The 72,089-nt window shown below is 41.7% G+C and overlaps 2 protein-coding genes across 2 annotated transcripts; both read right to left on the bottom strand.

Moving 5' to 3' along the window:
- Positions 1 to 13,982: 13,982 nt before the first annotated feature.
- Positions 13,983 to 32,514, bottom strand: LOC146176657 (uncharacterized). The gene is made up of 4 exons (XM_084581352.1): positions 32,493 to 32,514; positions 31,490 to 32,208; positions 29,185 to 29,230; positions 13,983 to 16,290 (listed from the first exon to the last, which is right to left on the bottom strand). Exons 1-4 carry the CDS (start codon positions 32,512 to 32,514, stop codon positions 15,626 to 15,628), a joined length of 1,452 nt encoding a protein of 483 aa, XP_084437478.1. The 3' UTR covers positions 13,983 to 15,625.
- Positions 32,515 to 45,957: 13,443 nt separating this feature from the next.
- Positions 45,958 to 71,444, bottom strand: LOC146176656 (uncharacterized). Its single transcript, XM_084581351.1, has 5 exons — positions 71,057 to 71,444; positions 67,482 to 67,625; positions 62,851 to 63,512; positions 60,536 to 60,581; positions 45,958 to 48,185 (listed from the first exon to the last, which is right to left on the bottom strand). Exons 2-5 carry the CDS (start codon positions 67,603 to 67,605, stop codon positions 47,605 to 47,607), a joined length of 1,413 nt encoding a protein of 470 aa, XP_084437477.1. The 5' UTR covers positions 67,606 to 67,625; positions 71,057 to 71,444; the 3' UTR covers positions 45,958 to 47,604.
- Positions 71,445 to 72,089: the final 645 nt, after the last annotated feature.

Below are 72,089 nucleotides of genomic sequence, written 5' to 3'. Positions count from 1 at the left end.
TAAGGCTTCTCGCCCGTGTGGATGCGAAGGTGCTCTGCTAAATCACGAACATGAGTAAACTTCTTGCTGCAATGGGAGCACTGGTATGGCCGCTCGCCTGTGTGAGTGCTAAGGTGACGTTTCAGACTGTCCTTTCTTGGAAAAGCCAGGCTGCACTGGCTGCACCGAAAGTTGCGCTTCCTGGAGTGACTCAGCTGGTGGTTCTTGAACGTACTGAGGATGTCTGTGGCAAACCCGCACTCAGGGCACAGGAACCGCCTGTTTCTACCTGGTGGTTTTTCTTGAAGTGAGCTGCTCTGGCTGTCATTTGCCAGTGAGCCTGCACAATAAGAGAAAGCATAAGTTAACAAAACTGAATGATTTACAGCACACCCACCTCATATGAAAGGTTAATGAAATGTGAGGATATTCTTAAGGAGAGGTTTTAATTTTACTGGGATATGTGGTGCAAAATTTAGAAAAATAAATTTCAGGACTCGTCATGAAGCAACAGGTCATAAAACTTAAAGCTAACAAGCATGTCTCAAAAGCAAATAATCAACAAAGAGCCAGAATAGAAAAAAACGAGTTGACATTACAGCTCAGTAAAAACCTACATATTCAGAAACACTATATAACCTGAATAAAGTTCAAAAACAGAACTGCATAGACAGTACTTACCGACTGTTTTTAGCACCTTCATTTCATACAAGTATAATACCCATGAAGTATATCAGTGAGAGTTACTTTTACAGGTGGCCTCCATGGCAGTACGGCAAACAGTGCACATTCTACAAAACACAATGGCAGTCCTGGAAACTGTCTACATCCTAGAGACACCTGCTTGAAAATTGCACCATAGCAAGAGTGCATATGTAAATGCAGTTTCACTCTATTAGCACCAACTCAACTTTAATAAAGGTGGGCACCATCGGTTGCAACAAGGTGCCATTACTAAGCTCACTCTCCCTTTGGCAGTTGGAGGCAAGGCACGCATGCCTCCTAAGCACCGCATAACAAAAGAAAGTACATGGGTACACCTTGAAAGGAATGAGAAGAATGTGAAAGAGAAATACATTTCTCAGAGATACAGATGTGCTAAGGGTCAACATGTATCATGAGCTGAGTACTCAGAATAATGAAAAGTGCGCACAGCTTTCAAAGCTGGTCTCCACAAATCCTGTCCAGTAGCGAGTTAGCACCATCAAATTACAACAGCAATTGATATCACTATATATATACAAGTAGGGATGTGTGAATGTCGAAATTTTCTAACACAAATCGAATATAGGAAGAAAATGCCTTTAATGTCAAATACCTGATCAGCAGAAAGCAAAATAGAAAACTAAAGTATACCTAATGTTGTTTGTCTTTTTTTCTTTAAGAATTCACATGGTATGTGCAAATAAAATTAATCTAGAAGTGTACACCTTACTGGAAAACCAAGCGCAAGGTTGCTATGCAGGGAGCACCCGCATAAAACTGGGATGCAACTGTCATATTGCTGCTGAATACAGCAAATTCTAGTTAATTTGACTTTCATGGTACCAGAAAAAAATATCTGAATCAACCGACTGCTTGAATTATTGAATAGGCCAGAATAAACTACTGAAAATGTTTCCATTACATAACTTTATCTCAAGAAAACAGGCCCGATGATTGCCTGCATTTGAGATTGAATCATGTGAGAATGGCATCTTTTTTTGGTTCCATCAAGTGCTTCACTTGCGCACACTGTAGGGAAGGCCCGCTTGTGCACAGTCAATGCGAGCAACCATTATGGTGAAGCATGCACTGCGTTGAAGTGGGGGTGAATTAAAAATTGTATTCAGTAATATTCAAATATTCAAAAATAATATGTTTCTGAAATATAAATTGAATAACAGTCATATCTGATTTATACTAAAAATTTTGAATCATCACACGCTTCAACAATAAGACCAGGGCAAGCTACCCTGACCTAATGAGAGCTGCTATCAACACAGTGCTTTTCAAGTCCACTCTATGCTGCAGAATATTATTATATTATACCTTCTGCACTCGGGATGTGTTTAGGCAGCTGCACTCATAGCTGATCAAAAAATGTTATATTGCTATACAAAAGTCATTAATCAAAACAAATAGATAGATATATTGTGAGGCAGAAAGATGCACCAGTGCATTCAGCTTTCTATTTCAGATAAGAGTTATAGTTGCACTAACAGTGACCAGTTAAATTAGTCTTGGGAAAAAGGCAGATAGACATGCACTACAGGGACTGCACCACAAAACAGCCAAGTATCCTGCAGATGTAACCAACCAATAATAGCGCTTTTTCCGGACATTACAAAACATTGATTTGTATCCTATGTATAAACCCCTCTTGTTGGTGTGTTTGAATGCTAAATATACCACTATGCCTTTCTGAAAAGCAGCCCATTTTCTGAGAACTTGTTCTCCGAGCCGTGCCAAGCCAAATGATTTTCCAATATCATGGATGATGAGGGATGCAGGCCCCCACAAGGTTGATATATAAACTAAAAGCATAGCCTTCATATTAGAAGAAACAAGCCCCCGGATTATTCATTATTAAAAGCGTAATGCTGTGCATTCCAAAATCCACAGTGACCAAATACAATGAGCATGTCATTCTCCTTATAGTGCATCCAAACACCTTAGTGGCAATGTATTGAGGTACTGGCCACAAAAACTTAGTGCCAGGATGTTCTGAAGAAAGACAAAATGAAATGGCAGCAAAGTAGTCACAAGTGGAAAGGCTACACGGAGATAGGCAAGGTATAGATAGTATGGGCAAATGCGTGTTCACACATATTGTAAAATGCAAAGGAATACAGGCACAGAAAATTGCAACAGTGTGTAAATGTGAAATGCACAGAGCAGGTGATGCTGAGGAACTCTTCCATTAGCTATTCTTCAGTTGTGAGGGAAGATGAGCAGCATTGCCTTCTTAAAAGGAAAGTATGAAAAGGTGGTGCTGAACCTGCAAAATAAATAAAAGGAGAAAATAAGTAATCATTGCCCAGAATGTTTCTCCAATATTGCTGATGCCCTTATTTTACTTCCTTTTTTTCATACAAAATCATATAAGACGTGTGACAACAAACAGGTGGTTCTGTAAAGCACTGAAGAATCCAAAGGAAAAGCTTATGCGCAGCACCAATGCTTGCTCAAGGGTTTGAAACAGGCGATGAGCCCAGACACGGATATTTGGGTTATACCTGTGACTGCTGGAGCATACAAAAAGCTGCGCATGCAAGAAATTACTTGAAAGGAGCCTCGTTCGCATTGCAAATGTTTTTTCGTGTGACAGTATAGAAAATGCATGAATTAGCATGTACAGCAAAAAAGGAAACTAGGGGTGTGTGAATATTCGAATACAGATAGAATATGCTTGTCATTCGATTCGTATTCAAAAAACTGACATTTGGATTTTGAACATCTGAAAATTACCACATATACTGAAAACATTCGAACTCAAAGCAGCTTCACTGCAATGCTTGAACATGCAGACTTGCAGTGCTGGGAAAGCACTCTTCACGAAAGTTCTTCTTCAAAAGCGGCCTCTCTGCGCTTTTTGAAGAGGGCCTTCCCGACACTGCGTGAAGGGAAGCAGTTGACGAAGCCTGGAAAAAAACAACTTCCTCACTTCGGTTTCATCTCAAATCCAGACAAGCATCGTACTTATGTTCATCAGTTAAAATTACTGTGATGTAAATGTTTTTTGCAGCCTTTTTCAGGATGGGTATTTTTTCGGTCCTTTGAAGGCTGAACATACGAGAGCTTGGCGTACTCAGTAGTGATATGACAGATACAATAAGGTCCTTCATGTACATAAAACCAGTTCATAAAATCCTGTAAAAATTTCTATAATTTTTCAGCAGAGTGTGCCTCCTGCACGACTGTAGTCTAATTTTATCACAATTACATGTGATTTCTGAAACAAACAAGAACAATGTTTCCTATTTTTTTTTAATTTCCATTTCTTTTCCCCTGACCAAATATTAAATATTCAAAGGAATTTCTTACCCACATTCGTATTCAAAAATTTCAATATTCACACACCCCTAGAGAAATAAGAAGGACGTTAAGTTTTTTTCTCTCTATAGCACACAAACAATTATTCAAGGTTCTTAATGCCAGTTTTGCACTATGAGAAACTAGTGTACAAGTAAAGGTGATAGCATTTCTCACACTATTTATACTCTAGATATCGCCATATTTATTTACATCAAAGCCCAGAGCTCAAATCCAATACTGAAAAATTATGTCTAGATCAGTGCATCTCAAAGTTAAATGACTTGATGATGAAGACCTGATTTCAGAGGCACAAAGGCAGTCTGATCAATGAGCACATTGTGGTTAATGAGAATTTGGCTCCCACAGGACAAGGTGAAAGGGTGATTCTCCAAGCCATTCACAGCAAAGAAAATATGCACCCACTGAAAACCAGGTGGCACTGAAAAAGAAGAGTGAAACTATCTTGTAGTTACAGGATCAGATAACCACAAGCAATCAGCTACATATCCTTTTAGTGAAAATGGCAACAATGCAAATGGTGCAATACAATAAAACAGTTAAAATTGTGGGGTCCGAGCCCACTGCAGGCAGTATATGGTTTTTCCCCTACTGTCTAATTGCTTATCTCCACGATTACAGATTATTCAACAATCAACAGCATCAACAAGAAAAACTAGCTTTTCTTGGTGTCCATGGCTATTGGCTCCCTTTGTACATACCTCCTAATGAGCCCCTCATTTCCTCTACATTTGTTAGCTACTAGAACATGTAGGGTGGAACTATATATCTCGATAGATAAGCCTTAAAGTAACTGTCACCCAATTCACAGTTTACTTCCACTTCTCATCAGCATGACAATAGGCAAGAAGGTTAGATGAAAGCAAAGTAGCTGTCATTTTAGTAAATGATCAGAAATACTGAGGCACTGTATGCCTGCCAATCCGTCCAATTGGCAAAAATAAAGTGCATTACATCTTATGAAAGCCTAAAAACCATGAGGATATTCGAAAGAATTATTTCACAGGTGGAAGCGCCAACTGCAAAACTAGCGCCATAATCAGCAAAGCCATGCTTTCAACAACTGCAATAATAATAGATATGTAAGCATAACTAGGCCGAAGGGAAAGTGAATGCAACTCATCATTTTAAAAAAGCATACCCGCATTGTTGGCAACAATGCCTCAGTATAAAATTTTTTCCTTCCTTCACATCGTGGAACTCTGATCAGTTTTTGTGCAAAAGGCATTCTAGCAAAAGACTCAAGTAACAATATGAGCTAGGTGGTAAGACTTATAAGCCGCACTGAACGTAAGCGGGCTGTGAGGACACCCAGAACAGGGCTTTTTTTCTAATGCTAGATTGAATAGACAAAAATGCCAAATTTGTTTTTCTGTCACTAATCATTTCACTCAATTTGAATGTGAAATACACTCTAAAGCTACCTCTTAGAGGTAATGCATTTTCCAGTATATTTACAACCAACTGCTACCATGAGTACCATGCATCACCAACAGCGCACATGCTTTGGAAGTCCGCCTTGAATAAAACAGTCATGAAAAGCATGGCCTTATTATTGGGCCACTCGTCTAACACATCACTTATGAACAACATTCAGTAAAAGGCTGTGTATTCCACATTCTGGTGACCAAAAAGAACCATTGACTTCTTTCAAGTGTGATTTAGCAGCAGGCCCCTTTATGGCAAAGCAAGCAGCTGCAAGAGGGAAAAACAAGAAGGCACCGTTAGAATTTCTTGGTTAGAGTAAAGAAAACTGAAAGAACAGCACTTACTAAGGAAAAGGTAACATAGCAATGTAGAAAGCCATTCAAATGTGCATCATAAAAGAGGCTTGTAGAACATTTAGCACAACAAAAGAAAGCTTGTTTCTCAAGTCAAGAGGAATGCCATTTAATGCTTTGTTTCGTTTATGGGGTTTAACGTCTCAAAGCGACTCAAGCTATGAGAGATGCCGTAGTAGAGGGCTCTGGAAATTTTGACCGCCTGGGGTTCTTTAATGTGCACTGACATCGCAAAGCATATGAGCGCCTCGTTTTCTCCTACAGCGAAAAGTGGTTGCCACGGCTGGGGATCGATTCTGCATCCTTGGTCATAGCAGTTGAGTGAACAAACTACTGCACCACCACAGCGAAGCTTTAACTGGATGAATTCTGGCATATCCCCCACAAGAGATTTAATTTACAGCTAGAATGCTTACTTAGGGGTTAGACGGCTCGCATTCGTGTTGGCTGCTACACTAAACTTGGCTCAAGAAAAAAATTCAGCGCACCCCATAGTATAGGGTACTGTCGCTAAGGTCAAGTCCTGTGCTCTCGCTACCATTTTACAGAAGGCCTTGCACGAGCTATGCAGCGAGTGGCAAACTCTCATACCGGTTTCCATTTGGTGAACAGGAGCACGTTTAGCTGCACTAAAAGTGCTCTTGCGAGTTTGGGCGCCGACCAGTGGTTGAACAGGAGCAGAAGCACTGTGTTCTATTGGCAGAGGAGGCGCTCTTTTGGGGTCCCAAGAGCAGCCAAGAGCAGTCCTCGGTGTTTCGTTGCCAGCGGCAGAGTACAGGGAGAACGGAGGAAGTCACATGACCTTTTGGACGTCACTTCTGGTTATTCGCTCGGAGCCCGGGCCGGACGGCCGGCAGATACGGGCAAGGCGAACGCGGGCAAGGCGAACGCGGGAAAAGTTTAATCGCATGACGTCTGACGTCACGTGCTCCCCCTCGCTATGCTGCTCTCCGAGCAGCATGAATGTTCCATTGGGGAGATGAGAATGCGCGCCTCCAGTGCTCTCGTGCACTGCTCTGGGTGCTCGTTGCTCTTCCTACTGTTCGCCCAATGGAAACCGGTACTAGCAGAACAGCGTGTTCTGAATAGTGGGACCTTATCACTTAGGGGGACAGGAGAATGGCGGGTAGCGGTGCACATGCCTAGAATGAAAGCCGCACACCGTGCCATTTTAGCCCAGCATTCCATGCGTACACATTGTCACCACACAATTACCCTATCTCCCTCAGGTGTAGGGTCTCCCAGTTCTAAAACTTGAGACCCAATTCTAGTTTGTTTGATTTGTGGAGTTCCAAAAGAAGAGTAGTGCTAGGGCCCCTAAAAAAGGGAAAAGGGAAGAAGTGCCCATTGTGGCCACCAACAGAGCCTGGTCATATCTCCAGGAATATTTATGGATTTCAATTTACATGTTACAACTCATTTTACAGATCATGATTTCCAAGCTATAACCAATGGAAGGGAGTTCATTTAAAGCCATGCTTTCAGCAAACATTTTAACAAAAGAGCACTGTAAACCTGCATAAAAAAAATTGTAGGCACTAGCATCAACGGCGAACATTTTAAGCCTCATGGCATACGCGTCAACTCTGTGAAGCATTGTCGCCTTGAAAAATCCCGAGCATGCCTCTAGGCAGCATGATATGCCCATGTCTACAACCACAAAACAATTATGATCATAGCGGCAACGAAACCTTCACCTGAAAAAAATGTCGAGAGTACAGGTTATCTCATGCGGTAGAGGTCAGCAGAAAGGAAACTGCCAGTGCAACAAATTATTTCAGAAACTTCCATTAATGGCTTCTTCATTTCTTTACATATGTGATGACATAATCATGTAGCATGACTTATATAAGTAATGTTCTTGCATATATGCTGAGTGAATTTCGTTGATCTGTGAAATTTTGCTTTCTCTGCTCAACAAACGCTCTAATACCTGTGGAAATAAAACAATTGTATGACACGTTTCTAGCAGTGAGCCAATGTTAGAGGCAGCTGAGGTTATTATAACCTCTGTGCCCCTGGCATGCACTGTGGGTGTAAGTTGTTCCTCTGAATGGCAGAGTTGCGAATTAGAAAAAAAGCTGCAAGTATTAAGCATCAGTAATGAGCTCCTCTTTTAACCATGGGACCCAGAGGGGCCCCAGTGGAACACAGCAATGAAACACCATAGCAATAACCAGAGGTGCTTTATGCTGTAATCTAAAATTCTCCTAACTGGGTCTCAAGATCACTCTTTCTTGCCATTCCTACTTTCAACTGCTTAGAAATTAAAAAAAAAAGGGGGGGGGGGGGGGGAATTGGAAAAGGATGGAATTTTTGTTTTACTACCTTCTAAGCATAGAAAGATTTCCTTTCGCTAAATTTCAATTAGTCTATCAAAGAGGCAATATATGAACCAAAAAGAAAATCAGTGGTAAACGCATTTTGTTCGGTGATCAGCTAGCTCATGATCAGGGTGCGCTGCAGCCCCACCGCCGTCCTTTACCTTGCCTCTGTCGTGCGCAGACGCTATCAGAGACGCAATGACGGTATCCACCCTTGAGACAGGGGCGCCATACGACACATCCGCATTTTGGCAGTACTGTGGCAGTTATGGCTACATGAGAGGACATGGAAGCTGTTCCATAGGAAGCAAAGTCCGATGGATCAAACCATCAAACACTAAAGGACATGCTAACTGATACATAATACGAATATGAATCCTGCAACCAGCTAAGCGCGAGCAGATGACAGGTCCTGTTGCGAGTGAAAGTCAGCACAGCTTCCTCCGCTGTTCCCACATCATTCGCTGCATTCGTAGCAATGTTCATGTACTTTCGCGAACAAGATTCGGCTATGCCCGTGAACGAGAGTGCACATGTTGCAACTGTTCAAAACGATCTCTTCACTTCTGCCTCGGGAATAATGCTTCGAATTGAGCTCATGAGCGTACTCATTTTGTTAACACCGCGACAAACATGACCTCTATTACAACTGACTCATTTTACAGCCTTCGGCTACTTCGGTGTTGTCCTGACTCTTTTTACAGCCTTCGGCTACTTCGGCGTTGTCCTCGGGATTGGTGCTTGACACGACGAGAGCACAACAAAGGGGTGCTGCTTCTGTCGCTTCAAGATGACAGGCAATCAGTAGTCCACTGCAGTAACTGCAGTCCATGTGCGCTCACGACTCTGTCAGTGCACAACTCTTTACCATATAAGCACGCATTGACAAAAACGAGCACTTCCCGAAGTCGCTGTTTCAAAATATAATGTTAACTTTTCCAAAATCGTGCATAGAAGTACTTGAACCATGAATCAAGATTGTCGCCATAGTCGATGCCTACAGCGCTGCTGCTACATTGGCTGGTGCTGAAGTCGCTGAAGTGGCCGAATGTAAAGTAAAAGCTGCGCTAGGGTGTGGGAGCTGAGCGCTTCTTCCCTCGAAGCTGATGTGGCGAAAATAAATCTACATAAAAAAATCAAACCCGCCCAAATTATTAACCGAACAGGCATTCCTGTGTTGTTACCATGTTACCACGTGGTTGTCACACTGCCGCTGGCGCCGACTAACGACTGCCATGAAAAACTTGCGCGGAAACGTGTTGAGCGCAAAGGGCGTGGCATTCCTGTGTTGTTACCATGTTACCACGTGGTTGTCACACTGCCGCTGGCGCCGACTAACGACTGCCATGAAAAACTTGCGCGGAAACGTGTTGAGCGCAAAGGGCGTGGTTTGCAACGGGTCGTCTGGCAGTGCGCTCTTGCCGCGTCGTCTGCTTCACCTGCCTCGCCTTCACTGCCTTCGTGGTTTGATGATGTCTCGTGTTGTGACACAAAGCAGCTCTTATGTAATATTCTAATCGAGCCTGCTCTGGTGGCATCATCTGTGGCTTCCCCCGAGATGAATACAGAGCCACGCTAGGATGGATGGGTGGATGGATAAGGCTGAGCCCTTTGAATCGGACGGCGGCGTCACAGGCCACTTAGTCGTGAATAGAAATATAATTTGTACCCATTCTTGCCTTGATTTCAGCCACCAATCAGCTAACCTTCGGTTATTTCTACGCTTTTACAGTGTATTTTTCCTCCATTATCCTTAAACCCCAATGCTTTGGCTAAATCTGCCCCCTTGTCCTGAACTATAGGGCGGAGCCCTTTACAGGAAAAAATAAATTAAGTGTTCAGCCGTTTCCTCATCCTCCCCACACACACCGCACAGCATGTCTATCTCTTGGTACTTGACTCGGTACATCTTAGTCCGCAATACTCCTGTCCTAGCCTCGAACAACAATGAGCTGGCCCTAGAAGTATCCAACATTTCCAATGCTGATTTGGTCTCCATCCCTGTTTTCCACAGACCCCTCTCTGTTTAACTTTTTTCTTCCATGAATGGAAGGATGGATGGAATATAGGAGCGCCCCCTTTGAAACGGGGTGCTAGCAGTTGCTATCATGCTCATTTTTTCTCCCTATATCTTAATTATTGTTTTAGATTGGTTAACTATACCATCATTCTATTTATTGAATTTTTGTCTCTACATTACTAACATTATGCCACTTTTCTGCTTTTAAGCCACCAATCTTCCAATCGTTTTTGCTAGCTTCCACCGCAGGTTCATTCACCCGGCCTCAGGTATCTCTAAACCGCAGACCTTGAGGAGGAGTGACTGCGCTTGCATCGATTTCCAGATGGATACAATTACGTTCGAGTATAATATGGTCAATTGTTTGTGTGGAGTTACCACATACTGCTCATGCACCATCTTCACTGTTAAATTTGTTTTTGTAGCTAAGGCACCCTTATTTAGCTTCAAAAAGTAGGGCACTGCCTCTTCATTTATCAAAGAAAGCTACCTTCCTGGTCTGCCTTCTCCACTTTCGGTATAGTTCCACACTCAGTTTCTTTTCCATCGAATTTATCCGATTTTTACCTTCTATGTTTTTCACCTGTTGCTTAACGCTCTTTATTTCTTCGTCCTTGTGACCAGCATACTTACTGGTTAGTTTCCTAGTTCTTTTCCTCCATTGTGAGTCAATGATTTTTAGGTATAGGTATTTAAATACTTTAGCTGCCCATCTGTTACTGTCCAATTTCCTCAGGCATTCCTCATATAATATTTTGCTCTGAGCTTCCCGTACTTCGAAAGATGCCCAGCCCATTATCTCCCTTTACCGCCTCATTTGTGGTTTTGCCGTGGGCACCCAGTGCTAATCGTGCGACGGCTCTCTGATTTAATTCTAATATCGACTCAACTCTGATTTTAGGCACAAAACCGCATTTCCGAAAGTAAGCCCGGGAACCATAATTCCTTTCCAATTACCCCTGAAAACCTCATACCTCTTGTATCCCCACACTATGCTTCATTATCCCGACATTTCTTTGCCCTTTTGCCTTAAGTGATTGCTCATGCTTTTCAATGTATGCCGATCCTTCGTTTACCCATACCCCGCGATATTTATATTCTGCTGCTCTGGGTATTTCATGGCCTTGTATTTTAAGACCCTGATAAGTTGAGTCATTGAAAATCATCAGACCCGACTTAACTGTGCTAAAACTGAAGCCTAGAGCGTCCCCTTCGTCTCCGCAATACTTAACTAGAGTTTTCAATTCTTCCTAACTCTCAGCTAGCAACACAATATTGTCTGCATACAGTAAACCGGGGAGGCGCTGCTCTACCGCCTTTCCGCCTAATCATTACGACAGGTTAAGACCTGGGTTACTTCCTTGTATCCTAAATTCCAGATTTGTCTTATTCCTATGCATACCTTGACAGCTTCCATACTTCTTATCCCTTCCCATGTAATTTCTACTTTGTTATCCCGGTATATTTCCTGTAGGAATTCTGTTATCTAATAACCAATACATTCTTCTTTTAATATGTTCCACAGGAGTTCCCTGTTTACATTGTTGTATGCCCCGTTTATGTCCAGGAAGGCCAAATACAAAGGTCTATTTTCCACTCTAGATATTTCGATGCATTGGTTAAGCACGAATAGGCTATCATCAAAGCGCCTACCATTTCTAAAGCCGTTCTAAGTTCTCCGAGTATCTTGTAACTTTCTACCCGTGCCTGCATCTTTAATTTCACTCCCTGCATGGCCAACCTGTATATAACAGATGTTATGGTAATAGGCCTGTGGGATTTTATGCGCATCTTTCTCCTTTCCCATTACAAATCAAATTCATTTTACTTTGCCGCCAGCTGTCCGGCATTTGCTTATTCATTACGATTGTTTCCAAAGCTTTTAACGTTGCCTTACTTCTTGGACCAAGGTCATTAATCAGCTTCATCGGAATCCCATCTATTTTTGAGATGCGTCTTTAGGAATACTTTTAGATTGGTCAATTCTGAGCTGCTTTGTATTCTGCTATCTTGTGTTGCTTCCTGATTTGCGGAGATTACCCTATCGTCGTTCTTAAATAACTCGGCTATAACTGATGTAATGTAGTTCACTGCATTGTCTCCCTTTAAACAATTTCCCTCATTATCTTGAATCCAGTCCTACTTTCTTTGATTCTTTTTACCTAGCCAACTTGTATGGTTCCAGAATTTTCTTGGTCCGCCTCTAGTGCCATCATGTATGTTAGCCATCCAGCGATCGGTGGACTGGTTTATTTTACTTTGTACATCAAGTTTCTTTTGGCCGTCAGTTAAAACTGCCCTGCATCAAACAGGAAATGCAGCAGAGTGCTGAAAATAAATATAATGCAGCAACGCAGCAGCAACAATATTAGTCAGAAAGGTAAACTTTGTCGGTTTTGTGCTGCTTCTAGTAAGACAACTTTCATTATCCAGCAAATTCCAGCATTATTGCATATAGATATATTCATCAGAGTATACAAGAAGTCTGTGTTCAGTGCAACTATGGGAAGTTGCAGGAGGCTGAACAGAATATTGTGCCCCAAGTTATTGAGCAGGTATTGTGCCATGTGTGATAGGGTCACTCCTAGACCACCCATAGCTACTCACCGGTTACACTGACAGCGATGCTGCTCAAGTAAGCAACATGAGCCTAAGACAGCACTCTAAAAGAAATTCCACAATTCTCTTCCCTGGAAAGAATCAAATTCCTCTTCTATTGAGCCTCCACTGCCACCTCCGTTCTCTCCGTCAGAAATGCCAAAGGCAGAAAGGAAGATGAATCATGCAGTTGCTATGCAAAGAGCAGCAGGGGAACTATGAAAAGAAAATGCGTTCTTCACTCGAACAGCATCTGTTAATGCCTATATAGACGCAAGTAGTGAAAGAAAAGCCACACAGGCACGCTTCCTGAGGTTTGTGTTATGACGCAGATCTGGCGATTTCAGGGGGCATCCAGAGATAATTGCTCATATTGCTTCCACAAGCCAATGCCATACGTGACAAGGCATCACTGTGCTCCTGCGCGAGGTTAGCTATTCTCGATTAGTTCGAGAGACGCCATTTGAAGCTGAATGCGCACCACTTGGTCCTCAATTTAACAGCTGCCCTGCCAACCATTGCACACGAGTCCATAAACTGGCTCGGGACATGTCAAGCACACCTATGTCACTTAAAAAAAACTGACCCTCCACGATGGCGTCCTCAGCACAGAGGTGCAACAATGCTGTATTCTGAAATGAAGAGCAAGAGAGCCAAGAAATGTGCTGCAGCTTTACCCTTCATTTATGCTAGTCATTTACTAGGTGCTTTTCATGGAAGCCCAAATACAGCTGCACATTCCTTCGTTCTTGCCACAATGGCCAAAGCACTATGCCACCTGATCCTCGTCTCCCTCCACTTATATTCTGGGAAGGGATTCCCATTTCTCTATTCTACCACCTGCTAACCACGGAAGCTTCCATTACACTTTGCTGCAACCTACCATGGCTCGTAGGTGGTGTATGCCAACAGCACCAAGGATGTGCAATCCCAGAATGGTGTCTAAGCGCACCACTTGGCAATGATCGAGACTTGAGTTAAGGTAAATGTATACATCTCAAATATGTATTCATTACCCAAAGAAAATAGCACATAATACTTTAGCAAGTACTCGATTAAACGATACCTTTGCTTCGTTGCTATAGCTATGTGATGTTAACCAAATGCTAGAGAAATCACGCTGTTTACGCCATGAAGTTCTCAACAAAAGAAGAAGTGAAGCCTACAAGTTTATACGGAGCGCTTCACATGAAGCTGAAAGAAAATTTGGGGCACGGATAGCCGCAGTGGTTGGAATAGCTTGTCACCTGTGTGATTTACTAGGCCCAAGGATGCAAATGATACTACAAGGAGGTATGCATGACAATCTTTTAATACAGAAAACATATTCCAAATGAACAGCTGGGATATTTGAGGAAAATCCGATGGCTAGGTAAATAATAATCCAGCCATACAACCAATAGAAGTAGCCATTCCATGAAGCATTTGATAAACTGACAATACTAATAGTTTTGCAATATAAGTTCAGCATCACTGTGCATCTCCTTGTTTGAAATGGCAGAGAAAAGATCTTTAAAAGGTAATTATGTAGAAATACGAAAAGGAGATTTCTAGAATACCTGCGCATTAAAGTCATTTAAGGAGTTTTAAAGCAGCCCTTTGTAAAAAACACAAGCACAGGAGAGTACAGCAAAAAATAGAACTCTTTTGAAATACTAAAGGTCAAGCACACAAGATACGTTTTCCATCAAAATGTCTAAGAATAAAGTTGCATCATATTAGCTGGACTGGAATAAACAACTCCTATTCAGTTATACAACACAAACAGAAAAATAAAACAGTAAATACACACGCATAGCCATGAAAAAAGGCACTGCCGATGATAACTGAGAAAAAAGCAAGACTTTCTTCAAGGATTAGGTTTCAAGACTCATAATGTCAATGTCATAACCACTTCTTGCACTTCAAACAAAATGGCTAAAAGACAGTACAGCAAAAAAAAATTGTTAATGAAAATTAATACGCAACATCAAACAAGCACATATATTTGTAGCCCACGTACTTCGTTTGCATCACAGTTCATGAGCCGAAAATTAACTGTGAAATACAGCACCTAGGCATCTCGCATATTTTTTTTACAAATGAGACACCCGCATTAAGATATTACAAACACAATGTTCTTTTTAAGGTAACTGAAGAACCTATTTAAAGAAACAAATGTTTTTTGCTACTAAACTGGGAAACATGCAATGCAAAATGGCTGAATAATTCTAAAGTAGATGACAAGCTGCACTGCCAGAATATCGAAGGCAGCCTTCCATATTAGAGCACCCCTAGTTGACGTCAATAAATTCTAGAGGACATGAGACTAGTTTAGGCCCTTGCATAATATCTTGAATGCAAAGTGACAACCAAAAAAAAAAAGATATGGCATACATCAAGCCAGCTGACATCGAACCAGAATATCCAAGAGTAAGCGAACTTGTCCACACCACAAAAAAGCTCAAACAAAACAAGGAGGAAAGCCAATCGAGAGTTACTGGGTTGTTGTCTTCTTTCCTTGCGTCATCATCAGCGTGATGTCATCAGCGTGATGAATACCCTTTCTTAACTATGAATACCCACGCAGCCAACCTTTCAATGTCACTACAATTAAGGATTTGTCAAGGTTATGCTCTATGATTTACTTTTCCCAGAGTTCCCAAATTGATGTACGCTTTTATATGTGCCGACTCCATAAGCTTCGAGTACTATATCTATTATGATATCAATAGACAGGTAGAAAGCAGTTTAGAGAAAGTTTGTGATTACAAGATTGCAGTTAAAGTGCACAAAATATGAACATGGGTTTAAAGAAGTCTCTTTTGCAGATTAGGTACCTGTTATATTTCTCCAAACCGTTGTACAACCCACACACTCACCAAATGCTGCCATAAGATGCCATGAGTTCATAGAACAGTGAGTGACCTATTGTGAACTTTCTTTTCATGGCGCTTCAGGCAATGCTTAGATGCAAATGCCACAGAGCAAAACTGACATGCAAATGGTTTTTCTTGCTTATGGCTTCGCACATGACCCTTCAGATGCGAATTCTCCGTAAAGGCCATTGGACACAGGTTGCACTTGTAGGGCCTCTCTCCAGTGTGAATGCGAAGGTGCCTGCGAAGGTGACTGCATGAAATAAACTTCTTGCCACAATGTGTGCATTCGTAAGGCCTCTCGCATGTGTGGATGCGAAGGTGCACTGCTAAGTAACTGCCTGTAGTAAACTTCTTGCCACAATGTGTGCACTCATAAGGCTTCTCGCCCGTGTGGATGCGAAGGTGCTCTGCTAAATCACGAACATGAGTAAACTTCTTGCTGCAATGGGAGCACTGGTATGGCCGCTCGCCTGTGTGAGTGCTAAGGTGACGTTTCAGACTGTCCTTTCTTGGAAAAGCCAGGCTGCACTGGCTGCACCGAAAGTTGCGCTTCCTGGAGTGACTCAGCTGGTGGTTCTTGAACGTACTGAGGATGTCTGTGGCAAACCCGCACTCAGGGCACAGGAACCGCCTGTTTCTACCTGGTGGTTTTTCTTGAAGTGAGCTGCTCCGGCTGTCATTTGCCAGTGAGCCTGCACAATAAGAGAAAGCATAAGTTAACAAAACTGAATGATTTACAGCACACCCACCTCATATGAAAGGTTAATGAAATGTGAGGATATTCTTAAGGAGAGGTTTTAATTTTACTGGGATATGTGGTGCAAAATTTAGAAAAATAAATTTCAGGACTCGTCATGAAGCAACAGGTCATAAAACTTAAAGCTAACAAGCATGTCTCAAAAGCAAATAATCAACAAAGAGCCAGAATAGAAAAAAACGAGTTGACATTACAGCTCAGTAAAAACCTACATATTCAGAAACACTATATAACCTGAATAAAGTTCAAAAACAGAACTGCATAGACAGTACTTACCGACTGTTTTTAGCACCTTCATTTCATACAAGTATAATACCCATGAAGTATATCAGTGAGAGTTACTTTTACAGGTGGCCTCCATGGCAGTACGGCAAACAGTGCACATTCTACAAAACACAATGGCAGTCCTGGAAACTGTCTACATCCTAGAGACACCTGCTTGAAAATTGCACCATAGCAAGAGTGCATATGTAAATGCAGTTTCACTCTATTAGCACCAACTCAACTTTAATAAAGGTGGGCACCATCGGTTGCAACAAGGTGCCATTACTAAGCTCACTCTCCCTTTGGCAGTTGGAGGCAAGGCACGCATGCCTCCTAAGCACCGCATAACAAAAGAAAGTACATGGGTACACCTTGAAAGGAATGAGAAGAATGTGAAAGAGAAATACATTTCTCAGAGATACAGATGTGCTAAGGGTCAACATGTATCATGAGCTGAGTACTCAGAATAATGAAAAGTGCGCACAGCTTTCAAAGCTGGTCTCCACAAATCCTGTCCAGTAGCGAGTTAGCACCATCAAATTACAACAGCAATTGATATCACTATATATATACAAGTAGGGATGTGTGAATGTCGAAATTTTCTAACACAAATCGAATATAGGAAGAAAATGCCTTTAATGTCAAATACCTGATCAGCAGAAAGCAAAATAGAAAACTAAAGTATACCTAATGTTGTTTGTCTTTTTTTCTTTAAGAATTCACATGGTATGTGCAAATAAAATTAATCTAGAAGTGTACACCTTACTGGAAAACCAAGCGCAAGGTTGCTATGCAGGGAGCACCCGCATAAAACTGGGATGCAACTGTCATATTGCTGCTGAATACAGCAAATTCTAGTTAATTTGACTTTCATGGTACCAGAAAAAAATATCTGAATCAACCGACTGCTTGAATTATTGAATAGGCCAGAATAAACTACTGAAAATGTTTCCATTACATAACTTTATCTCAAGAAAACAGGCCCGATGATTGCCTGCATTTGAGATTGAATCATGTGAGAATGGCATCTTTTTTTGGTTCCATCAAGTGCTTCACTTGCGCACACTGTAGGGAAGGCCCGCTTGTGCACAGTCAATGCGAGCAACCATTATGGTGAAGCATGCACTGCGTTGAAGTGGGGGTGAATTAAAAATTGTATTCAGTAATATTCAAATATTCAAAAATAATATGTTTCTGAAATATAAATTGAATAACAGTCATATCTGATTTATACTAAAAATTTTGAATCATCACACGCTTCAACAATAAGACCAGGGCAAGCTACCCTGACCTAATGAGAGCTGCTATCAACACAGTGCTTTTCAAGTCCACTCTATGCTGCAGAATATTATTATATTATACCTTCTGCACTCGGGATGTGTGCAGGCAGCTGCACTCATAGCTGATCAAAAAATGTTATATTGCTATACAAAAGTCATTAATCAAAACAAATAGATAGATATATTGTGAGGCAGAAAGATGCACCAGTGCATTCAGCTTTCTATTTCAGATAAGATTTATAGTTGCACTAACAGTGACCAGTTAAATTAGTCTTGGGAAAAAGGCAGATAGACATGCACTACAGGGACTGCACCACAAAACAGCCAAGTATCCTGCAGATGTAACCAACCAATAATAGCGCTTTTTCCGGACATTACAAAACATTGATTTGTATCCTATGTATAAACCCCTCTTGTTGGTGTGTTTGAATGCTAAATATACCACTATGCCTTTCTGAAAAGCAGCCCATTTTCTGAGAACTTGTTCTCCGAGCCGTGCCAAGCCAAATGATTTTCCAATATCATGGATGATGAGGGATGCAGGCCCCCACAAGGTTGATATATAAACTAAAAGCATAGCCTTCATATTAGAAGAAACAAGCCCCCGGATTATTCATTATTAAAAGCGTAATGCTGTGCATTCCAAAATCCACAGTGACCAAATACAATGAGCATGTCATTCCCCTTATAGTGCATCCAAACACCTTAGTGGCAATGTATTGAGGTACTGGCCACAAAAACTTAGTGCCAGGATGTTCTGAAGAAAGACAAAATGAAATGGCAGCAAAGTAGTCACAAGTGGAAAGGCTACACGGAGATAGGCAAGGTATAGATAGTATGGGCAAATGCGTGTTCACACATATTGTAAAATGCAAAGGAATACAGGCACAGAAAATTGCAACAGTGTGTAAATGTGAAATGCACAGAGCAGGTGATGCTGAGGAACTCTTCCATTAGCTATTCTTCAGTTGTGAGGGAAGATGAGCAGCATTGCCTTCTTAAAAGGAAAGTATGAAAAGGTGGTGCTGAACCTGCAAAATAAATAAAAGGAGAAAATAAGTAATCATTGCCCAGAATGTTTCTCCAATATTGCTGATGCCCTTATTTTACTTCCTTTTTTTCATACAAAATCATATAAGACGTGTGACAACAAACAGGTGGTTCTGTAAAGCACTGAAGAATCCAAAGGAAAAGCTTATGCGCAGCACCAATGCTTGCTCAAGGGTTTGAAACAGGCAATGAGCCCAGACACGGATATTTTGGTTATACCTGTGACTGCTGGAGCATACAAAAAGCTGCGCATGCAAGAAATTACTTGAAAGGAGCCTCGTTCGCATTGCAAATGTTTTTTCGTGTGACAGTATAGAAAATGCATGAATTAGCATGTACAGCAAAAAAGGAAACTAGGGGTGTGTGAATATTCGAATACAGATAGAATATGCTTGTCATTCGATTCGTATTCAAAAAACTGACATTTGGATTTTGAACATCTGAAAATTACCACATATACTGAAAACATTCGAACTCAAAGCAGCTTCACTGCAATGCTTGAACATGCAGACTTGCAGTGCTGGGAAAGCACTCTTCACGAAAGTTCTTCTTCAAAAGCGGCCTCTCTGCGCTTTTTGAAGAGGGCCTTCCCGACACTGCGTGAAGGGAAGCAGTTGACGAAGCCTGGAAAAAAACAACTTCCTCACTTCGGTTTCATCTCAAATCCAGACAAGCATCGTACTTATGTTCATCAGTTAAAATTACTGTGATGTAAATGTTTTTTGCAGCCTTTTTCAGGATGGGTATTTTTTCGGTCCTTTGAAGGCTGAACATACGAGAGCTTGGCGTACTCAGTAGTGATATGACAGATACAATAAGGTCCTTCATGTACATAAAACCAGTTCATAAAATCCTGTAAAAATTTCTATAATTTTTCAGCAGAGTGTGCCTCCTGCACGACTGTAGTCTAATTTTATCACAATTACATGTGATTTCTGAAACAAACAAGAACAATGTTTCCGATTTTTTTTTAATTTCCATTTCTTTTCCCCTGACCAAATATTAAATATTCAAAGGAATTTCTTACCCACATTCGTATTCAAAAATTTCAATATTCACACACCCCTAGAGAAATAAGAAGGACGTTAAGTTTTTTTCTCTCTATAGCACACAAACAATTATTCAAGGTTCTTAATGCCAGTTTTGCACTATGAGAAACTAGTGTACAAGTAAAGGTGATAGCATTTCTCACACTATTTATACTCTAGATATCGCCATATTTATTTACATCAAAGCCCAGAGCTCAAATCCAATACTGAAAAATTATGTCTAGATCAGTGCATCTCAAAGTTAAATGACTTGATGATGAAGACCTGATTTCAGAGGCACAAAGGCAGTCTGATCAATGAGCACATTGTGGTTAATGAGAATTTGGCTCTCACAGGACAAGGTGAAAGGGTGATTCTCCAAGCCATTCACAGCAAAGAAAATATGCACCCACTGAAAACCAGGTGGCACTGAAAAAGAAGAGTGAAACTATCTTGTAGTTACAGGATCAGATAACCACAAGCAATCAGCTACATATCCTTTTAGTGAAAATGGCAACAATGCAAATGGTGCAATACAATAAAACAGTTAAAATTGTGGGGTCCGAGCCCACTGCAGGCAGTATATGGTTTTTCCCCTACTGTCTAATTGCTTATCTCCACGATTACAGATTATTCAACAATCAACAGCATCAACAAGAAAAACTAGCTTTTCTTGGTGTCCATGGCTATTGGCTCCCTTTGTACATACCTCCTAATGAGCCCCTCATTTCCTCTACATTTGTTAGCTACTAGAACATGTAGGGTGGAACTATATATCTCGATAGATAAGCCTTAAAGTAACTGTCACCCAATTCACAGTTTACTTCCACTTCTCATCAGCATGACAATAGGCAAGAAGGTTAGATGAAAGCAAAGTAGCTGTCATTTTAGTAAATGATCAGAAATACTGAGGCACTGTATGCCTGCCAATCCGTCCAATTGGCAAAAATAAAGTGCATTACATCTTATGAAAGCCTAAAAACCATGAGGATATTCGAAAGAATTATTTCACAGGTGGAAGCGCCAACTGCAAAACTAGCGCCATAATCAGCAAAGCCATGCTTTCAACAACTGCAATAATAATAGATATGTAAGCATAACTAGGCCGAAGGGAAAGTGAATGCAACTCATCATTTTAAAAAAGCATACCCGCATTGTTGGCAACAATGCCTCAGTATAAAATTTTTTCCTTCCTTCACATCGTGGAAATCTGATCAGTTTTTGTGCAAAAGGCATTCTAGCAAAAGACTCAAGTAACAATATGAGCTAGGTGGTAAGACTTATAAGCCGCACTGAACGTAAGCGGGCTGTGAGGACACCCAGAACAGGGCTTTTTTTCTAATGCTAGATTGAATAGACAAAAATGCCAAATTTGTTTTTCTGTCACTAATCATTTCACTCAATTTGAATGTGAAATACACTCTAAAGCTACCTCTTAGAGGTAATGCATTTTCCAGTATATTTACAACCAACTGCTACCATGAGTACCATGCATCACCAACAGCGCACATGCTTTGGAAGTCCGCCTTGAATAAAACAGTCATGAAAAGCATGGCCTTATTATTGGGCCACTCGTCTAACACATCACTTATGAACAACATTCAGTAAAAGGCTGTGTATTCCACATTCTGGTGACCAAAAAGAACCATTGACTTCTTTCAAGTGTGATTTAGCAGCAGGCCCCTTTATGGCAAAGCAAGCAGCTGCAAGAGGGAAAAACAAGAAGGCACCGTTAGAATTTCTTGGTTAGAGTAAAGAAAACTGAAAGAACAGCACTTACTAAGGAAAAGGTAACATAGCAATGTAGAAAGCCATTCAAATGTGCATCATAAAAGAGGCTTGTAGAACATTTAGCACAACAAAAGAAAGCTTGTTTCTCAAGTCAAGAGGAATGCCATTTAATGCTTTGTTTCGTTTATGGGGTTTAACGTCTCAAAGCGACTCAAGCTATGAGAGATGCCGTAGTAGAGGGCTCTGGAAATTTTGACCACCTGGGGTTCTTTAATGTGCACTGACATCGCAAAGCATATGAGCGCCTCGTTTTCTCCTACAGCGAAAAGTGGTTGCCACGGCTGGGGATCGATTCTGCATCCTTGGTCATAGCAGTTGAGTGAACCAACTACTGCACCACCACAGCGAAGCTTTAACTGGATGAATTCTGGCATATCCCCCACAAGAGATTTAATTTACAGCTAGAATGCTTACTTAGGGGTTAGACGGCTCGCATTCGTGTTGGCTGCTACACTAAACTTGGCTCAAGAAAAAAATTCAGCGCACCCCATAGTATAGGGTACTGTCGCTAAGGTCAAGTCCTGTGCTCTCGCTACCATTTTACAGAAGGCCTTGCACGAGCTATGCAGCGAGTGGCAAGCTCTCATACCGGTTTCCATTTGGTGAACAGGAGCACGTTTAGCTGCACTAAAAGTGCTCTTGCGAGTTTGGGCGCCGACCAGTGGTTGAACAGGAGCAGAAGCACTGTGTTCTATTGGCAGAGGAGGCGCTCTTTTGGGGTCCCAAGAGCAGCCAAGAGCAGTCCTCGGTGTTTCGTTGCCAGCGGCAGAGTACAGGGAGAACGGAGGAAGTCACATGACCTTTTGGACGTCACTTCTGGTTATTCGCTCGGAGCCCGGGCCGGACGGCCGGCAGATACGGGCAAGGCGAACGCGGGCAAGGCGAACGCGGGAAAAGTTTAATCGCATGACGTCTGACGTCACGTGCTCCCCCTCGCTATGCTGCTCTCCGAGCAGCATGAATGTTCCATTGGGGAGATGAGAATGCGCGCCTCCAGTGCTCTCGTGCACTGCTCTGGGTGCTCGTTGCTCTTCCTACTGTTCGCCCAATGGAAACCGGTACTAGCAGAACAGCGTGTTCTGAATAGTGGGACCTTATCACTTAGGGGGACAGGAGAATGGCGGGTAGCGGTGCACATGCCTAGAATGAAAGCCGCACACCGTGCCATTTTAGCCCAGCATTCCATGCGTACACATTGTCACCACACAATTACCCTATCTCCCTCAGGTGTAGGGTCTCCCAGTTCTAAAACTTGAGACCCAATTCTAGTTTGTTTGATTTGTGGAGTTCCAAAAGAAGAGTAGTGCTAGGGCCCCTAAAAAAGGGAAAAGGGAAGAAGTGCCCATTGTGGCCACCAACAGAGCCTGGTCATATCTCCAGGAATATTTATGGATTTCAATTTACATGTTACAACTCATTTTACAGATCATGATTTCCAAGCTATAACCAATGGAAGGGAGTTCATTTAAAGCCATGCTTTCAGCAAACATTTTAACAAAAGAGCACTGTAAACCTGCATAAAAAAAATTGTAGGCACTAGCATCAACGGCGAACATTTTAAGCCTCATGGCATACGCGTCAACTCTGTGAAGCATTGTCGCCTTGAAAAATCCCGAGCATGCCTCTAGGCAGCATGATATGCCCATGTCTACAACCACAAAACAATTATGATCATAGCGGCAACGAAACCTTCACCTGAAAAAAATGTCGAGAGTACAGGTTATCTCATGCGGTAGAGGTCAGCAGAAAGGAAACTGCCAGTGCAACAAATTATTTCAGAAACTTCCATTAATGGCTTCTTCATTTCTTTACATATGTGATGACATAATCATGTAGCATGACTTATATAAGTAATGTTCTTGCATATATGCTGAGTGAATTTCGTTGATCTGTGAAATTTTGCTTTCTCTGCTCAACAAACGCTCTAATACCTGTGGAAATAAAACAATTGTATGACACGTTTCTAGCAGTGAGCCAATGTTAGAGGCAGCTGAGGTTATTATAACCTCTGTGCCCCTGGCATGCACTGTGGGTGTAAGTTGTTCCTCTGAATGGCAGAGTTGCGAATTAGAAAAAAAGCTGCAAGTATTAAGCATCAGTAATGAGCTCCTCTTTTAACCATGGGACCCAGAGGGGCCCCAGTGGAACACAGCAATGAAACACCATAGCAATAACCAGAGGTGCTTTATGCTGTAATCTAAAATTCTCCTAACTGGGTCTCAAGATCACTCTTTCTTGCCATTCCTACTTTCAACTGCTTAGAAATTAAAAAAAAAAGGGGGGGGGGGGGGGGGAATTGGAAAAGGATGGAATTTTTGTTTTACTACCTTCTAAGCATAGAAAGATTTCCTTTCGCTAAATTTCAATTAGTCTATCAAAGAGGCAATATATGAACCAAAAAGAAAATCAGTGGTAAACGCATTTTGTTCGGTGATCAGCTAGCTCATGATCAGGGTGCGCTGCAGCCCCACCGCCGTCCTTTACCTTGCCTCTGTCGTGCGCAGACGCTATCAGAGACGCAATGACGGTATCCACCCTTGAGACAGGGGCGCCATACGACACATCCGCATTTTGGCAGTACTGTGGCAGTTATGGCTACATGAGAGGACATGGAAGCTGTTCCATAGGAAGCAAAGTCCGATGGATCAAACCATCAAACACTAAAGGACATGCTAACTGATACATAATACGAATATGAATCCTGCAACCAGCTAAGCGCGAGCAGATGACAGGTCCTGTTGCGAGTGAAAGTCAGCACAGCTTCCTCCGCTGTTCCCACATCATTCGCTGCATTCGTAGCAATGTTCATGTACTTTCGCGAACAAGATTCGGCTATGCCCGTGAACGAGAGTGCACATGTTGCAACTGTTCAAAACGATCTCTTCACTTCTGCCTCGGGAATAATGCTTCGAATTGAGCTCATGAGCGTACTCATTTTGTTAACACCGCGACAAACATGACCTCTATTACAACTGACTCATTTTACAGCCTTCGGCTACTTCGGTGTTGTCCTGACTCTTTTTACAGCCTTCGGCTACTTCGGCGTTGTCCTCGGGATTGGTGCTTGACACGACGAGAGCACAACAAAGGGGTGCTGCTTCTGTCGCTTCAAGATGACAGGCAATCAGTAGTCCACTGCAGTAACTGCAGTCCATGTGCGCTCACGACTCAGTCAGTGCACAACTCTTTACCATATAAGCACGCATTGACAAAAACGAGCACTTCCCGAAGTCGCTGTTTCAAAATATAATGTTAACTTTTCCAAAATCGTGCATAGAAGTACTTGAACCATGAATCAAGATTGTCGCCATAGTCGATGCCTACAGCGCTGCTGCTACATTGGCTGGTGCTGAAGTCGCTGAAGTGGCCGAATGTAAAGTAAAAGCTGCGCTAGGGTGTGGGAGCTGAGCGCTTCTTCCCTCGAAGCTGATGTGGCGAAAATAAATCTACATAAAAAAATCAAACCCGCCCAAATTATTAACCGAACAGGCATTCCTGTGTTGTTACCATGTTACCACGTGGTTGTCACACTGCCGCTGGCGCCGACTAACGACTGCCATGAAAAACTTGCGCGGAAACGTGTTGAGCGCAAAGGGCGTGGTTTGCAACGGGTCGTCTGGCAGTGCGCTCTTGCCGCGTCGTCTGCTTCACCTGCCTCGCCTTCACTGCCTTCGTGGTTTGATGATGTCTCGTGTTGTGACACAAAGCAGCTCTTATGTAATATTCTAATCGAGCCTGCTCTGGTGGCATCATCTGTGGCTTCCCCCGAGATGAATACAGAGCCACGCTAGGATGGATGGGTGGATGGATAAGGCTGAGCCCTTTGAATCGGACGGCGGCGTCACAGGCCACTTAGTCGTGAATAGAAATATAATTTGTACCCATTCTTGCCTTGATTTCAGCCACCAATCAGCTAACCTTCGGTTATTTCTACGCTTTTACAGTGTATTTTTCCTCCATTATCCTTAAACCCCAATGCTTTGGCTAAATCTGCCCCCTTGTCCTGAACTATAGGGCGGAGCCCTTTACAGGAAAAAATAAATTAAGTGTTCAGCCGTTTCCTCATCCTCCCCACACACACCGCACAGCATGTCTATCTCTTGGTACTTGACTCGGTACATCTTAGTCCGCAATACTCCTGTCCTAGCCTCGAACAACAATGAGCTGGCCCTAGAAGTATCCAACATTTCCAATGCTGATTTGGTCTCCATCCCTGTTTTCCACAGACCCCTCTCTGTTTAACTTTTTTCTTCCATGAATGGAAGGATGGATGGAATATAGGAGCGCCCCCTTTGAAACGGGGTGCTAGCAGTTGCTATCATGCTCATTTTTTCTCCCTATATCTTAATTATTGTTTTAGATTGGTTAACTATACCATCATTCTATTTATTGAATTTTTGTCTCTACATTACTAACATTATGCCACTTTTCTGCTTTTAAGCCACCAATCTTCCAATCGTTTTTGCTAGCTTCCACCGCAGGTTCATTCACCCGGCCTCAGGTATCTCTAAACCGCAGACCTTGAGGAGGAGTGACTGCGCTTGCATCGATTTCCAGATGGATACAATTACGTTCGAGTATAATATGGTCAATTGTTTGTGTGGAGTTACCACATACTGCTCATGCACCATCTTCACTGTTAAATTTGTTTTTGTAGCTAAGGCACCCTTATTTAGCTTCAAAAAGTAGGGCACTGCCTCTTCATTTATCAAAGAAAGCTACCTTCCTGGTCTGCCTTCTCCACTTTCGGTATAGTTCCACACTCAGTTTCTTTTCCATCGAATTTATCCGATTTTTACCTTCTATGTTTTTCACCTGTTGCTTAACGCTCTTTATTTCTTCGTCCTTGTGACCAGCATACTTACTGGTTAGTTTCCTAGTTCTTTTCCTCCATTGTGAGTCAATGATTTTTAGGTATAGGTATTTAAATACTTTAGCTGCCCATCTGTTACTGTCCAATTTCCTCAGGCATTCCTCATATAATATTTTGCTCTGAGCTTCCCGTACTTCGAAAGATGCCCAGCCCATTATCTCCCTTTACCGCCTCATTTGTGGTTTTGCCGTGGGCACCCAGTGCTAATCGTGCGACGGCTCTCTGATTTAATTCTAATATCGACTCAACTCTGATTTTAGGCACAAAACCGCATTTCCGAAAGTAAGCCCGGGAACCATAATTCCTTTCCAATTACCCCTGAAAACCTCATACCTCTTGTATCCCCACACTATGCTTCATTATCCCGACATTTCTTTGCCCTTTTGCCTTAAGTGATTGCTCATGCTTTTCAATGTATGCCGATCCTTCGTTTACCCATACCCCGCGATATTTATATTCTGCTGCTCTGGGTATTTCATGGCCTTGTATTTTAAGACCCTGATAAGTTGAGTCATTGAAAATCATCAGACCCGACTTAACTGTGCTAAAACTGAAGCCTAGAGCGTCCCCTTCGTCTCCGCAATACTTAACTAGAGTTTTCAATTCTTCCTAACTCTCAGCTAGCAACACAATATTGTCTGCATACAGTAAACCGGGGAGGCGCTGCTCTACCGCCTTTCCGCCTAATCATTACGACAGGTTAAGACCTGGGTTACTTCCTTGTATCCTAAATTCCAGATTTGTCTTATTCCTATGCATACCTTGACAGCTTCCATACTTCTTATCCCTTCCCATGTAATTTCTACTTTGTTATCCCGGTATATTTCCTGTAGGAATTCTGTTATCTAATAACCAATACATTCTTCTTTTAATATGTTCCACAGGAGTTCCCTGTTTACATTGTTGTATGCCCCGTTTATGTCCAGGAAGGCCAAATACAAAGGTCTATTTTCCACTCTAGATATTTCGATGCATTGGTTAAGCACGAATAGGCTATCATCAAAGCGCCTACCATTTCTAAAGCCGTTCTAAGTTCTCCGAGTATCTTGTAACTTTCTACCCGTGCCTGCATCTTTAATTTCACTCCCTGCATGGCCAACCTGTATATAACAGATGTTATGGTAATAGGCCTGTGGGATTTTATGCGCATCTTTCTCCTTTCCCATTACAAATCAAATTCATTTTACTTTGCCGCCAGCTGTCCGGCATTTGCTTATTCATTACGATTGTTTCCAAAGCTTTTAACGTTGCCTTACTTCTTGGACCAAGGTCATTAATCAGCTTCATCGGAATCCCATCTATTTTTGAGATGCGTCTTTAGGAATACTTTTAGATTGGTCAATTCTGAGCTGCTTTGTATTCTGCTATCTTGTGTTGCTTCCTGATTTGCGGAGATTACCCTATCGTCGTTCTTAAATAACTCGGCTATAACTGATGTAATGTAGTTCACTGCATTGTCTCCCTTTAAACAATTTCCCTCATTATCTTGAATCCAGTCCTACTTTCTTTGATTCTTTTTACCTAGCCAACTTGTATGGTTCCAGAATTTTCTTGGTCCGCCTCTAGTGCCATCATGTATGTTAGCCATCCAGCGATCGGTGGACTGGTTTATTTTACTTTGTACATCAAGTTTCTTTTGGCCGTCAGTTAAAACTGCCCTGCATCAAACAGGAAATGCAGCAGAGTGCTGAAAATAAATATAATGCAGCAACGCAGCAGCAACAATATTAGTCAGAAAGGTAAACTTTGTCGGTTTTGTGCTGCTTCTAGTAAGACAACTTTCATTATCCAGCAAATTCCAGCATTATTGCATATAGATATATTCATCAGAGTATACAAGAAGTCTGTGTTCAGTGCAACTATGGGAAGTTGCAGGAGGCTGAACAGAATATTGTGCCCCAAGTTATTGAGCAGGTATTGTGCCATGTGTGATAGGGTCACTCCTAGACCACCCATAGCTACTCACCGGTTACACTGACAGCGATGCTGCTCAAGTAAGCAACATGAGCCTAAGACAGCACTCTAAAAGAAATTCCACAATTCTCTTCCCTGGAAAGAATCAAATTCCTCTTCTATTGAGCCTCCACTGCCACCTCCGTTCTCTCCGTCAGAAATGCCAAAGGCAGAAAGGAAGATGAATCATGCAGTTGCTATGCAAAGAGCAGCAGGGGAACTATGAAAAGAAAATGCGTTCTTCACTCGAACAGCATCTGTTAATGCCTATATAGACGCAAGTAGTGAAAGAAAAGCCACACAGGCACGCTTCCTGAGGTTTGTGTTATGACGCAGATCTGGCGATTTCAGGGGGCATCCAGAGATAATTGCTCATATTGCTTCCACAAGCCAATGCCATACGTGACAAGGCATCACTGTGCTCCTGCGCGAGGTTAGCTATTCTCGATTAGTTCGAGAGACGCCATTTGAAGCTGAATGCGCACCACTTGGTCCTCAATTTAACAGCTGCCCTGCCAACCATTGCACACGAGTCCATAAACTGGCTCGGGATATGTCAAGCACACCTATGTCACTTAAAAAAAACTGACCCTCCACGATGGCGTCCTCAGCACAGAGGTGCAACAATGCTGTATTCTGAAATGAAGAGCAAGAGAGCCAAGAAATGTGCTGCAGCTTTACCCTTCATTTATGCTAGTCATTTACTAGGTGCTTTTCATGGAAGCCCAAATACAGCTGCACATTCCTTCGTTCTTGCCACAATGGCCAAAGCACTATGCCACCTGATCCTCGTCTCCCTCCACTTATATTCTGGGAAGGGATTCCCATTTCTCTATTCTACCACCTGCTAACCACGGAAGCTTCCATTACACTTTGCTGCAACCTACCATGGCTCGTAGGTGGTGTATGCCAACAGCACCAAGGATGTGCAATCCCAGAATGGTGTCTAAGCGCACCACTTGGCAATGATCGAGACTTGAGTTAAGGTAAATGTATACATCTCAAATATGTATTCATTACCCAAAGAAAATAGCACATAATACTTTAGCAAGTACTCGATTAAACGATACCTTTGCTTCGTTGCTATAGCTATGTGATGTTAACCAAATGCTAGAGAAATCACGCTGTTTACGCCATGAAGTTCTCAACAAAAGAAGAAGTGAAGCCTACAAGTTTATACGGAGCGCTTCACATGAAGCTGAAAGAAAATTTGGGGCACGGATAGCCGCAGTGGTTGGAATAGCTTGTCACCTGTGTGATTTACTAGGCCCAAGGATGCAAATGATACTACAAGGAGGTATGCATGACAATCTTTTAATACAGAAAACATATTCCAAATGAACAGCTGGGATATTTGAGGAAAATCCGATGGCTAGGTAAATAATAATCCAGCCATACAACCAATAGAAGTAGCCATTCCATGAAGCATTTGATAAACTGACAATACTAATAGTTTTGCAATATAAGTTCAGCATCACTGTGCATCTCCTTGTTTGAAATGGCAGAGAAAAGATCTTTAAAAGGTAATTATGTAGAAATACGAAAAGGAGATTTCTAGAATACCTGCGCATTAAAGTCATTTAAGGAGTTTTAAAGCAGCCCTTTGTAAAAAACACAAGCACAGGAGAGTACAGCAAAAAATAGAACTCTTTTGAAATACTAAAGGTCAAGCACACAAGATACGTTTTCCATCAAAATGTCTAAGAATAAAGTTGCATCATATTAGCTGGACTGGAATAAACAACTCCTATTCAGTTATACAACACAAACAGAAAAATAAAACAGTAAATACACACGCATAGCCATGAAAAAAGGCACTGCCGATGATAACTGAGAAAAAAGCAAGACTTTCTTCAAGGATTAGGTTTCAAGACTCATAATGTCAATGTCATAACCACTTCTTGCACTTCAAACAAAATGGCTAAAAGACAGTACAGCAAAAAAAAATTGTTAATGAAAATTAATACGCAACATCAAACAAGCACATATATTTGTAGCCCACGTACTTCGTTTGCATCACAGTTCATGAGCCGAAAATTAACTGTGAAATACAGCACCTAGGCATCTCGCATATTTTTTTTACAAATGAGACACCCGCATTAAGATATTACAAACACAATGTTCTTTTTAAGGTAACTTAAGAACCTATTTAAAGAAACAAATGTTTTTTGCTACTAAACTGGGAAACATACAATGCAAAATGGCTGAATAATTCTAAAGTAGATGACAAGCTGCACTGCCAGAATATCGAAGGCAGCCTTCCATATTAGAGCACCCCTAGTTGACGTCAATAAATTCTAGAGGACATGAGACTAGTTTAGGCCCTTGCATAATATCTTGAATGCAAAGTGACAACCAAAAAAAAAAAGATATGGCATACATCAAGCCAGCTGACATCGAACCAGAATATCCAAGAGTAAGCGAACTTGTCCACACCACAAAAAAGCTCAAACAAAACAAGGAGGAAAGCCAATCGAGAGTTACTGGGTTGTTGTCTTCTTTCCTTGCGTCATCATCAGCGTGATGTCATCAGCGTGATGAATACCCTTTCTTAACTATGAATACCCACGCAGCCAACCTTTCAATGTCACTACAATTAAGGATTTGTCAAGGTTATGCTCTATGATTTACTTTTCCCAGAGTTCCCAAATTGATGTACGCTTTTATATGTGCCGACTCCATAAGCTTCGAGTACTATATCTATTATGATATCAATAGACAGGTAGAAAGCAGTTTAGAGAAAGTTTGTGATTACAAGATTGCAGTTAAAGTGCACAAAATATGAACATGGGTTTAAAGAAGTCTCTTTTGCAGATTAGGTACCTGTTATATTTCTCCAAACCGTTGTACAACCCACACACTCACCAAATGCTGCCATAAGATGCCATGAGTTCATAGAACAGTGAGTGACCTATTGTGAACTTTCTTTTCATGGCGCTTCAGGCAATGCTTAGATGCAAATGCCACAGAGCAAAACTGACATGCAAATGGTTTTTCTTGCTTATGGCTTCGCACATGACCCTTCAGATGCGAATTCTCCGTAAAGGCCATTGGACACAGGTTGCACTTGTAGGGCCTCTCTCCAGTGTGAATGCGAAGGTGCCTGCGAAGGTGACTGCATGAAATAAACTTCTTGCCACAATGTGTGCATTCGTAAGGCCTCTCGCATGTGTGGATGCGAAGGTGCACTGCTAAGTAACTGCCTGTAGTAAACTTCTTGCCACAATGTGTGCACTCATAAGGCTTCTCGCCCGTGTGGATGCGAAGGTGCTCTGCTAAATCACGAACATGAGTAAACTTCTTGCTGCAATGGGAGCACTGGTATGGCCGCTCGCCTGTGTGAGTGCTAAGGTGACGTTTCAGACTGTCCTTTCTTGGAAAAGCCAGGCTGCACTGGCTGCACCGAAAGTTGCGCTTCCTGGAGTGACTCGCATGGTGGTTCTTGAACGTACTGAGGATGTCTGTGGCAAACCCGCACTCAGGGCACAGGAACCGCCTGTTTCTACCTGGTGGTTTTTCTTGAAGTGAGCTGCTCTGGCTGTCATTTGCCAGTGAGCCTGCACAATAAGAGAAAGCATAAGTTAACAAAACTGAATGATTTACAGCACACCCACCTCATATGAAAGGTTAATGAAATGTGAGGATATTCTTAAGGAGAGGTTTTAATTTTACTGGGATATGTGGTGCAAAATTTAGAAAAATAAATTTCAGGACTCGTCATGAAGCAACAGGTCATAAAACTTAAAGCTAACAAGCATGTCTCAAAAGCAAATAATCAACAAAGAGCCAGAATAGAAAAAAACGAGTTGACATTACAGCTCAGTAAAAACCTACATATTCAGAAACACTATATAACCTGAATAAAGTTCAAAAACAGAACTGCATAGACAGTACTTACCGACTGTTTTTAGCACCTTCATTTCATACAAGTATAATACCCATGAAGTATATCAGTGAGAGTTACTTTTACAGGTGGCCTCCATGGCAGTACGGCAAACAGTGCACATTCTACAAAACACAATGGCAGTCCTGGAAACTGTCTACATCCTAGAGACACCTGCTTGAAAATTGCACCATAGCAAGAGTGCATATGTAAATGCAGTTTCACTCTATTAGCACCAACTCAACTTTAATAAAGGTGGGCACCATCGGTTGCAACAAGGTGCCATTACTAAGCTCACTCTCCCTTTGGCAGTTGGAGGCAAGGCACGCATGCCTCCTAAGCACCGCATAACAAAAGAAAGTACATGGGTACACCTTGAAAGGAATGAGAAGAATGTGAAAGAGAAATACATTTCTCAGAGATACAGATGTGCTAAGGGTCAACATGTATCATGAGCTGAGTACTCAGAATAATGAAAAGTGCGCACAGCTTTCAAAGCTGGTCTCCACAAATCCTGTCCAGTAGCGAGTTAGCACCATCAAATTACAACAGCAATTGATATCACTATATATATACAAGTAGGGATGTGTGAATGTCGAAATTTTCTAACACAAATCGAATATAGGAAGAAAATGCCTTTAATGTCAAATACCTGATCAGCAGAAAGCAAAATAGAAAACTAAAGTATACCTAATGTTGTTTGTCTTTTTTTCTTTAAGAATTCACATGGTATGTGCAAATAAAATTAATCTAGAAGTGTACACCTTACTGGAAAACCAAGCGCAAGGTTGCTATGCAGGGAGCACCCGCATAAAACTGGGATGCAACTGTCATATTGCTGCTGAATACAGCAAATTCTAGTTAATTTGACTTTCATGGTACCAGAAAAAAATATCTGAATCAACCGACTGCTTGAATTATTGAATAGGCCAGAATAAACTACTGAAAATGTTTCCATTACATAACTTTATCTCAAGAAAACAGGCCCGATGATTGCCTGCATTTGAGATTGAATCATGTGAGAATGGCATCTTTTTTTGGTTCCATCAAGTGCTTCACTTGCGCACACTGTAGGGAAGGCCCGCTTGTGCACAGTCAATGCGAGCAAGCATTATGGTGAAGCATGCACTGCGTTGAAGTGGGGGTGAATTAAAAATTGTATTCAGTAATATTCAAATATTCAAAAATAATATGTTTCTGAAATATAAATTGAATAACAGTCATATCTGATTTATACTAAAAATTTTGAATCATCACACGCTTCAACAATAAGACAAGGGCAAGCTACCCTGACCTAATGAGAGCTGCTATCAACACAGTGCTTTTCAAGTCCACTCTATGCTGCAGAATATTATTATATTATACCTTCTGCACTCGGGATGTGTGCAGGCAGCTGCACTCATAGCTGATCAAAAAATGTTATATTGCTATACAAAAGTCATTAATCAAAACAAATAGATAGATATATTGTGAGGCAGAAAGATGCACCAGTGCATTCAGCTTTCTATTTCAGATAAGAGTTATAGTTGCACTAACAGTGACCAGTTAAATTAGTCTTGGGAAAAAGGCAGATAGACATGCACTACAGGGACTGCACTACAAAACAGCCAAGTATCCTGCAGATGTAACCAACCAATAATAGCGCTTTTTCCGGACATTACAAAACATTGATTTGTATCCTATGTATAAACCCCTCTTGTTGGTGTGTTTGAATGCTAAATATACCACTATGCCTTTCTGAAAAGCAGCCCATTTTCTGAGAACTTGTTCTCCGAGCCGTGCCAAGCCAAATGATTTTCCAATATCATGGATGATGAGGGATGCAGGCCCCCACAAGGTTGATATATAAACTAAAAGCATAGCCTTCATATTAGAAGAAACAAGCCCCCGGATTATTCATTATTAAAAGCGTAATGCTGTGCATTCCAAAATCCACAGTGACCAAATACAATGAGCATGTCATTCCCCTTATAGTGCATCCAAACACCTTAGTGGCAATGTATTGAGGTACTGGCCACAAAAACTTAGTGCCAGGATGTTCTGAAGAAAGACAAAATGAAATGGCAGCAAAGTAGTCACAAGTGGAAAGGCTACACGGAGATAGGCAAGGTATAGATAGTATGGGCAAATGCGTGTTCACACATATTGTAAAATGCAAAGGAATACAGGCACAGAAAATTGCAACAGTGTGTAAATATGAAATGCACAGAGCAGGTGATGCTGAGGAACTCTTCCATTAGCTATTCTTCAGTTGTGAGGGAAGATGAGCAGCATTGCCTTCTTAAAAGGAAAGTATGAAAAGGTGGTGCTGAACCTGCAAAATAAATAAAAGGAGAAAATAAGTAATCATTGCCCAGAATGTTTCTCCAATACTGCTGATGCCCTTATTTTACTTCCTTTTTTTCATACAAAATCATATAAGACGTGTGACAACAAACAGGTGGTTCTGTAAAGCACTGAAGAATCCAAAGGAAAAGCTTATGCGCAGCACCAATGCTTGCTCAAGGGTTTGAAACAGGCAATGAGCCCAGACACGGATATTTTGGTTATACCTGTGACTGCTGGAGCATACAAAAAGCTGCGCATGCAAGAAATTACTTGAAAGGAGCCTCGTTCGCATTGCAAATGTTTTTTCGTGTGACAGTATAGAAAATGCATGAATTAGCATGTACAGCAAAAAAGGAAACTAGGGGTGTGTGAATATTCGAATACAGATAGAATATGCTTGTCATTCGATTCGTATTCAAAAAACTGACATTTGGATTTTGAACATCTGAAAATTACCACATATACTGAAAACATTCGAACTCAAAGCAGCTTCACTGCAATGCTTGAACATGCAGACTTGCAGTGCTGGGAAAGCACTCTTCACGAAAGTTCTTCTTCAAAAGCGGCCTCTCTGCGCTTTTTGAAGAGGGCCTTCCCGACACTGCGTGAAGGGAAGCAGTTGACGAAGCCTGGAAAAAAACAACTTCCTCACTTCGGTTTCATCTCAAATCCAGACAAGCATCGTACTTATGTTCATCAGTTAAAATTACTGTGATGTAAATGTTTTTTGCAGCCTTTTTCAGGATGGGTATTTTTTCGGTCCTTTGAAGGCTGAACATACGAGAGCTTGGCGTACTCAGTAGTGATATGACAGATACAATAAGGTCCTTCATGTACATAAAACCAGTTCATAAAATCCTGTAAAAATTTCTATAATTTTTCAGCAGAGTGTGCCTCCTGCACGACTGTAGTCTAATTTTATCACAATTACATGTGATTTCTGAAACAAACAAGAACAATGTTTCCTATTTTTTTTTAATTTCCATTTCTTTTCCCCTGACCAAATATTAAATATTCAAAGGAATTTCTTACCCACATTCGTATTCAAAAATTTCAATATTCACACACCCCTAGAGAAATAAGAAGGACGTTAAGTTTTTTTCTCTCTATAGCACACAAACAATTATTCAAGGTTCTTAATGCCAGTTTTGCACTATGAGAAACTAGTGTACAAGTAAAGGTGATAGCATTTCTCACACTATTTATACTCTAGATATCGCCATATTTATTTACATCAAAGCCCAGAGCTCAAATCCAATACTGAAAAATTATGTCTAGATCAGTGCATCTCAAAGTTAAATGACTTGATGATGAAGACCTGATTTCAGAGGCACAAAGGCAGTCTGATCAATGAGCACATTGTGGTTAATGAGAATTTGGCTCCCACAGGACAAGGTGAAAGGGTGATTCTCCAAGCCATTCACAGCAAAGAAAATATGCACCCACTGAAAACCAGGTGGCACTGAAAAAGAAGAGTGAAACTATCTTGTAGTTACAGGATCAGATAACCACAAGCAATCAGCTACATATCCTTTTAGTGAAAATGGCAACAATGCAAATGGTGCAATACAATAAAACAGTTAAAATTGTGGGGTCCGAGCCCACTGCAGGCAGTATATGGTTTTTCCCCTACTGTCTAATTGCTTATCTCCACGATTACAGATTATTCAACAATCAACAGCATCAACAAGAAAAACTAGCTTTTCTTGGTGTCCATGGCTATTGGCTCCCTTTGTACATACCTCCTAATGAGCCCCTCATTTCCTCTACATTTGTTAGCTACTAGAACATGTAGGGTGGAACTATATATCTCGATAGATAAGCCTTAAAGTAACTGTCACCCAATTCACAGTTTACTTCCACTTCTCATCAGCATGACAATAGGCAAGAAGGTTAGATGAAAGCAAAGTAGCTGTCATTTTAGTAAATGATCAGAAATACTGAGGCACTGTATGCCTGCCAATCCGTCCAATTGGCAAAAATAAAGTGCATTACATCTTATGAAAGCCTAAAAACCATGAGGATATTCGAAAGAATTATTTCACAGGTGGAAGCGCCAACTGCAAAACTAGCGCCATAATCAGCAAAGCCATGCTTTCAACAACTGCAATAATAATAGATATGTAAGCATAACTAGGCCGAAGGGAAAGTGAATGCAACTCATCATTTTAAAAAAGCATACCCGCATTGTTGGCAACAATGCCTCAGTATAAAATTTTTTCCTTCCTTCACATCGTGGAAATCTGATCAGTTTTTGTGCAAAAGGCATTCTAGCAAAAGACTCAAGTAACAATATGAGCTAGGTGGTAAGACTTATAAGCCGCACTGAACGTAAGCGGGCTGTGAGGACACCCAGAACAGGGCTTTTTTTCTAATGCTAGATTGAATAGACAAAAATGCCAAATTTGTTTTTCTGTCACTAATCATTTCACTCAATTTGAATGTGAAATACACTCTAAAGCTACCTCTTAGAGGTTGGTTGGTTGGTTGGTTTGTGGGGTTTAACGTCCCAAAGCAACTCAGGCTATGAGAGACGCCGTAGTGGAGGACTCCGGAAATTTCGACCACCTGGGGTTCTTTAACGTGCACTGACATCGCACAGCACACGGGCGCTTTTGCTTTTCGCCTCCATCGAAAAGCAGCCGCCGAGGCCGGGATTCGATCCCGCATCCTTGGGAACAGTAGTCGAGCGCCGTAACCACTGCGCCACCCCGGCGGGGTACCTCTTAGAGGTAATGCATTTTCCAGTATATTTACAACCAACTGCTACCATGAGTACCATGCATCACCAACAGCGCACATGCTTTGGAAGTCCGCCTTGAATAAAACAGTCATGAAAAGCATGGCCTTATTATTGGGCCACTCGTCTAACACATCACTTATGAACAACATTCAGTAAAAGGCTGTGTATTCCACATTCTGGTGACCAAAAAGAACCATTGACTTCTTTCAAGTGTGATTTAGCAGCAGGCCCCTTTATGGCAAAGCAAGCAGCTGCAAGAGGGAAAAACAAGAAGGCACCGTTAGAATTTCTTGGTTAGAGTAAAGAAAACTGAAAGAACAGCACTTACTAAGGAAAAGGTAACATAGCAATGTAGAAAGCCATTCAAATGTGCATCATAAAAGAGGCTTGTAGAACATTTAGCACAACAAAAGAAAGCTTGTTTCTCAAGTCAAGAGGAATGCCATTTAATGCTTTGTTTCGTTTATGGGGTTTAACGTCTCAAAGCGACTCAAGCTATGAGAGATGCCGTAGTAGAGGGCTCTGGAAATTTTGACCACCTGGGGTTCTTTAATGTGCACTGACATCGCAAAGCATATGAGCGCCTCGTTTTCTCCTACAGCGAAAAGTGGTTGCCACAGCTGGGGATCGATTCTGCATCCTTGGTCATAGCAGTTGAGTGAACCAACTACTGCACCACCACAGCGAAGCTTTAACTGGATGAATTCTGGCATATCCCCCACAAGAGATTTAATTTACAGCTAGAATGCTTACTTAGGGGTTAGACGGCTCGCATTCGTGTTGGCTGCTACACTAAACTTGGCTCAAGAAAAAAATTCAGCGCACCCCATAGTATAGGGTACTGTCGCTAAGGTCAAGTCCTGTGCTCTCGCTACCATTTTACAGAAGGCCTTGCACGAGCTATGCAGCGAGTGGCAAGCTCTCATACCGGTTTCCATTTGGTGAACAGGAGCACGTTTAGCTGCACTAAAAGTGCTCTTGCGAGTTTGGGCGCCGACCAGTGGTTGAACAGGAGCAGAAGCACTGTGTTCTATTGGCAGAGGAGGCGCTCTTTTGGGGTCCCAAGAGCAGCCAAGAGCAGTCCTCGGTGTTTCGTTGCCAGCGGCAGAGTACAGGGAGAACGGAGGAAGTCACATGACCTTTTGGACGTCACTTCTGGTTATTCGCTCGGAGCCCGGGCCGGACGGCCGGCAGATACGGGCAAGGCGAACGCGGGCAAGGCGAACGCGGGAAAAGTTTAATCGCATGACGTCTGACGTCACGTGCTCCCCCTCGCTATGCTGCTCTCCGAGCAGCATGAATGTTCCATTGGGGAGATGAGAATGCGCGCCTCCAGTGCTCTCGTGCACTGCTCTGGGTGCTCGTTGCTCTTCCTACTGTTCGCCCAATGGAAACCGGTACTAGCAGAACAGCGTGTTCTGAATAGTGGGACCTTATCACTTAGGGGGACAGGAGAATGGCGGGTAGCGGTGCACATGCCTAGAATGAAAGCCGCACACCGTGCCATTTTAGCCCAGCATTCCATGCGTACACATTGTCACCACACAATTACCCTATCTCCCTCAGGTGTAGGGTCTCCCAGTTCTAAAGCTTGAGACCCAATTCTAGTTTGTTTGATTTGTGGAGTTCCAAAAGAAGAGTAGTGCTAGGGCCCCTAAAAAAGGGAAAAGGGAAGAAGTGCCCATTGTGGCCACCAACAGAGCCTGGTCATATCTCCAGGAATATTTATGGATTTCAATTTACATGTTACAACTCATTTTACAGATTATGATTTCCAAGCTATAACCAATGGAAGGGAGTTCATTTAAAGCCATGCTTTCAGCAAACATTTTAACAAAAGAGCACTGTAAACCTGCATAAAAAAAATTGTAGGCACTAGCATCAACGGCGAACATTTTAAGCCTCATGGCATACGCGTCAACTCTGTGAAGCATTGTCGCCTTGAAAAATCCCGAGCATGCCTCTAGGCAGCATGATATGCCCATGTCTACAACCACAAAACAATTATGATCATAGCGGCAACGAAACCTTCACCTGAAAAAAATGTCGAGAGTACAGGTTATCTCATGCGGTAGAGGTCAGCAGAAAGGAAACTGCCAGTGCAACAAATTATTTCAGAAACTTCCATTAATGGCTTCTTCATTTCTTTACATATGTGATGACATAATCATGTAGCATGACTTATATAAGTAATGTTCTTGCATATATGCTGAGTGAATTTCGTTGATCTGTGAAATTTTGCTTTCTCTGCTCAACAAACGCTCTAATACCTGTGGAAATAAAACAATTGTATGACACGTTTCTAGCAGTGAGCCAATGTTAGAGGCAGCTGAGGTTATTATAACCTCTGTGCCCCTGGCATGCACTGTGGGTGTAAGTTGTTCCTCTGAATGGCAGAGTTGCGAATTAGAAAAAAAGCTGCAAGTATTAAGCATCAGTAATGAGCTCCTCTTTTAACCATGGGACCCAGAGGGGCCCCAGTGGAACACAGCAATGAAACGCCATAGCAATAACCAGAGGTGCTTTATGCTGTAATCTAAAATTCTCCTAACTGGGTCTCAAGATCACTCTTTCTTGCCATTCCTACTTTCAACTGCTTAGAAATTAAAAAAAAAAGGGGGGGGGGGGGGGGGAATTGGAAAAGGATGGAATTTTTGTTTTACTACCTTCTAAGCATAGAAAGATTTCCTTTCGCTAAATTTCAATTAGTCTATCAAAGAGGCAATATATGAACCAAAAAGAAAATCAGTGGTAAACGCATTTTGTTCGGTGATCAGCTAGCTCATGATCAGGGTGCGCTGCAGCCCCACCGCCGTCCTTTACCTTGCCTCTGTCGTGCGCAGACGCTATCAGAGACGCAATGACGGTATCCACCCTTGAGACAGGGGCGCCATACGACACATCCGCATTTTGGCAGTACTGTGGCAGTTATGGCTACATGAGAGGACATGGAAGCTGTTCCATAGGAAGCAAAGTCCGATGGATCAAACCATCAAACACTAAAGGACATGCTAACTGATACATAATACGAATATGAATCCTGCAACCAGCTAAGCGCGAGCAGATGACAGGTCCTGTTGCGAGTGAAAGTCAGCACAGCTTCCTCCGCTGTTCCCACATCATTCGCTGCATTCGTAGCAATGTTCATGTACTTTCGCGAACAAGATTCGGCTATGCCCGTGAACGAGAGTGCACATGTTGCAACTGTTCAAAACGATCTCTTCACTTCTGCCTCGGGAATAATGCTTCGAATTGAGCTCATGAGCGTACTCATTTTGTTAACACCGCGACAAACATGACCTCTATTACAACTGACTCATTTTACAGCCTTCGGCTACTTCGGTGTTGTCCTGACTCTTTTTACAGCCTTCGGCTACTTCGGCGTTGTCCTCGGGATTGGTGCTTGACACGACGAGAGCACAACAAAGGGGTGCTGCTTCTGTCGCTTCAAGATGACAGGCAATCAGTAGTCCACTGCAGTAACTGCAGTCCATGTGCGCTCACGACTCTGTCAGTGCACAACTCTTTACCATATAAGCACGCATTGACAAAAACGAGCACTTCCCGAAGTCGCTGTTTCAAAATATAATGTTAACTTTTCCAAAATCGTGCAGAGAAGTACTTGAACCATGAATCAAGATTGTCGCCATAGTCGATGCCTACAGCGCTGCTGCTACATTGGCTGGTGCTGAAGTCGCTGAAGTGGCCGAATGTAAAGTAAAAGCTGCGCTAGGGTGTGGGAGCTGAGCGCTTCTTCCCTCGAAGCTGATGTGGCGAAAATAAATCTACATAAAAAAATCAAACCCGCCCAAATTATTAACCGAACAGGCATTCCTGTGTTGTTACCATGTTACCACGTGGTTGTCACACTGCCGCTGGCGCCGACTAACGACTGCCATGAAAAACTTGCGCGGAAACGTGTTGAGCGCAAAGGGCGTGGTTTGCAACGGGTCGTCTGGCAGTGCGCTCTTGCCGCGTCGTCTGCTTCACCTGCCTCGCCTTCACTGCCTTCGTGGTTTGATGATGTCTCGTGTTGTGACACAAAGCAGCTCTTATGTAATATTCTAATCGAGCCTGCTCTGGTGGCATCATCTGTGGCTTCCCCCGAGATGAATACAGAGCCACGCTAGGATGGATGGGTGGATGGATAAGGCTGAGCCCTTTGAATCGGACGGCGGCGTCACAGGCCACTTAGTCGTGAATAGAAATATAATTTGTACCCATTCTTGCCTTGATTTCAGCCACCAATCAGCTAACCTTCGGTTATTTCTACGCTTTTACAGTGTATTTTTCCTCCATTATCCTTAAACCCCAATGCTTTGGCTAAATCTGCCCCCTTGTCCTGAACTATAGGGCGGAGCCCTTTACAGGAAAAAATAAATTAAGTGTTCAGCCGTTTCCTCATCCTCCCCACACACACCGCACAGCATGTCTATCTCTTGGTACTTGACTCGGTACATCTTAGTCCGCAATACTCCTGTCCTAGCCTCGAACAACAATGAGCTGGCCCTAGAAGTATCCAACATTTCCAATGCTGATTTGGTCTCCATCCCTGTTTTCCACAGACCCCTCTCTGTTTAACTTTTTTCTTCCATGAATGGAAGGATGGATGGAATATAGGAGCGCCCCCTTTGAAACGGGGTGCTAGCAGTTGCTATCATGCTCATTTTTTCTCCCTATATCTTAATTATTGTTTTAGATTGGTTAACTATACCATCATTCTATTTATTGAATTTTTGTCTCTACATTACTAACATTATGCCACTTTTCTGCTTTTAAGCCACCAATCTTCCAATCGTTTTTGCTAGCTTCCACCGCAGGTTCATTCACCCGGCCTCAGGTATCTCTAAACCGCAGACCTTGAGGAGGAGTGACTGCGCTTGCATCGATTTCCAGATGGATACAATTACGTTCGAGTATAATATGGTCAATTGTTTGTGTGGAGTTACCACATACTGCTCATGCACCATCTTCACTGTTAAATTTGTTTTTGTAGCTAAGGCACCCTTATTTAGCTTCAAAAAGTAGGGCACTGCCTCTTCATTTATCAAAGAAAGCTACCTTCCTGGTCTGCCTTCTCCACTTTCGGTATAGTTCCACACTCAGTTTCTTTTCCATCGAATTTATCCGATTTTTACCTTCTATGTTTTTCACCTGTTGCTTAACGCTCTTTATTTCTTCGTCCTTGTGACCAGCATACTTACTGGTTAGTTTCCTAGTTCTTTTCCTCCATTGTGAGTCAATGATTTTTAGGTATAGGTATTTAAATACTTTAGCTGCCCATCTGTTACTGTCCAATTTCCTCAGGCATTCCTCATATAATATTTTGCTCTGAGCTTCCCGTACTTCGAAAGATGCCCAGCCCATTATCTCCCTTTACCGCCTCATTTGTGGTTTTGCCGTGGGCACCCAGTGCTAATCGTGCGACGGCTCTCTGATTTAATTCTAATATCGACTCAACTCTGATTTTAGGCACAAAACCGCATTTCCGAAAGTAAGCCCGGGAACCATAATTCCTTTCCAATTACCCCTGAAAACCTCATACCTCTTGTATCCCCACACTATGCTTCATTATCCCGACATTTCTTTGCCCTTTTGCCTTAAGTGATTGCTCATGCTTTTCAATGTATGCCGATCCTTCGTTTACCCATACCCCGCGATATTTATATTCTGCTGCTCTGGGTATTTCATGGCCTTGTATTTTAAGACCCTGATAAGTTGAGTCATTGAAAATCATCAGACCCGACTTAACTGTGCTAAAACTGAAGCCTAGAGCGTCCCCTTCGTCTCCGCAATACTTAACTAGAGTTTTCAATTCTTCCTAACTCTCAGCTAGCAACACAATATTGTCTGCATACAGTAAACCGGGGAGGCGCTGCTCTACCGCCTTTCCGCCTAATCATTACGACAGGTTAAGACCTGGGTTACTTCCTTGTATCCTAAATTCCAGATTTGTCTTATTCCTATGCATACCTTGACAGCTTCCATACTTCTTATCCCTTCCCATGTAATTTCTACTTTGTTATCCCGGTATATTTCCTGTAGGAATTCTGTTATCTAATAACCAATACATTCTTCTTTTAATATGTTCCACAGGAGTTCCCTGTTTACATTGTTGTATGCCCCGTTTATGTCCAGGAAGGCCAAATACAAAGGTCTATTTTCCACTCTAGATATTTCGATGCATTGGTTAAGCACGAATAGGCTATCATCAAAGCGCCTACCATTTCTAAAGCCGTTCTAAGTTCTCCGAGTATCTTGTAACTTTCTACCCGTGCCTGCATCTTTAATTTCACTCCCTGCATGGCCAACCTGTATATAACAGATGTTATGGTAATAGGCCTGTGGGATTTTATGCGCATCTTTCTCCTTTCCCATTACAAATCAAATTCATTTTACTTTGCCGCCAGCTGTCCGGCATTTGCTTATTCATTACGATTGTTTCCAAAGCTTTTAACGTTGCCTTACTTCTTGGACCAAGGTCATTAATCAGCTTCATCGGAATCCCATCTATTTTTGAGATGCGTCTTTAGGAATACTTTTAGATTGGTCAATTCTGAGCTGCTTTGTATTCTGCTATCTTGTGTTGCTTCCTGATTTGCGGAGATTACCCTATCGTCGTTCTTAAATAACTCGGCTATAACTGATGTAATGTAGTTCACTGCATTGTCTCCCTTTAAACAATTTCCCTCATTATCTTGAATCCAGTCCTACTTTCTTTGATTCTTTTTACCTAGCCAACTTGTATGGTTCCAGAATTTTCTTGGTCCGCCTCTAGTGCCATCATGTATGTTAGCCATCCAGCGATCGGTGGACTGGTTTATTTTACTTTGTACATCAAGTTTCTTTTGGCCGTCAGTTAAAACTGCCCTGCATCAAACAGGAAATGCAGCAGAGTGCTGAAAATAAATATAATGCAGCAACGCAGCAGCAACAATATTAGTCAGAAAGGTAAACTTTGTCGGTTTTGTGCTGCTTCTAGTAAGACAACTTTCATTATCCAGCAAATTCCAGCATTATTGCATATAGATATATTCATCAGAGTATACAAGAAGTCTGTGTTCAGTGCAACTATGGGAAGTTGCAGGAGGCTGAACAGAATATTGTGCCCCAAGTTATTGAGCAGGTATTGTGCCATGTGTGATAGGGTCACTCCTAGACCACCCATAGCTACTCACCGGTTACACTGACAGCGATGCTGCTCAAGTAAGCAACATGAGCCTAAGACAGCACTCTAAAAGAAATTCCACAATTCTCTTCCCTGGAAAGAATCAAATTCCTCTTCTATTGAGCCTCCACTGCCACCTCCGTTCTCTCCGTCAGAAATGCCAAAGGCAGAAAGGAAGATGAATCATGCAGTTGCTATGCAAAGAGCAGCAGGGGAACTATGAAAAGAAAATGCGTTCTTCACTCGAACAGCATCTGTTAATGCCTATATAGACGCAAGTAGTGAAAGAAAAGCCACACAGGCACGCTTCCTGAGGTTTGTGTTATGACGCAGATCTGGCGATTTCAGGGGGCATCCAGAGATAATTGCTCATATTGCTTCCACAAGCCAATGCCATACGTGACAAGGCATCACTGTGCTCCTGCGCGAGGTTAGCTATTCTCGATTAGTTCGAGAGACGCCATTTGAAGCTGAATGCGCACCACTTGGTCCTCAATTTAACAGCTGCCCTGCCAACCATTGCACACGAGTCCATAAACTGGCTCGGGACATGTCAAGCACACCTATGTCACTTAAAAAAAACTGACCCTCCACGATGGCGTCCTCAGCACAGAGGTGCAACAATGCTGTATTCTGAAATGAAGAGCAAGAGAGCCAAGAAATGTGCTGCAGCTTTACCCTTCATTTATGCTAGTCATTTACTAGGTGCTTTTCATGGAAGCCCAAATACAGCTGCACATTCCTTCGTTCTTGCCACAATGGCCAAAGCACTATGCCACCTGATCCTCGTCTCCCTCCACTTATATTCTGGGAAGGGATTCCCATTTCTCTATTCTACCACCTGCTAACCACGGAAGCTTCCATTACACTTTGCTGCAACCTACCATGGCTCGTAGGTGGTGTATGCCAACAGCACCAAGGATGTGCAATCCCAGAATGGTGTCTAAGCGCACCACTTGGCAATGATCGAGACTTGAGTTAAGGTAAATGTATACATCTCAAATATGTATTCATTACCCAAAGAAAATAGCACATAATACTTTAGCAAGTACTCGATTAAACGATACCTTTGCTTCGTTGCTATAGCTATGTGATGTTAACCAAATGCTAGAGAAATCACGCTGTTTACGCCATGAAGTTCTCAACAAAAGAAGAAGTGAAGCCTACAAGTTTATACGGAGCGCTTCACATGAAGCTGAAAGAAAATTTGGGGCACGGATAGCCGCAGTGGTTGGAATAGCTTGTCACCTGTGTGATTTACTAGGCCCAAGGATGCAAATGATACTACAAGGAGGTATGCATGACAATCTTTTAATACAGAAAACATATTCCAAATGAACAGCTGGGATATTTGAGGAAAATCCGATGGCTAGGTAAATAATAATCCAGCCATACAACCAATAGAAGTAGCCATTCCATGAAGCATTTGATAAACTGACAATACTAATAGTTTTGCAATATAAGTTCAGCATCACTGTGCATCTCCTTGTTTGAAATGGCAGAGAAAAGATCTTTAAAAGGTAATTATGTAGAAATACGAAAAGGAGATTTCTAGAATACCTGCGCATTAAAGTCATTTAAGGAGTTTTAAAGCAGCCCTTTGTAAAAAACACAAGCACAGGAGAGTACAGCAAAAAATAGAACTCTTTTGAAATACTAAAGGTCAAGCACACAAGATACGTTTTCCATCAAAATGTCTAAGAATAAAGTTGCATCATATTAGCTGGACTGGAATAAACAACTCCTATTCAGTTATACAACACAAACAGAAAAATAAAACAGTAAATACACACGCATAGCCATGAAAAAAGGCACTGCCGATGATAACTGAGAAAAAAGCAAGACTTTCTTCAAGGATTAGGTTTCAAGACTCATAATGTCAATGTCATAACCACTTCTTGCACTTCAAACAAAATGGCTAAAAGACAGTACAGCAAAAAAAAATTGTTAATGAAAATTAATACGCAACATCAAACAAGCACATATATTTGTAGCCCACGTACTTCGTTTGCATCACAGTTCATGAGCCGAAAATTAACTGTGAAATACAGCACCTAGGCATCTCGCATATTTTTTTTACAAATGAGACACCCGCATTAAGATATTACAAACACAATGTTCTTTTTAAGGTAACTGAAGAACCTATTTAAAGAAACAAATGTTTTTTGCTACTAAACTGGGAAACATACAATGCAAAATGGCTGAATAATTCTAAAGTAGATGACAAGCTGCACTGCCAGAATATCGAAGGCAGCCTTCCATATTAGAGCACCCCTAGTTGACGTCAATAAATTCTAGAGGACATGAGACTAGTTTAGGCCCTTGCATAATATCTTGAATGCAAAGTGACAACCAAAAAAAAAAGATATGGCATACATCAAGCCAGCTGACATCGAACCAGAATATCCAAGAGTAAGCGAACTTGTCCACACCACAAAAAAGCTCAAACAAAACAAGGAGGAAAGCCAATCGAGAGTTACTGGGTTGTTGTCTTCTTTCCTTGCGTCATCATCAGCGTGATGTCATCAGCGTGATGAATACCCTTTCTTAACTATGAATACCCACGCAGCCAACCTTTCAATGTCACTACAATTAAGGATTTGTCAAGGTTATGCTCTATGATTTACTTTTCCCAGAGTTCCCAAATTGATGTACGCTTTTATATGTGCCGACTCCATAAGCTTCGAGTACTATATCTATTATGATATCAATAGACAGGTAGAAAGCAGTTTAGAGAAAGTTTGTGATTACAAGATTGCAGTTAAAGTGCACAAAATATGAACATGGGTTTAAAGAAGTCTCTTTTGCAGATTAGGTACCTGTTATATTTCTCCAAACCGTTGTACAACCCACACACTCACCAAATGCTGCCATAAGATGCCATGAGTTCATAGAACAGTGAGTGACCTATTGTGAACTTTCTTTTCATGGCGCTTCAGGCAATGCTTAGATGCAAATGCCACAGAGCAAAACTGACATGCAAATGGTTTTTCTTGCTTATGGCTTCGCACATGACCCTTCAGATGCGAATTCTCCGTAAAGGCCATTGGACACAGGTTGCACTTGTAGGGCCTCTCTCCAGTGTGAATGCGAAGGTGCCTGCGAAGGTGACTGCATGAAATAAACTTCTTGCCACAATGTGTGCATTCGTAAGGCCTCTCGCATGTGTGGATGCGAAGGTGCACTGCTAAATTATTAACATGAGTAAACTTCTTGCTGCAATGGGAGCACTGGTATGGCCGCTCGCCTGTGTGAGTGCGAAGGTGACATTTCAGACTGCCCTTTCTTGAAAAGGCCAGGCCGCACTGGCTGCACCGAAAGTTGCGCTCTCCGGAGTGACTCAGCTGGTGGTTCTTGAACCTACCGAGGATGTCTGTGGCATACCCGCACTCATGGCACAGGAACCGCCTTTTTCCACCTGGTGGTTTCTCTTGAACTGAGCTGCTCCGGCTGTCATATGTCTGTGAGCCTGCACAATAAAATAAAGCATAAGTTAACAAACTGATTGATTTACAGCAGGTCCACCTCACAAGAAAGGTTAAAGAAAGGTGAGGATATTCTTAGAGAGAGGTTTTAATGTTACTGGGATATGTGGTGCAAAATTTAGAAAAATAAATTTCAGGACTTGTCATGAAGTAACAGGTCATAAAACTTAAAGCTAACAGGCATGTCTCAAAAGCAAACAATCAACAAAGAGTCAGAATAGAAAAAAACGAGTTGACATTACAGCTCAGTAAAAGCCTATATTCAGAAACACTATATAACCTAAATGCAGTTCAAAAACAGAACTGCATAGACAGTACTTACAGACTGTATTAAGCACCTTCATCTCTTACAAGTATGATACCCATGAAGTATATCAGTGACAATTACTTTTACAGGTGGCCCCATGGCAGCATGGGAAACAGTGCACATTCTACAAAACACTATGGCAGTCTGGGAAACTGTCTACATCCTAGAGACACCTGCTCTACAATTGCACCATAGCAAGAGTGCATATGTAAATGCAGTTTCACTCTATTAGCACCAAGTCAACTTTAATAAAGGTCGGCACCATCGGTTGCAACAAGGTGCCATTACTAAATTGGCAGTTGGAGGCAAGGCATGCATGCCTCCAAAGCACAGCATAACAAAAGAAAGTACATGGGTACACCTTGAAAGGAATGAGAAGAATGTGAAAGAGAAATACATTTCTCAGAGATACAGATGCGCTAAGGGTCAAAATGTATCATGAGCTGAGTACTCAGAATAATGAAAAGCACGCACTGCTTTCAAAACTGGTCTGCACAAATCCTGTCCAGTAGCGAGTCAGCACCATCAAATTACAACAGCAATTGATATCACTACACATATACAAGTAGGGATGTGTGAATGTCGAAATTTTCTCACACAAATCGAATATAGGAAGAAAATGCCTTTAATGTCAAATACCTGATCAGCGGAAAGCAAAATAGAAATCTAAAATATACCTAATGTTGTTTGTCTTTTTTTCTTTAAGAATTCACATGGTATGTGCAAATAAATTAATCTAGAAGTGTACACCTTACTGGAAAACCAAGCACAAGTTTTCTACTCAGGGAGGACCCGCATGAAACTGGGATGGAGCTGTCATATTTCTGCTGAATACAGTAAATTCTAGTTAGACTTTCATGGTACCAGAAAAAAATATCTGAATCAACCGACTGCTTGAATTATTGAATAGGCCAGAATAAACTACTGAAAATGTTTCCATTATATAACTTTATCTTTTGAAAACAGGCCCAATGGTTGCCTGCATTTGAGATTGAATAATGTGAGAATGGCATCTTTTTTTGGTTCCATCAAGTGCTTCACTTGCGCACACTGTTGGGAAGGCCCCCTTCTGCACAGTCAATGCGAGCAAGCATTACGGTGAAGCATGCACTGCATTGAAGTGGGAGTGAATTAAAAATTGTATTCAGTAATTTTCAAGTATTCAAAAATAATATCAGTTTCTGAAATATAAATTGAATAACAGTCATATTTGATTTATACTGAAAATTTTGAATCATCGCACGCTTCAACAATAAGACCAGAGTCAAGCTACCCTGACCTAATGAGAGCTGCTATCAACACAGTGCTTTTCAAATCCACTCTATGCTATTATATTATACCTTCTGCACTCGGGATGTGTGCAGACAGCTGCACTCATAGCTGATCAAAAAATGTTATATTGCTATACAGAAGTCATTAATCAAAACAAATAGATAGATATATTGTGAAGCAGAAAGATGCAGCAGTGAATTCAGCTTTCTATTTCAGATAAGAGTTATAGTTTCACTAACAGTGACTAGTTATATTAGTTTTGGGAAGAAGGCAGACAGACATGCACTACAGAGACTGCATTACAAAACAGCCAAGTATCCTGCAAATGTAACTAACCAATAATAGCGCTTTTTCTGGACACACAAAACATTAATTTGTATCTTATGTTGGTGTGTTTGAATGGAAAGTGTACCACGATGCCTCTCTGAAAAGCAGCCCATTTTCTGAGAACTTCTTGCTCAATTAGTGCTACAAGCCCAATGACATTCCAATATCATGGATGATGAGAGACGCTGACGCCCCCAAGGTTGAAATAAAAACCAAAAACATAGCCTTCATATTGGGGGAAACAAGCCCCTAGATTACTCATCTATAAAAGCTGAATGCTGTGCATTCCAAAATCCACAGTGACCAAATACAACCTTTTACTTGAATAAACACGTCATTCCCCTTATAGCACATCCAAACACCTTAGTGGCAATGTATTGAGGTACTGGCCACAAAAACTTAGTGCCAGGATGTTCTGAAGAAGGACAAAATAAAATGGCAGCATAGTAGTCACAAGTGGAAAGGTTACACGGAGATAGGCAAGGTATAGATAGTATGGGCAAATGCGTGTTCACACATTTTGTAAAATGCAAAGGAATACAGGCACAGAAAATTGCAACAGTGTGCAAATGTGAAATGCACAGAGCAGGTGATGCTGAGGAACTCTTCCATTAGCTGTACTTCAGTTGTGAGGGAAGATGAGCAGCATTGCCTTCTTAAAAGGAAAGTATGAAAAGGTGGTGCCGAACCTGCAAAATAAATAAAAGGAGAAAATAAGTAATCATTGCCCACATTGTTTCTCCAATATTGCTGGTGCCCTTATTTTACTTCCTTTTTTTCATACAAAAACGAAAAAAACATGTGACAACAAAAGGTTGTTCTGTAAACCCATTGAAGAATCCAAAGGAAAAGCTAACGGGCAGCACTATTGCTTGCTCAAGGGTTTGAAACAGGCGATGAGCCCAGACACGGCTATTTGGGTTACACCTGCGACTGCTGGAGCATACAAAAAGCTGCGCATGCAAGAAATTACTTGAAAGGAGCCTCGTTTGCATTGCAAATGTTTTTTCGTGTGACAGTATAGAAAATGCATGAATTAGCATGTACAGCAAAAAAGGAAACTAGAGATGTGTGAATATCTGAATACAGATAGAATATGCTTGTCATTCGATTCGTATTCGAAAAACTGACGTTTGGATTTTGAACATCTGAAAATTACCAAACATACCGAAAACATTCGAACTCATAGCAGCTTCACTGCAATGCTTGAACATGCAGTCTTGCAGTGCCGGGAAAGCACTCTTCATGAAAGTTCCTTTTCAAAAGCGGCCTCATTGTGAAGAGGGCCTTCCCGACACTGCGCGAAGGGAAGCAGTTGACGAAGCCTGGAAAAAAACATCTTCCTCACTTCGGTTTCATCTCAAATCCAGACAAGCATCGTACAAATGTTCATCAGTTAAAATTACTGTGATGTAAATGTTTTCCGGCAGCCTTTTACAGGCCCATTCGATGGGTATTTTTTCGGTCCTTTGAAGGCTGAACATACGAGAGCTTGGCGTACTCAGTAGTGATATGACAGATACAATAAGGTCCTTCATGTACATAAAACCAGTTCATAAAATCCTGTAAAAATTTATATAATTTTTTAGCAGAGTATGCCTCCTGCATGACTGTAGTCTAATTTTATCGCAATTACATGTGAGTTCTGAAACAAACAAGAACAATGTTTCCTATTTTTTTTTAATTTCCATTTCTTTTTCCCTGACCAAATATTAAATATTCAAAGGAATTTCTTACCCACATTTGTATTAAAAAATATCAATATTCACACACCCGTAGAGAAACAAGAAAGCCGTTAAGCTTTTTCTCTCTATAGCACACAAATAAACAATTATTCAGGGTTCTTAATGCCAGTTTTGCACTATGAGAAACTAGTGTACAAGTCAAGGTGATAGCATTTCTCACACTATTTATACTCTAGATATCGCCATATTTATTTACATCAAAGCCCAGAGCTCAAATCCAATACTGAAAAATTATGTCTAGATCGGTGCATCTCAAAGTTAAATGACTTGATGATGAAGACCTGATTTCAGAGGCACAAAGGCAGTCTGATCAATGAGCACACTGTGCTTAATGAGAATTTGGCTTCCACAGGACAAGGTGAAAGGCTGATTCTCCAAGCCATTCACAGCAAAGAAAATCTGCACCCACTGAAAACCTGGTGGCACTGAAAAAGAAGAGTGAAAATATCTTGTAGTTACATGATCAGATAACCACAAGCAATCAGCTACATATCCTTTTAGTGAAAATGGCAACAATGCAAATGATGCAATACGATAAAACGGTTAAAATTGAGGGGTCCAAGTCCACCGCAGGCAGTATCTGGTTTTTTCCACTACTGTCTAATTGCTTATCTCCACGATTACAGATTATTCAACAATCAACAGCATCAACAAGAAAAACTAGCTTTTCTAGGTGTCCATGGCTATTGGCTCCCTTTGTACATACCTCCTAATGAGCCCCTCATTTCCTCTACATTTGTTAGCTACAAGAACATGTAAGGTGGAACTATATATCTCGATAGATAAGCCTTAAAGTAACTGTCACCTAATTCAGTTTACTTCCACCTATCATCAACATGACAATAAACAAGAAGGTTAGATGAAAGCAAAGTAGCTGCCATTTTAGTAAATGATCAGAAATCCTGAGGCACTGTATGCCTGCCAATCCATGCAATTGGCAAAAATAAAGTGCATTACATCTTATGAAAGCCTAAAAACCATGAGGATATTCGAAAAAATTATTTCACAGGTGGAAGTGCCAACTGCAAACTAGTGCCACAATCAGCAAAGCCATCCTTTCAACAACTGCAATAACAATAGATATGTAAGCACAACTGTGCCGAAGGGAAAGTGACTGCAACTCGTCATTTTAAAAAGCATACTTGCAATCTTGGCAACAATGCCTCAGTATAAAATGTTTTTCTTCCTGCACATCGTGAAACTCTGATCAGTTTTTGTGCAAAGGGCATTCTAGCAAAAGAGTCAAGTAACAATATGAGCCAGCTGGTAAGACTTATAAGCCGCACTGAACGTAAGCGGGCTGTGAGGACACCCAGAACAGGGCTTTTTTCTAATGCTATATTGGATATACAAAAATGCCAAATTTGGTTTTCTATGTCACTAATCATTTCACTCGATTTGAATGTGAATACACTCTAAAGCTACCTCTTAGAGGTAATGCATTTTCCAGTATATTTACAACCAACTGCTACCATGAGTTCCATGCATCACCAACAGCGCACATGCTTTGAAAGTCCGCCTCGAATAAAACAGTTATGAAAAGCATGGCCTTATTATTGCGCCACTTGTCTAACACATCATTTATGAACAACATTCAGCAAAAGGTTGTGAATTCCACATTCTGGTGACCAAAAAGAACCATTGACTTCTTTCAACTGTGAATTAGCAGCAGGCCCCTTTATGGCAAAGTAAGCAGCTGCAAGAGGGAAAAACAAGAAGGCACAGTTAGAATTTCTTGGGTAGAGTAAAGAAAACTGAAAGAACAGCACTTACTAAGGAAAAGGTAACATAGCAATATAGAAAGCCATTGAAATGTGCATCATAAAAGAGGCTTGTAGAACATTTAGCACAACAAAAGAAAGCTTGTTTCTCAAGTCAAGAGGAATGCCATTTAATGCTTTGTTTCGTTTATGGGGTTTAACGTCTCAAATCGACTCAAGCTATGAGAGACGCCATAGTAGAGGGCTCTGGAAATTTTGACCGCCTTGGGTTCTTTAATGTGCACTGACATTGCAAAGCATACGAGCGCCTTGGTTTTTGCCTACAGCAAAAAATGGTTGCCATGGCTGGGAATCGATTCTGCATCCTTAGTCATAGCAGTTGAGAGAACCAACTACTGCACCACCACAGCAAGGCTTTAACTGGATGCACCTCTGGCATATCGCCCACAAGAGATTCAATTTCCAGCTAGAATGCTCACTTAGGAGTTAGACGGCTCGCATTCGTCCTGGCTGATACACTAAACTTGGCTCAAGAGAAAATTCAGCGCACCCCATAGTATAGGGTACTGTCACTAAGGTTAAGTCCTCTGCTCTCGCTGCCATTTTACAGAAGGCCTTGCACGAGCTATGCAGGGAGTGGCAAGCTCTTAGTAGAACAGCGTGTTTAGAATAGGGAGACCTTATCACTTAGGGGGACAGGAGAATGGCGGGGAGTGGGTGCACATGCCCAGAATGAAAGCCGCACCCCGTGCCATTTTAGCCCAGCATTCCATGCGTACCCATTGTCACCACACAATTACTCTATCCGCCTCAGGTGTAGGTTCTCCCAATTCTGGTTTGTTTGGTTTGTGGAGTTCCAAAAGAAGAGTAGTGCTAGTGCCCCTAAAAAAGGAACAAGGGAAGAAGTGCCCATTGTGGCCACCAACAGAGCCTGGTCCTATCCCCAGGAATATTTATGGATTTCAATTTACATGTTACAACTCATTTTACAGATCATGATTTCCAAGCTATAACCAATGGAAGGGAGTTCATTTTAAGCCATGCTTTCAGCAAACATTTTAGCAAAAGAGCACTGTAAACCTGCATAAAAAAAATTGTAGGCACTAGCATCAACGGCGAACACTTCAAGCCTCACGGCATACGCGTCAACTCTGTGAAGCATTGTCGCCTTGAAAAATCCCGAGCATGCCTCTAGGCAGCATGATATGCCCATGTCTACAACCACAAAACAATTATGATCATAGTGACAACGAAACCTTCACCTGAAAAAAATGTCAAGAGAGTACAGGTCATCTCATGCGGTAGAGGTCAGCAGAAAGGAAACTGCCAGTGCAAAATAAATTATTTCAGAAACGTCCATTAATGGCTTCTTCATTTCTTTACATATGTGATGACATAATCATGTAGCATGACTTATATAAGTCATGTTCTTGCATATATGCTGAGTGAATTTCGTTGATCTGTGAAATTTTGCTTTCTCTGCTCAACAAACGCTCTAATACCTGTGGAAATAAAACAATTGTATGACACGTTTCTAGCAGTGAGCCAATGTTAGAGGCAGCTGAGGTTATTATAACCTCTGTGCCCCTGGCATGCACTGTGGGTGTAAGTTGTTCCTCTGAATGGCAGAGTTGCGAATTAGAAAAAAAGCTGCAAGTATTAAGCATCAGTAATGAGCTCCTCTTTTAACCATGGGACCCAGAGGGGCCCCAGTGGAACACAGCAATGAAACGCCATAGCAATAACCAGAGGTGCTTTATGCTGTAATCTAAAATTCTCCTAACTGGGTCTCAAGATCACTCTTTCTTGCCATTCCTCCTTTCAACTGCTTAGAAATTAAAAAAAAAAAAAAGGGGGGGGGGGGGAATTAGAAAAGGATGGATTTTTTGTTTTACTATCTTCTAAACATAGAAAAATTTCCTTTCGCTAAATTTCAATCAATCTATCAAAAAGGCAATATATGAACCAAAAAGAAAATCAGTGGTAAACGCATTTTATTCGGTGATCAGCTAGCTCATGATCAGGGTGCGCTGCAGCCCCACCGCCGTCCTTTATCTTGCCTCAGTCGTAGCGGCGTCCGAACGGACCGCTGCGCAGACGCTATCAGAGACGGAATGACGGTATTCACCCTTGAGACAGGGGCGCCATACGACACATCCGCATTTGGGCATTACCGTGGAAGTTATGGCTACATGAGAGGACATGGAAGCTGTACCATAGGAAGCAAAGTCCGATGGATCAAACCATCAAACACTAAAGGACATGCGAACTGATACATAATACGAATATGAATCCTGCAACCAGCTAAGCGCGAGCAGATGACAGGTCCTCTTGCGAACGAAAGTCAGCACAGCTTCCTCCGCTGTTCCCACATCATTCGCTGCATTCGTAGCAATGTTCATGTACTTTCGCGAACAAAATTCGGCTATGCCCGTGAACGAGAGCGCACATGTTACAACTGTTCAAAACGATCTGTTCACTTCTGCCTCGAGAATAATGCTTCGAATTGAGCTCATGAGCGTACTCATTTTGTAAACACCACGACAAACATGACCTCTATTACAACTGACCGTTTTTACAGCCTTTGGCTACTTCGGCGTTGTCCTCGGAATTGGTGCTTGACACGACGAGTGCACCAAAGGGGTGCTGCTTCTGTCGCTTCAAAATGACTGGCTATCGGTATAGTCCACTGCAGTAATTGCAGTACATGTGCGCTCACGACTCTGTCAGTGCACAACTCTTTACCATAAGCACGCATTGACAAAAACGAGCACGTCCCGAAGTCGCAGTTTCAAAATATAATTAATATAATGTTAACTTTTCCAAAATCGTGCATCAAGTTTGTAGCATGTCGATGCCAACTGCGCTGCTGCTACATTGGCTGGTGCTCAACACAACGGCTCAACTGGCTGAACGTAAAGTAAAAGCTGCGCTAGGGTGTAGGGAGTAGGGACCACAGGCACCATAGCTGAGCGCTTCTACCCTCGAAGCTGATGTGGTGAAAATAAATCTATATAAAAAAATCAACACGTCCAAATTAATACCTGAACAGACATTCTTGTGTTACCATGTTTCCACGTGGTTGTCACTGCCGCTGGCGCCGACTAACGACTGCCATGAAAAACTTGCGCGGAAACGTGTTGAGCGCAAAAGGCGTGGTTTGCAACGGGGCGTCTGCTAGTGCGTTCGTGCCGCGTCGTCTGCTTCACCTGCCTCGCCTTCACTGCCTTCGTGGTTTGGCGATGTCTCGTGTCGTGACACAAAGCAGCTCTTATGTAATATTCTGATCGAGCCTGCTCTGGTGGCATCATCTGTGGCTTCCCCCGAGATAAATACAGAGCCACGCTAGGATGGATGGGTGGATGGATAAGGCTGAACCCTTTGAATCAGACGGCGGCGTCACAGGCCACTTAGTCGTTAAAAGAAATATAATTTGTACCCATTCTTGCCTTGATTTCAGCCACGAATCAGCTAACCTTCGGTTATTTCTACCCTTTTAAAGTGTATTTTTCCTCCATTATCCTTAAACCCCAATGCTTTGGCTAAATCTGCCCCCTTGCCCTGAACTATAGGGCGGAGCCCTTTACAGGAAATAATAAATTAAGTGTTCAGCCGTCTCCTCATCCTCCCCACACACACCGCACAGCGTGTCTATCTCTTGGTACTTGACTCAGTACATCTTAGTGCGCAATACTCCTGTCCTAGCCTCGAACAACAATGAGCTGGCCCTAGAAGTATCCAACATTTCCAATGCTGATTTGGTCTCCATCCCTGTTTTCCACAGACCCCTCTCTGTAACTTTTTTCTTCCATGAATGGAAGGATGGATGTAATATAGGTGCGCCCCTTTGAAACGGGGTGGTAGCAGTTGCTATCATACTAATTTTTTCTCCCTATATCTTAATTATCGTTTTAGATTGGTTAACTATACCATCATTCTATTTATTGAATTTTTGTTTCTACATTACTAACATTATGCCACTTTTCTGCTTTTAAGCCACCAATCTTCCAATCGTTTTTTGCTAGCTTCCACCATAGGTTCATTCACCCGGCCTCAGGTATCTCTAAACCCCAGACCTTGAGGAAGAGTGACTGCGCTTGCATCGATTTCCAGATGGATACAATTACGTTCGAGTATAATATGGTCAATTGTTTGTGTGGAGTTACCACATACTGCTCATGCATCATCTTCATTGTTAAATTTGTTTTTGTAGCTAAGGCACCCTTATTTAGCTTCAAAAAGTAGGGCACTGCCTCTTCATTTATCAAAGAAAGCTACCTTCCTGATCTGCCTTCTCCACTTTCGGTATAGTTCCACACTCAGTTTCTTTTCCATCGAATTTATCCGATTTTTACCTTCTATGTTTTTCACCTGTTGCTTAATGCTCTTTATTTCTTCGTCCTTGTGACCAGCATACTTACTGGTTAGTTTCCTAGTTCCTTTCCTCCATTGTGACTCAATGATTTTTAGGTATAGGTATTTAAATACTTTAGCTGCCTATCTGTTACTGTATGATTTCCTCAGGCATTCCTCATATAATATTTTGCTCTGAGCTTCCCGTACTTCGAAAGATGCCCAGCCCATTATCTCCCTTTACCCCCTAATTTGTGGTTTTGCCGTGGGCACCCAGTGCTAATCGTGCGACGGCTCTCTGATTTAATTCTAATATCGACTCAACTCTAATTTTAGGCACAAAACCGCATTTCCGAAAGTAAGCCCGGGAACCATAATTCCTTTCCAATTACCCTTGAAAACCTCATACCTCTTGTATCCCCACGCTATGCTTCATTATCCCGACATTTCTTTGCCCTTTTGCCTTAAGTGATTGCTCATGCTTTTCATGGTATGCCGATCCTTCGTTTACCCATACCCCGCAATATTTATATTCTGCTGCTTTGGGTATTTCATGGCCTTGTATTTTAAGACCCTGATAAGTTGAGTCATTGAAAATCATCAGACCCGACTTAACTGTGCTAAAACTGAAGCCTAGAGCGTCCCCTTCGTTTCCGCAATACTTAACTAGAGTTTGCAATTCTTCCTAACTCTCAGCTAGCAACACGAATATTGTCTGCATACAGTAAACCGGGGAGGCGCTGCTCTACCGCCTTTCCGCCTAATCTATATGACAGGTTAAGACCTGGGTTACTTCCTTGTATCCTAAATTCCAGATTTGTCTTATTCCTATGCATACCTTGACAGCTTCCATACTTCTTATCCCTTCCCATGTAATTTCTACTTTGTTATCCCGGTATATTTCCTGTAGGAATTCTGTTATCTAATAACCAGTACATTCTTCTTTTAATATGTTCCACAGGAGTTCCCTGTTTACATTGTTGTATGCCCCGTTTATGTCCAGGAAGGCAAAATACAAAGGTCTATTTTCCACTCTAGATATTTCGATGCATTGGTTAGGCACGAATAGGCTATCATCTAAGCGCCTACCATTTCTAAAGCCGTTCTAAGTTCTCCGAGTATCTTGTTACTTTCTACCCGTGCCTGCATCTTTAATTTCACTGCCTGCATGGCCAACCTGTATATAACAGATGTTATGGTAATAGGCCTGTGGGATTTTATGCGCATCTTTCTCCTTTCCCATTACAAATCAAATTCATTTTACTTTGCCGCCAGCTGTCCGGCATTTGCTTATTCATTACGATTGTTTCCAAAGCTTTTAACGTTGCCTTACTTCTTACACCAAGCTCATTAATCAGCTTCATCGGAATTCCATCTATTTTTGAGATGTGTCTTTAGGAATACTTTTAGATTGGTCAATTCTGAACTGCTTTGTATTCTGCTATCTTGTGTTGCTTCCTGATTTGCGGAGATTACCCTATCGTCGTTCTTAAATAACTCGGCTATAACTGATGTAATGTAGTTCACTGCATTGTCTCCCTTTAAACAATTTCCCTCATTATCTTGAATCCAGTCCTACTTTCTTTGATTCTTTTTACCTAGCCAACTTGTATGGTTCCAGAATTTTCTTGGTCCGCCTCTAGTGCCATCATGTATGTTAGCCATCCAGCGATCGGTGGACTGCTTTATTTTACTTTGTACATCCAGTTTCTTTTGGCCGTCAGTTATAACTGCCCTTCATCAGAAAGGAAATGCAGCAGAGTGCTGAAAATAAATATAACGCAGCAACAATATTAGTCAGAAAGGTAAACTTTGTCGGTTTTGTGCTGCTTCTAGTAAGACAACTTTCATTAGCCAGCAAATTCCAGCATTATTGCATATAGATATATTCATCAGAGTATACAAGAAGTCTGTGTTCAGTGCAACTATGGGAAGTTGCAGGAGGCTGAACAGAATATTGTGCCCCAAGTTATTGAGCAGGTATTGTGCCATGTGTGATAGGGTCACTCCTAGACCACCCATAGCTACTCACCGGTTACACTGACAGCGATGATGCTCAAGTAAGCAACATGAGCCTAAGACAGCACTCTAAAAGAAATTCCACAATTCTCTTCCCTGGAAAGAATCAAATTCCTCTTCTATTGAGCCTCCACTGCCACCTCCGTTCTCTCCGTCAGAAATGCCAAAGGCAGAAAGGAAGATGAATCATGCAGTTGCTATGCAAAGAGCAGCAGGGGAACTATGAAAAGAAAATGCGTTCTTCACTCGAACAGCATCTGTTAATGCCTATATAGACGCAAGTAGTGAAAGAAAAGCCACACAGGCACGCTTCCTGAGGTTTGTGTTATGACGCAGATCTGGCGATTTCAGGGGGCATCCAGAGATAATTGCTCGTATTGCTTCCACAAGCCAATGCCATACGTGACAAGGCATCGCTGTGCTCCTGCGCGAGGTTAGCTATTCTCGATTAGTTCGAGAGATGCCATTTGAAGCTGAATGCGCACCACTTGGTCCTCAATTTAACAGCTGCCCTGCCAACCATTGCACACGAGTCCATAAACTGGCTCGGGACATGTCAAGCACACCTATGTCACTTAAAAAAAACTGACCCTCCACGATGGCGTCCTCAGCACAGAGGTGCAACAATGCTGTATTCTGAAATGAAGAGCAAGAGAGCCAAGAAATGTGCTGCAGCTTTACCCTTCATTTATGCTAGTCATTTACTAGGTGCTTTTCATGGAAGCCCAAATACAGCTGCACATTCCTTCGTTCTTGCCACAATGGCCAAAGCACTATGCCACCTGATCCTCGTCTCCCTCCACTTATATTCTGGGAAGGGATTCCCATTTCTCTATTCTACCACCTGCTAACCACGGAAGCTTCCATTACACTTTGCTGCAACCTACCATGGCTCGTAGGTGGTGTATGCCAACAGCACCAAGGATGTGCAATCCCAGAATGGTGTCTAAGCGCACCACTTGGCAATGATCGAGACTTGAGTTAAGGTAAATGTATACATCTCAAATATGTATTCATTACCCAAAGAAAATAGCACATAATACTTTAGCAAGTACTCGATTAAACGATACCTTTGCTTCGTTGCTATAGCTATGTGATGTTAACCAAATGCTAGAGAAATCACGCTGTTTACGCCATGAAGTTCTCAACAAAAGAAGAAGTGAAGCCTACAAGTTTATACGGAGCGCTTCACATGAAGCTGAAAGAAAATTTGGGGATATGCACGGATAGCCGCATTGGTTGGAATAGCTTGTCACCTGTGTGATTTACTAGGCCCAAGGATGCAAATGATACTACAAGGAGGTATGCATGACAATCTTTTAACACAGAAAACATATTCCAAATGAACAGCTGGGATATTTGAGGAAAACCTAAACATCCGATGACTAGGTAAATAATAATCCAGCCATAGAACCAATAGAAGTAGCCATTCCAAGAAGCATTTGATAAACTGACAATACTAATAGTTTTGCAATATAAGTTCAGCGTCACTGTGCATCTCCTTGTTTTAAATGGCAGAGAAAAGATCTTTAAAAGGTAATTATGTAGAAATACGAAAAGGATATTTCTAGAATACCTGCGCATTAAAGTCATTTAAGGAGTTTTAAAGCAGCCCCTTTGTAAAAAACACAAGCACAGGAGAATACAGCAAAAAATAGAACACTCTTTTGAAATACTAAAGGTCAAGCACACAAGATACGTTTTCCATCAAAATGTCTAAGAATAAAGTTGCATCATATTAGCTGGACTGGAATAAACAACTCCTATTCAGTTATACAACACGAACAGAAAAATAAAACAGTAAATACACACGCATAGCCATGAAAAAAGGCACTGCCGATGATAACTGAGAAAAAAGCAAGACTTTCTTCAAGGATTAGGTTTCAAGACTCATAATGTCAATGTCATAACCACTTCTTGCACTTCAAACAAAATGGCTAAAAGACAGTACAGCAAAAAGAAATTGTTAACAAAAATTAATACGCAACATCAAACAAGCACATATATTTGTAGCCCACGTACTTCGTTTGCATCACAGTTCATGAGCTGAAAATTAACTGTCAAATACAGCACCTAGGCATCTCTCATACTTTTTTTACAAATGAGACACCCGCATTAAGATATTACAAACGCAATGTTCTTTTTAAGGTAACTTAAGAACCTATTTAAGGAAACAAATGTTTTCTGCTACTAAACTGGGAAACATACAATGCAAAATGGCTGAATAATTCTAAAGTAGATGACAAGCTGCACTGCCAGAATATCGAAGGCAGCCTTCCATATTAGAGCACCCCTAGTTGACGTGAATAAATTCTAGAGGACATGAGACTAGTTTAGGCCCATGCATAATATCTTGAATGCAAAGTGACAACCAAAAACAAGATATGGCATACATCACGCCAGCTGACATCGAACCAGAATATCCAAGAAAGCGAACTTGTCCACACCATAAAAAAGCTCAAACAAAACAAGGAGGAAAGCCAATCGAGAGTTACTGGGTTGTTGTCTTCTTTCCTTGCGTCATTATCAGCGTGATGTCATCAGCGTGATGAATACCCTTTCTTAACTATGAATACCCACGCAGCCAACCTTTCAATGTCACTATAATTAAGGGTTTGTCAAGGTTATGCTCTATGATTTACTTTTTCCAGAGTTCCCAAATTAATGTACGCTTTTATATGTGCAGACTCCATAAGCTTCGAGTACTATACCTATTTTAATATCAATAGACAGCTAGAAAGCAGTTTCAAGAAAGTTTGTGATTACAAGATTGCAGTTAAGTGTGCAAAATATGAACATGGGTTTAAAGAAGTCTCTTTTGCAGATTAGGTACCTGTTATATTTCTCCAAACCGTTGTACAACCCACACACTCACCAAATGCTGCCATAAGATGCCATGAGTTCATAGAACAGTGAGTGACCTATTGTGAACTTTCTTTTCATGGCGCTTCAGGCAATGCTTAGATGCAAATGCCACAGAGCAAAACTGACATGCAAATGGTTTTTCTTGCTTATGGCTTCGCACATGACCCTTCAGATGCGAATTCTCCGTAAAGGCCATTGGACACAGGTTGCACTTATAGGGCCTCTCTCCAGTGTGAATGCGAAGGTGCCTGCGAAGGTGACTGCCTGTAATAAACTTCTTGTCACAATGTGTGCATTCGTAAGGCCTCTCGCATGTGTGGATGCGAAGGTGCACTGCTAAGTAACTGCCTGTAGTAAACTTTTTGCCACAATGTGTGCACTCATAAGGCTTCTCGCCCGTGTGGGTGCGAAGGTGCGCTGCTAAATTATTAACATGAGTAAACTTCTTGCTGCAATGGGAGCACTGGTATGGCCGCTCGCCTGTGTGAGTGCGAAGGTGACATTTCAGACTGTCCTTTCTTGAAAAGGCCAGGTCGCACTGGCTGCACCGAAAGTTGCGCTCTCCGGAGTGAGTCAGTTGGTGGTTCTTGAACCTGTTGCGGAATTCTGTGGCATACCCGCACTCATGGCACAGGAACCTTTTTCCACCTGGTGATTTCTCTTGAAGAACTGAGCTGCTCCGGCTGTCATATGTCTGTGAGCCTGCACAATAAAATAAAGCATAAGTTAACAAAACTGATTGATTTACAGCAGGTCCACCTCACAAGAAAGGTTAATGAAAGGTGAGGATATTCTTAAAGAGAGGTTTTAATGTCACTGGGATATGTGGTGCAAAATTTAGAAAAATAAATTTCAGGACTTGTCATGAAGTAACAGGTCATAAAACTTAAAGCTAACAGGCATGTCTCAAAAGCAAACAATCAACAAAGAGTCAGAATAGAAAAAAAACGAGTTGACATTACAGCTCAGTAAAAGCCTATATTCAGAAACATTATATAACCTAAATGCAGTTCAAAAACAACTGCATAGACAGTACTTACAGAAAGTATTAAGCACCTTCATCTCATACAAGTATGATACCCATGAAGTATACCAGTGAGAATTACTTTTACAGGTGGCCCCATGGCAGCATGGGAAACAGTGCACATTCTACAAAACACTATGGCAGTCTGGGAAACTGTCTACATCCTAGAGACACCTGCTCTACAATTGCACCATAGCAAGAGTGCATACGTAAATGCAGTTTCACTCTATTAGCACCAACTCAACTTTAATAAAGGTCGGCACCATCGGTTGCAACAAGGTGCCATTACTAAATTGGCATTTGGAGGCAAGGCATGCATGCCTCCAAAGCATAGCATAACAAAAGAAAGTACATGGGTACACCTTGAAGGGAATGAGAAGAATGTGAAAGAGAAATACATTTCTCAGAGATACAGATGCGCTAAGGGTCAACATGTATCATGAGCTGAGTACTCAGAATAATGAAAAGCACGCACTGCTTTCAAAACTGGTCTGCACAAATCCTGTCCAGTAGCGAGTCAGCACCATCAAATTACAACAGCAATTGATATCACTACATATATACAAGTAGGGATGTGCAAATGTCGAAATTTTCTAACACAAATCGAATATAGGAAGCAAATGCCTTTAATGTCAAATACCTGATCAGCGGAAAGCAAAATAGAAATCTAAAGTATACCTAATGTTGTTTGTCTTTTTTTCTTTAAGAATTCACATGGTATGTGCAAATAAATTAATCTAGAAGTGTACACTTTATTGCAAAACCAAGCACAAGTTTTCTGTGCAGGGAGGACCCGCATGAAACTGGGATGGAGCTGTCATATTTCTGCTGAATACAGCAAATTCTAGTTAATTTGACTTTCATGGTACCAGAAAAATATCAATCAACCGACTGTTGAATTATTGAATAGCCCAGAATAAACTACTGAAAATGTTTCCATTACATAACTTTATCTCATGAAAACAGGCCCGATGGCTGCCTGTATTTGAGATTGAATCATGTGAGAACGGCATCTTTTTCTGGTTTTCATCAAGTGCTTCACTTGCACACACTGTTGGGAAGGCCCCCTTCTGCACAGTCAATGCGAGCAAGCATTACGGTGAAGCATGCACTGCGTTGAAGTGGGGGTGAATTAAAAATTGTATTCAGTAATTTTCATGTATTGAAAAATAATATCAGTTTCTGAAATATAAATTGAATAACAGTCATATTTGATTTATACTAAAAATTTTGAACCATCGCACGCTTCAACAATAAGACCAGAGTCAAGCTACCCTGACCTGATGAGAGCTGCTATCAACACAGTGCTTTTCAAGTCCACTCTATGCTGCAGAATATTATGATATTATACCTTCTGCACTCGGGATGTGTGCAGACAGCTGCACTCATAGCTGATCAAAAAATGTTATATTGTTATACAGAAGTCATTAATCAAAACAAATAGATAGATATATTGTGAAGCAGAAAGATGCAGCAGTGAATTCAGCTTTCTATTTCAGATAAGTGTTATAGTTTCACTAGCAGTAACCAGTTAAATTAGTCTTGGGAAGAAGGCAGACAGACATGCACTACAGAGACTGCATTACAAAATAGCCAAGTATCCTGCAAATGTAACTAACCAATAATAGCGCTTTTTCTGGACACACAAAACATTAATTTGTATCCTATGTTGGTGTGTTTGAATGGAAAGTGTACCACGATGCCTCTCTGAAAAGCAGCCCATTTTCTGAGAACTTCTTGCTCAATTAGTGCTACAAGCCCAATGACTTTCCAATATCATGGATGATGAGAGACGCTGACCCCCCCCCAAGGTTGAAATAAAAACCAAAAACATAGCCTTCATATTGGGGGAAACAAGCCCCTAGATTACTCATATATAAAAGCTGAATGCTGTGCATTCCAAAATCCACAGTGACCAAATACAACCTTTTACTTGCATAAACACGTCATTCCCCTTATAGCAAATCCAAACACCTTAGTGGCAATGTATTGAGGTACTGGCCACAAAAACTTAGTGCCAGGATGTTCTGAAGAAGGATAAAATGAAATGGCAGCAAAGTAGTCACAAGTGGAAAGGTTGCACGAAGATAGGCAAAATATAGATAGTATGGGCAAATGCATGTTCGCACATATTGTAAAATGCAAAGGAATACAGGCACAGAAAATTGCAACTGTGTTGTAAATGTGAAATGCATAGAGCAGGTGATGCTGAGGAACTCTTCCATTAGCTGTACTTCAGTTGTGAGGGAAGGTGAGTAGCATTGCCTTCTTAAAAGGAACAGATGAGAGGGTGGTGCCGAACCTGCAAAATAAATAAAAGGAGAAAATAAGTAATCACTGCCAACATTGTTTCTCCAATATTGCCGATGCCCTTATTTTACTTCCTATTTTTCATACAAAAACGAAAAAGACATGTGACAACAACAGGTTGTTCTGTAAACCCATTGAAGAATCCAAAGGAAAAGCTAACGGGCAGCACTATTGCTTGCTCAAGGGTTTGAAACAGGCGATGAGCCCAGACACTGGTATTTGGGTTACACCTGTGACTGCTGGAGCATACAAAGAGCTGCGCATGCAAGAAATTACTTGAAAGGAGCCTCGTTTGCATTTCAAATGTTTTTTCGTGTGACAGTATAGAAAATGCATGAATTAGCATGTAGAGCAAAAAAAGGAAACTAGAGGTGTGTGAATATTCGAATACAGATAGAATATGCTTGTCATTCGATTCGTATTCAAAAAACTGACGTTTGGATTTTGAACATCTGAAGATTACCAAATATACCGAAAACATTTGAACTCAAAGCAGCTTCACTGCAATGCTTGAACATGCAGACTTGCAGTGCTGGGAAAGCACTCTTCACGAAAGTTCTTCTTCAAAAGCGGCCTCACTGCGCTTTTTGAAGAGGGCCTTCCCGACACTGCGCTAAGGGAAGCAGTTGACGAAGCCTGAAAAAAAACAACTTGCTCACTTCGGTTTCATCTCAAATCCAGACAAGCATCGTACAAATGTTCATCAGTTAAAATTACTGTGATGTAAATGTTTTTCGGCAGCCTTTTTCAGGCCCATTCGATGGGTATTTTTTCGGTCCTTTGAAGGCTGAACATACGAGAGCTTGGCATACTCAGTAGTGATATGACAGATACAATAAGGTCCTTCATTTACATAAAACCAGTTCATAAAATCCTGTAAAAATTTATATGATTTTTCAGCAGAGTATGCCTCCTGCACGACTGTAGTCTAATTTTATCGCAATTACATGTGAGTTCTGAAACAAACAAGAACAATGTTTCCTATTTTTTTAAATTTCCATTTCTTTTTCCCTGACCAAATATTAAATATTCAAAGGAATTTCTTACCCACATTTGTATTAAAAAATTTCAATATTCACACACCCCTAGAGAAATAAGAAGGCCGTTAAGCTTTTTCTCTCTATAGCACACAAATAAACAATTATTCAAGGTTCCTAATGCCAGTTTTGCACTATGAGAAACTAGTGTACAAGTCAAGGTGATAGCATTTCTCACACTATTTATACTCTAGATATCGCCATATTTATTTACATCAAAGCCCAGAGCTCAAATGCAATAACTGAAAAATTATGTCTAGATCGGTGCATCTCAAAGTTAAATGACTTGATGATGAAGACCTGATTTCGGAGGCACAAAGGCAGTCTGATCAATGAGCACACTGTGGTTAATGAGAATTTGGCTCCCACAGGACAAGGTGAAAGGCTGATTCTCCAAGCCATTCACAGCAAAGAAAATCTGCATCCACTGAAAACCTGGGGGCACTGAAAAAGAAGAGAGAAAATATCTTGTAGTTACAGGATCAGATGTAACCACAAGCAATCAGCTACATATCCTTTTAGTGAAAATGGCAACAATGCAAATGATGCAATACGATAAAACAGTTAAAATTGTGGGGTCAGAGTCCACCGCAGGCAGTATCTGGTTTTTTCCACTACTGTCTAATTGCTTATCTCCACGATTACAGATTATTCACCAATCAACAGCATCAACTAGAAAAACTAGCTTTTCTTGGTGTCCATGACTATTGGCTCCCTTTGTACATACCTCCTAATGAGCCCCTCATTTCCTCTACATTTGTTAGCTACAAGAACATGTAAGGTGGAACTATATATCTCGATAGATAAGCCTTAAAGTAACTGTCACCTAATTCAGTTTACTTCCACCTCTCATCAGCATGACAATAGACAAGAAGGTTAGATGAAAGCAAAGTAGCTGCCATTTTAGTAAATGATCAGAAATCCTGAGGCACTGTATTCCTGCCAATCCGTCCAATTGGCAAAAATAAACTGCATTACATCTTATGAAAGCCTAAAAACCATGAGGATATTCGAAAGAATTATTTCACAGGTGGAAGTGCCAATTGCAAACTAGCGCCACAATCAGCAAAGCCATCCTTTCAACAACTGCAATAATAATAGATATGTAAGCACAACTGTGCCGAAGGGAAAGTGACTGCAACTCGTCATTTTAAAAAGCATACCCGCAATCTTGGCAACAATGCCTCAGTATAAAATTTTTTTCTTCCTTCACATCATGAAACTCTGATCAGTTTTTGTGCAAAGGGCATTCTAGCAAAAGAGTCAAGTAACAATATGAGCCAGCTGGTAAGACTTATAAGCTGCACTGAACGCAAGCGGGCTGCGAGGACACCCAGAACAGGGCTTTTTTCTAATGCTATATTGGATATACAAAAATGCCAAATTTGGTTTTCTATGTCACGAATCATTTCACTCAATTTGAATGTGAATACACTCTAAAGCTACCTCTTAGAGGTAATGAATTTTCCAGTTATATTTGCAACCAACTGCTACCATGAGTTCCATGCATCACCAGCAGCGCACATGCTTTGGAAGTCTGCCTCGAATAAAAAAGTCATGAAAAGCATGGCCTTATTATTGGGCCACTCGTATAACACATCATTTATGAACAACATTTAGCAAAAGGCTGTGTGTTCCACATTCTGGTGCCCAAAAAGAACCATTCACTTCTCTCAACTATGAATTAGCAACCTTTTCTGTTTTAGCAGGCCCCTTTATGGCAAAGTAAGCAGCTGCAAGAAGGAAAAACAAGAAGGCACAGTTAGCATTTCTTGGGTAGGGTAACGAAAACTGAAAGAACAGCACTTATTAAGGAAAAGGTAACATAGAAATATCGAAAGCCATGCAAATGTGCATCATAAAAGAGGCTAGTAGAACACTTAGCACAACAAAAGAAAACTTGTTCTCAAGTCAAGAGGAATGCCATTTAATGCTTGGTTTCTTTTATGGGGATTAGCATCTCAAAGCGATTTAAGCTGTGAGAGACGCCGTAGTAGAGGGCTCTGGAAATTTTGACCGCCTTGGGTTCTTTAATGTGCACTGACATCGCAAAGCATACGAGCGCCTTAGTTTTTGCCTACAGCAAAAAGTGGTTGCCATGGCTGGGAATCGATTCTGCATCCTTAGTCATAGCAGTTGAGAGAACCAACTACTGCACCACCACAGCAAGGCTTTAACTGGATGCACCTCTGAGATATCGCCCACAAGAGATTCAATTTCCAGCTAGAATGCTCACTTAGGAGTTAGACGGCCCGCATTCGTCCTGGCTGATACACTAAACTTGGCTCAAGAGAAAATTCAGCGCACCCCATAGTATAGGGTACTGTCACTAAGGTCTTCCTCTGCTCTCGCTGCCATTTTACAGAAGGCCTTGCACGAGCTATGCAGGGAGTGGCAAGCTCTTAGTAGAACAGTGTGTTTAGAATAGTGAGACCTTATCACTTAGGGGGACAGGAGAATGGCGGGGAACGGGTGCACATGCCCAGAATGAAAGCCGCACCCAGTGCCATTTTAGCCCAGCATTCCATGCGTACGCATTGTCACCACACAATTACCCTATCTCCCTCAGGTGTAGGGCCTCCAATTCTAAAACTTGAGACCCAATTCTAGTTTGTTTGGTTTGTGGAGTTCCAAAAGAAGAGTAGTGCTAGTGCCCCTAAAAAAGGAACAAGGGAAGAAGTGCCCATTGTGGCCACCAATACAGCTTGGTCCTATCCCCAGGAATATTTATGGATTTCAATTTACATGTTACAACTTATTTTACAGATCATGATTTCCAAGCTATAACCAATGGAAGGAAGTTCATTTAAAGCCATGCTTTCAGCAAACATTTTAACAAAAGAGCACTGCAAACCTGCGTAAAAAAACTGTTTGTAGGCACTGGCGTCAACGGCGAACATTGCAAGCCTCACGGCATTCGCGTCAGATTTGTGAAGCCTTGTCACCTTGAAAAATCTCTAGCATGCCTCTGGTAGGCAGCATGACATGACCATTTCTACAACCGCAAAACTATTATGATCATACTGACAATGAAACCTTCACCTGAAAAAAATGTCGAGGGTACAGGTCATCTCATGCGGTAGAAGTCAGCTGAAACTGCCAGTGCACAATAAATTATTTCAGAAACGTCCATTAATGGCTCTTTCATTTCTTTACATATGTGATGACATAATCATGCAGCACGACTTATATAAGTAATGTTTTTGCATATATGCTGAGTGAATCTCGTTGATCTGTGAAATTTTGCTTTCTCCGCTCAACAATTAAACGCTCTAATACCTCACTTCTGGACTTCATAAAATCAGCCAATCTTTTTCCATTCATTTAATCATTCATTCATCCTTCATCTCATATCCTACTGATGCCCTGAGGCAATAAATATCGACTAAAAAAAATACACCTGTTGAAACAAAACAATACGGCACGTTTCTAGCAGTGAGCCAATGTTAGAGGCACGCGCCATACGACACATCCGCATTTTGGCAGTACCGTGGCTGTTATGGCTACATGAGAGAATATGGAAGCTGTTCCATAGGAAGCAAAGTCCGATGGATCAAATCATCAGACACTAAAGGACATGCGAACTGATACATAATACGAATATGAATCCTGCAACCAGTTAAGCGTGAGATGACACGTCCTGTTGCGAGCGAAAGTCAACACAGCTCCCTCCGCTGTTTCTTCATGATTCCCTGCATTCGTAGCAATGTTCGCGTGCTTTCGCGAACAAGATTCGGCTTTGCCAGTGGATGAGAAACATCTCCCTAAAGGGCCCATGTTGCAACTGTTCAAAACGATCTGTTCACTTCAATTCAACTCATGAGCGTACTCATTTTGTAAACACCGCAACAAAGGTGACCTCTATTACAGCTGACCGTTTTTACAGCCTTCAGGTACTTCGGCGTTGTCCTGGTGCTTGACACAACGAGTGCACAACAAAAGGGCGCTGCTTCTGTCGCTTCAAATGACAGGCTATCGGTAGTCCACTGCAGTAACTGCAGTCCATGTGGGCTCACGACTCCGTCAGTGCACATCTTTTACCATGAACACGCACACTGTAGTAAAAGCCATTAAAAGCTGCGCTAGGGTGTAGGGAGAGTAGGGACCACAGGCACCATAGCTTGACGCTTCTTCCCTCGAAGCTGATGTGGCGAAAATAAATCTACAAAAAAAATCAAACCCGCCCAAATTATTAACTAAACAGGCATTCCTGTGTTGTTACCATTTGTTACCATGTTACCACGTGGTTGTCACACTGCTGCTGGCGCCGACTAACGACTGCCATGAAAAACTTGCGCGGGAACGTGTTGAGCGCAAAGGGCGTGGTTTGCAGCGGGTCGTCTGCTAGTGCGTCCGTGCCGCGTCGTCTGCTTCACCTGCCTCGTCTTCACTGCCTTCGTGGTGGGACGATGTCTCATGTTGTGACACAAAGCAGGTTTTATGTAATATTCCGATTGAGCCTGCTCTCGTGGCATCCTCTGTGGCTTCCCCTAAGATGAATACCGAGTCACGCTAGGATGGATGGATGGATGGATGGATGGATGGGTGGGTGGGTGGATGGATGGATGGATGGGTGGGTGGGTGGATGGATGGATGGGTGGGTGGGTGGGTGGATGGGTGGATGGGTAGGTGGGTGGATGGATGGATGGATGGATGGACGGACGGATGGACGGACGGATGGACGGACGGACGGACGGACGAGTGGATGGATGGATGGGTGGGTGGGTGGGTGGGTGGGTGGGTGGGTGGATGGATGGATGGATGGATCCATAAGAATAAACCCTTTCAATCGGACGGCGGCGTCACAGGCCGCCTAACCGTGGATAGAAATATAATTTGTACATATTCTTGCCTTGATTTCAGCCACCTATCAGCTAACCTTCGTTTGGTTATTTCTACCCTTTTAAA

The sequence above is a fragment of the Amblyomma maculatum genome, chromosome 10 (genome assembly GCF_055883805.1).
Source record: "Amblyomma maculatum isolate TAMU_Amacu chromosome 10, ASM5588380v1, whole genome shotgun sequence".
In the NCBI taxonomy this organism is placed as follows: Eukaryota; Metazoa; Arthropoda; class Arachnida; order Ixodida; family Ixodidae; genus Amblyomma; species Amblyomma maculatum.
The sequence above is the reverse complement of the archived record's forward strand: the minus strand, read 5'-3'. Positions and strand labels throughout refer to the sequence as shown.

What these genes read in the sequence shown, in the direction of transcription:
- LOC146176657 (XM_084581352.1), bottom strand. Translation starts at nt 32,514, where the DNA reads ATGAAGGTGCTAAAAACAGTCG. An exon ending in GAAGGTGCTAAAAACAGTCG is followed by an intron (nt 32,209 to 32,492) that starts GTAAGTACTGTC and finishes CTTTCATATGAG; the next exon opens with GTGGGTGTGCTGTAAATCAT. An exon ending in ATAGGTCACTCACTGTTCTA is followed by an intron (nt 29,231 to 31,489) that starts TGAACTCATGGC and finishes TCTTCATTTCAG; the next exon opens with AATACAGCATTGTTGCACCT.
- LOC146176656 (XM_084581351.1), bottom strand. Translation starts at nt 67,605, where the DNA reads ATGCAGATTTTCTTTGCTGTGAATGGCTTGGAGAATCAGCCTTTCACC. An exon ending in ATAGGTCACTCACTGTTCTA is followed by an intron (nt 60,582 to 62,850) that starts TGAACTCATGGC and finishes TCTTCATTTCAG; the next exon opens with AATACAGCATTGTTGCACCT. An exon ending in TGAGGACGCCATCGTGGAGG is followed by an intron (nt 48,186 to 60,535) that starts GTCAGTTTTTTT and finishes TTTATTGTGCAG; the next exon opens with GCTCACAGACATATGACAGC.